Raw genomic sequence first — 63608 nt, 5'->3', positions numbered from 1 at the left:
CCTGTACACAAAGACAGCCAGTACTGGTTTGCTTTTTCCTTTAACGGGAAAAGCTACACGTGGTCACGCTGCTACTGCGAATCCCCTGGGGTTTTTCACAGTGCGCTACGTGATAGTATCCAAAGTTTACATCTACCGCATGGTTCGGTTTTGTTGCAGTACGTCGACGACATCATGGTCTGCAGTTCCTCCCATGAAGCATGCAAGCTTGATACCATTGTGATGCTAAAGCATTTAGCTCACAATGGCCACAAGGCTAGTCTGTCTATATTGCAATTTGCCCAGACAGAAATGAGATATCTGGGGCACGTGATCACTGCAGAGGGTAAATCCCTCTACCCCAACCGCCTTTAGGTATTCAGTCTGTTCCAAAACCAAAAACAAAGTAACTGAGTTTTGTAGGAATGACGTCATACTGTAGACAATGGCTGCCAAACTACTCACAAAGAGAGGCTCTCTCTTCCATAAAGATCTCTATGCACATGACTTGGACTGACAAGGCTGAAGAAGCTTTCACAGACTTAAAGGGTTCTTTACAGTCTGTGCCCACACAGGGACTTCCAAAAGCTGACCGACCGTTTACTCAGTTTGTTGATGAGAAAAATGGGTACATGACTTCTGTTCTGACTCAAGAACACGGGGAAAACAACAACCTATTTTTCCTCCAGACTTGACCCTGTTGCTGCTGGACTGCCACTGTGCCTCCGAGTGTAGCAACAGTGGTTGCATCACGAGACATTGTAGGATATGGTGATCTCACACTCATGGAGACATGAGTGCATGCAGTTTCACACATACTACACACAAAAGACATTACATTTGTCTGCGCAGCATTGGTTAAGATATTATACTACTCTTGGACATGCCTAACATCACGGTTAAAAGATGTACTGTTCTTAACCCTTCTACTCTCCTCCCTACCCCAGCAGATGGGGATCCACATGACTGTGTAGTTTCCATAAACCAGGTCTGCACTCCCAGACCAGATCTAATGGATATCCCGCTGGCAAATGCAGATCTTGAGTTGTTCGTGGACGGATCGGCGAACTTGTGTCTGGCCTGGTGGACGCTGTTCTGCTCCCTACTGCAATTGCGGTAATAAAATGTGGCGCACACTAACAAAACAGATCCCGTTTCCAAAGGAAATGCTGCAGCAGATGCGGCTGCTAAGACAGCAGCAGTATCAGGCTCCAGGTTTGTTCCATGTTGTTTAATGTTGGATACACCTGATGAGGTGTCTCCATATGATGATGTTCAAACCATGCAGTCTGTTTCTACTCCACAGGAGTGTGCCCAGTGGGCTAAGTCAGGGGCTTTGTTCCAAAACTCTGTGTGGATGGGGCCTGATGACAAGCCATGTTTGCCACGTGCTCTCTACCATTATTATGCTAAAATGGCTCATGGGAGAGATCACGTGGGCAAGGGGGGGGGGGGATGTGCTCAGCAAATTAACTCTGCGTGGTACACACAGGGGTGTTCTGTTTTTGCCCAGGACTTTTGCAAGAAATGTATGGTTTGTGCAGGGGCTATTCAATTGCCGCCAGCTGGTCATCCAGGTAAGCCTTTTAAGGTGATCACCTTATGATGGACTTCATTCAACTTTCAGCATGTCAGGGAAAGACATACTGCCTGGTTGTTGTTGATATGTTCAGTAAATGGGTTGAGGTGTTTCCACTACCAGTGCAGTGGCAAAAGCCTTACTGACCGAGTTGATTCCCAGGTGGGGAATCCCAGCGGTCATCAGCAGTGACAATGGACCAGGGTGAAAAGTGAATTGCCCTCGGTGGCCACGGCTACTCTCCACAACCTGAAACCTGGAGACATCCAGGACCACAGGAGAAATCCTGTGGTCCTGGATGTCTCCAGTGGCACTGGAAGCAACGGCATTTCTGGGGTCCTTTCCAAATTTAAACCTTTTCCGCTCTCTGACGTTCACCAGACTCTGGCCGGAGCCTGGGACTGCATGCTCACATGCGGCTACAAAATTGACACGGCCCTGTTAGACACTTATGCTAAATGTCCACTCCTTGACACCGTAAACACTGTCACACCTACTCCTCAGAACACTCACAGTAGCGACAGATGTCAAATTTGAATGTTTTCACCGAGGTGAGACTCATTCCCGCCAACTGATCAGTCGTGTGACATGACTGATCAGTTGGCGGGGCATTTTCCTGGTGTGTGCTCACACACCTGGGACTGTACCACTGAATGCACCGTAGACGACCTCACAGACTGCCACACTGCATACAAGCCTAATGCTGACATGCTGTCACACCAACTCCGTGCCATCCCTGACCTGTACTGGTCATGTGGGAGTGGCCGGCTGTACCAACTCTGCCTGAAGGATGGAGAGGTACATGCGTCTTGGCATTGGATGTCCTTATCATGCCATACAATGCCCCACGGCCTTATAAGCAGAAACGCTCCATCCCAGATTTCTCCTCTACTCACCCTAATGTGTACATAGATGCCATCGGGGTGCCCCGAGGAGTTCCAAATGAGTTCAAAGCAAGAAATCAAATCACAGCCGGATTTGAATCAAGTCTGTGTTGGTGGTGCACAATTAACAAGAATGTAGATTAGATCAATTACGTTTACTTTACGTAGCAACTTTACTCTAACCTTGGGCATTGGACATGTTACTGGCGGAGAAAGGAGGCGTTTCCTTCATGTTTGGTGATTCATGTTGCACGTTTATCCCCAATAACACTGACAGCGACGGTTCTTTCACTTTAGCATTGTCTAAACTGGAAACTCTAGCCCAAGAACTAAAAGAGAATGCTGGCACAAATGTCTGGAAGATTAATTGGTTTGACTCAATGATCAGTAAATGGAAGTCAGTCATCCTGACTGCTGTGTCTGCTCTAATCATGACCCTAGCAGTGTTCGTCCTGGTAGGATGTTGAGTCATTCCCTGTATCCGAGGTGTCATAGGCAGGACTGTCAACACAGCTCTCGCCCACCAGATGATGTCCCTAGCTGAGCATCTGGCAGATACTGACTGGGTCCCTCCTTTTCAGGATGTTGATTGTTTTGACCAGATAGTTTAGATCGAACTGTGTATTTTCAACCTTTTGCTTGCTCATGACCCAGGATGTCTATGTTCTACAAAAACACCTAAGGCTAGTTTTCTTATTTGTCGATGATGCATTTGTTTAAACAGTAAAATGAGAACATTCGTTGGTGTGCTGACAATTTTCTATACTTAGGATGTCCATATATGGCCAGAGGGAGGATTGTAGGGGCAGGAAATTGTTTTCTTCTTACACTTATAATCTTTTATGCAAGTACTTAAGATTGCTATTTTTCTCCATTTATTATGTCTTATATATTGTTTTAAATGTTTAACCTGTTCCATCTTTATTATTGTTCTTGTTATTCCAGTCTGCCCACATGTGTGGGGTTTAGGTCAGGGATGTGGGGTTGTTGATTGTTTTCCTCACTAGCTGTTCTTCTCCTTCCTTGACTGGGACCAGTCAAGGATCTTTTGTTCCCCAAAACATAGATGCTCAGACTGTGTAAATGATCATGCAGTTGTTTGCTCTGGGCCAGACGTTAGTGACTGTCTTAGGAGACAGAACCTCTGGTCCAGCTGATTCTGTTGTAGTACTTCTCTTTTATTCTCTTTTGTTAAATAAATTCTTCAAAAACGACGGTTTGTTGTAACTCAATTATTTGCTCAGCCTCTCATTAGGAATACAATTTCCACAACATACATAAGCTGAAATTCACTTGTTACCTGAAGGCCTACTGATAGAAATCAGTCACACTAAACAAACATTGTACCTTTTCAAATAATTAAAATTTTGGGCAAATACACCCAAATACCTTTGTGGGATCAAAATGATGAAACAAGAATCAATGGAAAAATAAGAATGCAGCACTGAAGACCAAAAGACACTAGAGATGGACAGAATTCGGTTCCACAAAAGGTTTTATTCTTCAGTTGATGAAAAATGATTTAGCACCAAACAGATACAAAAAAATACAGAACTGAACTGCTCTTGCTACAAACCAGTTTTTATAATCTTCTAAACTTTCTCCCACAAAAGGTATGCTCTGCCCTTCATTATTTCTGTCTATTCTAACTACCATTCTACATGAGAGAAGTTGTTATAACCCTTTTTGAATGTGTAAATCTTTTAATATTGGAGTTCCTGAAGTTCCTATGAACTTGGAGACTTATTGTCTGAAAATTCATACATGTGCATACTGTCTTAATAAATCACAAAAAGTGCTAGGTTGAATAGGGTAACTGTAAGGTTTAGCCCCATGGTGGAAGGAGGAGACATGGACATGGAGTTCTTCACCTGGTGCTTGAATTTATTTTTACACCAGATACGTGGAAAGTGCAGTTGTGAAGTATTGTAAAAATATATCAAAAATTAACAAAACAAACAACGAGGAAACTAAGTATATACTATTCAAATTATCATTAAAAACTGAGATTACACAACACAAAAACAAAACTTATATCAGCCCTGACTATTGGGCTCCAGCACATGTGCCCTTCCAGGCCAAATCTGTTCTCCACAGGGGAGCCTCTGCCTCCTTCCTTTATACCAGAAGCCCCTCCTACAAGACAAACCAAAGTTTGTCTTGTAGGAGGGGCACATACACCAGTATGTTATCTAACAATCAAACACATCTCTGGCTACATCAACACACAACACATCAACTATAAAACCAGAAATGAATTAAACAAAAGCTTCTCTTTAAGGTACTCCCGTACACCCCTCTGTACTGGCTCACACTTGGACCATTCCAGGTCTTCCCCCTATAAATGACTCCACACTCCATCACTTCCTGTTTGCCCCTTCGGCCCAGATCCCTGCTTGAGGATGAGAACAGGTGAATAAAACATACAAACATTTGAATGACCTTGGGTAAATCCCATAAATTACTTGAAATGAACTGTGTATGTGTTGTATTTATCCAACCATGATTTCAACTCTTCCGACTATTACTTAAATGAATTGACATGAAATGACAAGCCATGTGTCCATTGATGCTAGCCCATATGCTAAGGGTAACCGTCCTATGCTAATGCTCAGCTAAGGTTAGCTTAGCATGCTAAGACCAATACTACTGTGGCTTAAATGAAGGCATGGGGTAGCCCCATGACATTTCCCCCTCCCTCTGAAGACGACCCCTGCGGCGTCCTAGAAAGGTAATCAGCTGTGCAGTTCTCTCTCCCTTTCCTGTAGAGAACATCAAAATCAAAAGGCTGCATTGCGAGAAACCACCGTGTTATCCTGGAATTGGTGTCCCTCATATTCCGGAGCCATGTCAATGCGAGTCCAACGCCCACTTAATGGCAAGGCATTCTTTCTCCACAACAGAGTACCTTCCTTCATGTTTGTTAAGTTTCCTGCTAATGTACAACACAGGCTGAAGATTACCTGGTTCTCCCTGTAACAAAGCGGCCCCGACCCCAAGTTCAGATGCATCTGTCTGGAGAATGAACGGTTGTTGGAAATCAGGACTCTTCAGTACAGGTTCCTTACACAGAGCACGTTTCAATGCCTGAAACGCCTCCTCACACTCTTCTGTCCATTTCACCTTGTTGGGCTGGTTCTTCCTTGTCAGGTTGGTAAGAGGAACTGAGAGGGTAGAGAATCCTGGGACAAAACGCCTATACCAACCCACCAAGCCCAGAAATGATTTGACTTGCGACTTAGTTCTAGGTCTTTCGGCTGACAATATATACCTTGCCAACTTGAGGTCTGATCACTCCTTTGCCCAGCACACAACCCAGATATTTTGATTCTTGCTTGGCAAGTGCACATTTGTTCGGGCGGATGGTCAGGCCTGCATCACTAATTCTCCATAGCACTTCCTTCAGATGAGACAGGTGATCCTCCCAGCTGGAACTATAGACCACCACATCATCTAAATAGGCCGCTGCATAGGCCTCTGTGCCCTTCAGCAACCTGTCCATCATCTTCTGAAACGTTGCAGGGGCCCCATGCACGCTAAAGGGAAGCACTGTGAACTGGAAGTGTCCAAAAGGGGTTTTGAATGCTGTCACCTCCTTGCTTTCTTTGGTGAGTGGGATCTGCCAGTACCCCTTACATAGGTCCAGTGTACTGATGAAGTTGGCACTGCCTAGTCTCTCAATGAGATAATCAACCCTGGGCATGGGGTACAGGTCCAATCTACTAACACCATTAACTTTTCTGAAGTCCAAACAGAATCTTAGTGGTTGTATCTTTCTTTGGCACCAAAATTATTGGGCTGCTCCATTCACTGACCGAAGGCTCTATCACTCCCATCACCCTCATCATGTCCAGCTCTTTTTTCAAAACTGGCAAGAGACACTCTGGGACTCGGTTGACGGAGAGGGGTTGGGTCCTTTAAAGCGATATGATGGCATACCACCTCTGTTCTTCCAGGTGTCTGTAAAAAAAGGTTGAGAGGCAAGATGTCAAGCAGCTCCTTTCTCCGCCCATCTGACAAGTGAGTGAGATCCAGTTGCTTCTCCTCCTCTTCATCCACAGCTCGAACAAAGAGAGAATAGGGTGCAGATGCCTCTGGAACTGACCGGGGGACCCATTTCTTCAACATATTAATGTGAAATATTTGAAGTGGTTGTTTCCGCTCTGGCATGAAAATCTGGTAAGTCACCTCACCCATCTTCTGCTTGACCTCATAAGGGCCTTGCCATTTGGCCAGCAATTTGTTTTCTGATGTTGGCAAAAGTAACAATACCTGCTCACCCACTGCCAAGCTCCTTTTTCTGGCTACACGATCATACCATTGTTTCAGTTTAGCCTGGGATTTCAGTAGTTTGTCACGAGCCATGGATGTGGTTTTCATTAGTGTTTCCCGCATTTTTAGGACAAAGGATATAATGTTCATAGTCTCTGGTGGATCAGACTCCTCCCACATTTCACGCAGAACATCCAGAGGACCTCTGACCTGATGACCATAGATGAGCTCAAAGGGGGAAAATCCTGTTGAACTCTGGGGAACTTCACAGTAAGCAAAAAGCAAAAATGGGAGCCACTTATCCCAGTCCTTTCCTGTGTCTGACACAAACTTTTTAAGCATACTAATTAAGGTTTTGTTGAATCACTCAACCAGTCCATCAGTCTGAGGGTGGTAAGGGGTGGTTCTCACTCTCTTAATACCTAACTAGGTAGATAGACTTGAGAAAGTGTGCGGCTCATGAAATTTGGACCTTGATCAGTCAGAACTTCTCTGGGGATTCCTACCTGGCTGAAAAACTTAATCAAAGCTGTAGCTACCTGTTTAGCCGTTACTTCTCTTAAGGGGTAGGCCTCAGGATATCTAGTAGCATAATCACAAATAACTAAAATAAACTTGTTGCCTGTCTGACTCCTTTCTACAGGACCAACAATATCTACACCTATTCTCTCAAAGGGAGTGGAAATGACAGGGAATGAGGGGTGCAAGAGCTGTGTGTTTTCCTGCAGTGAACTGACACTCTGGGCATGTTTTACAGTAGTTTTGAACCTGGGTATACATTCCTGGCCAGTAAAACCTCTTACTTATTCGCATGAAAGTCTTCATGAAGCCCAAATGACCAGCCCACGGAACAGTATGACCTACCATGAGCACCTCAGCCCTCGACACCTCCCATACTCTGACTGCCTGTACAACATACCCTTTTCTACCACAAAAAGCTCAGCAAGTGAACCATGACTAGCCTCTGCATTTTTGAAGCACTCCGCTAGTGTGGGGTCATTTTTCTGCTGAAGAGCAAGATTACAGGGGAAGGAAACATCTTCCTCAGCTAGCCCTGGAGCCTCAACATCCTGCTCTGGCTGTTCAGCTGTCTTACCCAATCCAACACCTGCTCTCTGCGTGACTCCAACCTGTCCCCTCCGAGGGAACTCGAACTGCGTCTGTGACGACACTATGGGAACGAGAACACCCACTATTCCACGCCGAAGCCTCCACCTGCCCCCCAGTGTGCAGTAACCCGTAGGCACGACTAAGAGGAGAGCACACGGGTGCCGGGTGCAGAAGGAAGGTTCAGACTGTAAAACGGAAGTGTGAGGAGTTGCCCAGCCAGCTGCCTCACACAAATCCTGGAGCGAAGCCCCTACGAGGAAGGCCCTAGAGGCCGCCATGCCTCGAGTAGAGTGCGCTCTTACGGCCAGGTGAAGGTAACCCGCGCACCTGATAGGCCAGGGAAATAGTCTGAATGATCCAGTTGCTGATCGTGTGTTTAGAAGCGGGGAGCCCAGCCTTGGGGGACCCGAAACACACCAGCAACTGGTCTGCTTTCCTCCACTGGGAGGACCTCAGAGTGTAAATACTCAGCGCTCTGACCGGGCAGAGCAGATGAAGTCTCCCGTCCTCCGCCGTCACATGAGGTGGGGGATGAAATACCTGCAGCACCGTAGACCCTGCCAACCTGGACAGAACCTTAGGGACATAGCCCGGACAGGGGTGTAGGATGGCTCTGACCCTCCCGGGGCAAACTCCAGGTATTGAGGAGAAACCGAAAGTGCCTGGAGATCCCCCACCCTCCTCAGAGAGGTGATAGCGAGGAGAAAGTCCATCTTAAGGGTCAGGTGCTTGGCCTCAGCCGACTCCAGCGCTTCGAGAACCACCGCCAGGTCCCAAGTGGGAACCCTGGAACGAGTCACGGGTCTCACCACGGAGGAAGCGCACGACCAGTGGAAGCCTCCCCAGAGGCCCATCCCTCAGAGGGGCGTGGAACGCTGCCATGGCAGCCACATACACCTTGAGTGTGGATGGGGAAAGGCCAGCAGAGAAATGGTCCTGGAGGAACTCCAGTACCATTGTCACCGGACAGGTAACTGGGTCCACCGCCCGTTCTCTACAGGGAGGGGGACCTGCCATGGCGGGCCCTCGAGGAGCGATATTATGACCGAGAACCACACTCGGGCCGGCCAAAACGGGGCTACCAGCAGTAGGCTGACACCGTCCTGATGGACCCGCTCCAGAAGAAAAGCATACAGGCGCAGCCTTGGCCATGTCTGCACCATGGCATTTCGCATAATAACTCCACCACCTGAGGGTGGAGTCTCCATTCCCCGGGCCTCAGCCCCTGTCTCGGCAGCAGGTCTGCTCAGACAGCTGTCCAGACAGCAGGTCTGGATAGTCTGGACAGCTGACTGACAGCAGTCTCTGACAACTTATTTGAGAAGCAAATAGTGAACTGCATCCTGTATGCAGACTTGCATGTACAAATCACCAGCAGTAAATATTGTACTAGGAATAATATTAAACTACAAGAAGCCAGACACTTGCAAGCCTTTAATTAGAGTTATGTAAAGCTTTTGATGGGACAGTTAAGTCATAGAGAATTAGTGACAGCTCTGTGAAGAGGGGGCTGACGATGGATGGATGGATGGATGGATGCACAGCACCATCTCCAGCTACACACTGTCACTTACACCGCCTTTATGTGTAGAACCAGGGAGTTGTTTGTTCATAGTCCGTTACCAACCTTAAAACATATGAAAAAGTGCATTTGCAAACAGGATTTATGTGAGAGCAGCTCCTCTGCTGCAAGCAACAGCTCTTCTATTTTCACTTTTGTTTCATCTCACTAATGCAAACTGAAACTTTTTAGTTGATATTAATGTACCAAATGTTTCATGTTCTATGTAAAACTGATAGTATGTGGTTTTGTTTATTTTATGTAAATAGGACAGTTACCACTACAGCTGAACACTGAAAACTATACACTGAAGTTATGCACTGAATTTATTTAATAAATGGAGTCATTCATTTAGCAGAGTTTGTAAGGACATTTTAAGTTAACCAAATATACAAGCCACTGTATCACTGTTACAAGTTGTGATACTGATATAGTGGTAAATTTGATAATTTGATTGTATAAGAGAATGTTTGTGAAAGCTAAACTAATTGAACATTCCAAATCCTTTTAATACCTCTCTCCCATCAATTTCACCTGGCAACATACATATATATTAATATATACACCTCTCCAAATCATTGAATTCAGAGGTGTCTATGACCACAGGTGTATATAATCAAGTACATGCAGACTGCATCTACAAACATTTGTGAAAGAATGGGTGAATTCAAGCTTGGTACCGGGATAGGTTGCCCCCTGTGCAATAAGTGCATTTGGGAAATTTCCTCACTATTAAAGATTCCACAGTCACAGTTTTATTATGACAAAGTGGATGCGGTTGGGAACAAGAGACACCAGCCAAAAAGTGGTAGGCCACATAAAATCACAGAGCGGGGTCAGTGCATGCTGAGGCGCAGAAGTCTACAGACCTCCAAACATCGTGTGGCCTTCAGATTAGCTCAAAAACAGTGCGTAGAGAGCTTCATGGAATGGGTTTCCATGGCCTAGCAGCTATATCCAAACCTTACATCAACAAGTGCAATGCAAAGTGATGGAAGCAGTGGTGTAAATCACGGTGCCACTGGACACTAGAGCAGTGAAGACGTGTTCTCTGGAGTGACGAATCACGCTTCTCTGTCTGGCAATCAGATAGACGAGTCTGGGATGAATTACAGCAGAGACAGGCCTTCTTGTCCAATACCTGTGCCTGACTTCACAAAAGCGCTTCTATAAGAATGGTTAAAAATTCCCATGAACACACTCCTAATCCTTGTAGACAGTCTTCCCAGAAGAGTTGAAGCTGTTATAGCTGCAAAGGGTGGGCCAACTCCATATTAAAACCGACAGATTAAGAATGTGATGTCAATAACCTTCATGTGCATGTAGGCAAGCGACCCAAAACCTTTGGCAATATAGTGTTTGTTTTGAGTGTAGATTAACTTCATATTTTTTTATCAAACGATTTTAGCATCAGGCTACAAATGTGAAAAAAGTGAAAGAGGTCTGAATGCACTGTACATACCTATGACCTAATAGTTTTAGTTATTTACTGTTACTTTGTAGTTCAGGTCAGTGCTGAAAAGTGAAAATGTTCCAGGCTAGGTAAGGCATAAATGGCACAAATTAACCAGATGGGTGGTCACTTGTGTTCCAGTGAAACTCTGTTCAAATCTACTGCCCCAACCCCACAGCCCGAGAAGCAATTCAAAGTGAAATGCTATTTTCAGAAATCTTTATTTATTTGCCACAAATAAAAGGAATATCAGTTAATGGAAAAATAACTTTACAGCAAACAGTTAGTCCAGATAATACTTTAAAAAGGAAAATAAATGTAGTTAATGACCTTAAATGAATGCCTTGTGACTTAAATGGCATCTGCAATTAAGCATACATTTCTGAAAGGTTTACGTCACACAGCTAAATAAATGTTACGGTCAAACTAAATCGACACAAACTGACATAGATGACAATGTATAATGTTGACTAAATATCACATTATTAAAAACAACATTAACATGACTGAGGACATTGGCTACATAATGGCTTGAGAAAATTGCCTTATGATGCTGAAGTTCACAAAGTTTGTTAAATGTGTAACTCGTGAGGAGAATATATGTTAGATGTACATTAACATCCAGAAGAACATCTCTCCTAAGGCAGGTGCGTAGGAAAAGGGCGAGTGTATAAAAAGTTGCAAATAGACTCCTGCACAGTGTGTAAATTGCAATAATAAATTTATTTGCAGGGTTTTGGTGCTAGATGAGTCTAGCGAACAATCAGTAAGAAAATGTTTACAAAAAAAGATATAAAAATATTAATTCACCACTAGAGATGCACCGAAATGAAAACATTTGCTAAATACCGAATACCGAACACTGAACAAGTACATTCACATTTTTGCCTTTTTGTTTTTTACCACTGCATAAATTAAATAGTCAAAACGTGCTTTTTACTTAGTGTTTCCCACAGGATTTGGAGATTCTATGGTGGGTGGGTCCGAAGTTCAAGAGGGTCCGCTTTACTTTTAATGGACACATGTAATATGTTTTATACTTTCTCTGAATATCATCCAATTTTTCATACTGTACAGACACCTTATTTTGAACGCCGGACGTTGTCACATGTGTATCCTCGTGCTAAATTCATCAAGTCCGACCCAATATGATACATTTTGTGGTTCTCGTATCGCGTAACATGGCCTCTCTTCAGGAAGGACTCTCATACTGCAATACTTGTCTTTATAAAGAAGAGAGAAAATGACAGGATAAAGTTGCTGACCCTTGTCAGCTCGCTCTGGTTCGTTTCAGTTACCATAAAGGCTCGAATATGTGTGCACTCCAAATTTAGGTGCGGCTAGCCTAACCGCCTTCTCAGAAACAAGTGACAGAAACACTCAAAGCGGGTCAGACCGTTTTGTTGCCTTTTCTAAGAAGTCAGCCACAGATGGAGTGGAATAGGAGACAATTTAGCAAACGATGTCTGCAAACGGCGATTTTTGTATCTTTCTCTGACACTTGAAAATGCTTCCACACTGCTGACATGTCAACGTAATTGTTCGGTAAAATTTAATCGGTGATTTGACTTACCGAATACCGAAAGTGCTATTTTTGCTATTTTCGGGCAATTAATTTAGGTGGCCGAACATTTGGTGCATCCCTAATCACATTCCAAGAGGAAGAATGTGTGTGATTTCTCCTTTTAAAAGATACATAGACTTGCTTTGAATCAAAATGAAAAACATACAGTAGCTTTTCAGTCTACATTGTAAGCATGCACACTACAGAAGGCCTAGTAAAACATTACATATGGTAACATTTTTTGTTGTTTTGCGTTTTCCAAATTTTAAAACTGCACACTTAATGCATTTTTGTGTCAGTTTGAATCATAGGATTCAGAACAGTCTAAACTCTGCAGTGACACTTAGGTAACACCAACACACAAATCTAAGTCCATTTTTTCTTGTGGAGACTTCTCTTCTGAGATGACTGAGGGCTCTTTTCTTCATCAGCCAAAGACCCTTTTGATTTTTGAACTTTAACACTGCGGAATCTGGATTTAGACAGGGGAGTGATTATTACTGAAGGAAATGATCTCCCTCTTAAAACTCTTTTACCCATCTCTATAGGTTCCACCTTTTCCTTTGACACATTCTGCTCATCTTCCTTGTCCTCTTGACATATACCTGCTGCTGTATCTAATCTGTATAAATTTAGTATGTCCATCTTTTCATTAGAACTCTCAATAGCTCTCATGTTATTATCTTGGTCTCTACTGCTTTCCTCTAGCTTCTCTATAAGTTCATCAGCAGAACATTCAGCTTTCTTGTGGTTTTTGTCCTCATCTGATCCCACATCATCCTCTTCCTCGTCAGTGGCTGCAACAATCACACATCCCCCATCCTCCTCATCCTTTTCCTTGGAATCCACTCTTGGTCTTTTTCGTATGGATGTTCGTTTTGGAAATGTGTTTTCTTCTGCTTTGTCCTCTGCTTTGTCTGCACCAGTTTCAATCATCCTTCTGAGACTTCTGTCTTCTACTACTGGGTAGTCCACAGTTTTAGCTTTACTTTCTGTTAGCTCTTCCTCTAGTAATTCCATTTCTTCTGTTGCTAGTTCTTCACCATCTGTCTCTACCACCCTGTCATCTATCAAATTAGCTGTTTCCTTTTCCTGGTCCTCTACAGTGATATCAGGTGGAGGCCCTGTCCGCTTTCCAGTAGATGATTTTTCCACAGTTTCTGTTTGTTTCTTAGCATTTAGCTCTCTGTTTCTCTCAACTGTGTCAGTACCAGTCTCACCAGCGGCCATGCTGTTGTCCTCTTTTCCAAGCACTGCTGTTCCCTTGGTCAATGCAACCTTCATCTGCTCTTTAGCTCCTACAGCAGACCCTCCTCCTGCCACACTCTCAACTTCTTCCTCTTCCACTTCGCTTAGCTTCTTTACTTTCTTCACCTTCATTTCCATACTCTTTCCTTCTTCCTCAGCCTTCTCCTTTTTCTCCTCATGCCCTGCCTCTTGTTCCTCTCCATTAGTCTCTTCAGCAAGAGTAGTTTCTGCTTCCCCCTCTTCCTCTGGCTTACACTGTTTGCGAGCTCTTTTAGATTTACACCTATGTGTGGCAGGAGCAGACCTCCTCCCCTTCCTCAGAACTCTTGTTTCTATTGCTGGCTCATCTTTATCAGCACTCTTTCCTACCATTGTCCCCTCTTGATCATTTTCTTCCTTTTGGCTTTTTGTTCTTCGGGATCTTGGTGTGGCTTTTACTGCCATCCGATAGCTCCTTAGAACTCTTGGTTCAGTTGGTTCTTCTTCCTCAGTAGCATTTCCTTCATCTGTATCAGGTGTCTCTTCAGCACTTTCCCTAACAGAAGCCTCTCTCTGTCTATTCACACATGTATCTAAAACAGCAGACTGCTCCACCTCTAATGTCTCTTGCTGTGTCAGTGATTTCTCTGCCACAGCTTGTACTTTTTCGGTCTTAAATTCTGGCTCTGTTTTTTCTTCTTTCTGATCTGCAGCTTTCTTCTCATGGCTCACTTCAATCACCTGATCTCTGCTTTCCTCTAGTTTAGTTTCTTCTTCTCCCTCTTCCTCTGTCTGACACTGTGTGCGGGCTCTTTTGAAGTTACTTCTATATGTGGCAGTAGCAGACCTTCTTCCTTTTCTTAGAACTCTTGTTTCAAATGCTGGTTCATCTCCTGTGCTTTTCTGCCCAGTTGCCTCCTCATCTTGCCAATCATCTTGTCTTCTTGTGGGTTTGCTTTTTGTTGTGGCTCTCACTGTCTTTTTTTCACGACTTATCTGAACTCTGGTTTCAATAACTGGTGCTTCCTTTTCCTCAGAGGCACCTTTTGCTTTGTGGTCCTTTGTTATCAACAGTGTCTCTTGTGTACTTTCTCCAGCTGCAGTTCCCACTACTTCAGATGTGGAAGTTGACTGTTCTTGCTCTACTATGGCTGTGACCGCTTTCTCAGCAACATCATCCGAGGTCTTTCCCTCATCAGCACTACTGGCCTGTCCCTCCTCTGAGGTGTTTTGTTGCATGGCAGCCTCCACCTCTTCTGTACCCATTTCTGGATTTATATTTTCTACGTTTTGAGTTACATCCTTTTCTTTAAGTCTGTTTCCCTTGTCCTGATCAATCATCTGCTGTTGTTTCTCAGCTGGTTCCTCTTCTCTAATTTTTGAAACTTCCTTGTCATCACCACTTTTAGGCACATCTTCTTTAGCTGTTTCCTCAGCTCCCCCCCCTGTGTCTTGTATTGTGATGTTCACCTTCTCCCCAAACCCTTCCTCTTCCACCTTCACCAGATCATTTTTTTCCATTCCAACAGCAATGTTCTCCTCTGCCATTGTTTCTTCCGCATTCATTATGACTTCATGATGTGGGTTTTTCAGATCCACTACAACTACAGTCAGTCTTTGCAGATCAGAAAGTTGGGGTGCCATTTCTTCACTCTGTTGCTCCTCTGCTGAAGGTGTTGCTACTGAAGGTGTTGCCTCCTCTTCACTAGATATTAGTATAGCTATGTCACTGGTGGGTTTGGGTAATGGGTAATGCAGTGTCTCAGCCTCTCCTTCTTGTACTAAATTATCTTCAGTAGCTGTCACTCCAGCTGTGTTCTCCTTATCTTCAGTCACTGTCCATTCTTTTGACACTCCTTTTTCCACTTCTACAATAACATGTTCCTTTACCTCTATTTTATTTATCTCTGGGGCTTTCCCCTCACTCCCAGCCTTTGGTGGCTCTTCGGCTAATACCAGCCCAGTGTCTTCTTCATCCTCTTCCTCTGCTTCTTCAGCTGATTCCTTTGGTCCCTCGTCCTCTTCCTGGAATTGTTTGCGGTTTCTACAAACAGATTTTGTTCCCCTTCTCAGAATTCTTGATTCTACTGGAGGTTCATCTCCATCAGCACTCTTTTCTGCAGTTCCCCCTCCATCCTTCACTTCATCTTGCTGCTTTTTGCCTCTAATTTTAAGAGTCGCTTTGGATGTCTTTCCACCACTTCTCACAGATCTAGTTACAGCAACTGCTGGTAGTTCCACTTCCTCATCCCTCATGACTAGCTTCCTTTGATCGCATTCTTCACCTGAGGTCTGTACCTCCCTTTCTGCAAATATCTTGTATATGGCTTCTGATTGCTCTTCCACTACATTATCTACTACTGAAAAGTCTGCCTTTGCATCTGCACACATCTCAGAAATTGCAGACAGTTTCTCCTCCACTGGATCTGTAACCGTGACAGCATCCTTTGCCATAGCTTCAATCTGTCCTTCCATCCCAACACTGCCTATTTTAGCTTCATCCACCTCCTTTTTAGTAATATAAAGAATATCCACTATGTTGTCTTCCTTCTGCTGTTGGTTACTTCTACCTGTGGAATTGCAACTTGCTTTAACTGCATTTCTTCCACATCTAAAAAGTCTTGTTTCAGTGACTGGTGATTCCTCTGCTTCACTATTTTCCTCATCCACATTAGCATATTCTTCCTTTTCTTGACCACAGCTGTCTTCCTTCTTGGCAGTCTCTGCGCTCTTCTCCTTTCTCCCTCTATTATCTTCCAATACCAGCATTTCTGTGTCTGGTTTTTGTTCATCTGCAACACAATGAGAAACATCCTTCTCTTCTGCTGCTATCAGCTTCACTCGTTCCTTTTCTGCAACATACTCTTCATCAACTAGTGTTTTATCTACCTCCATCACACTAAGATGATGGCAGGTTGTTTTTAGGTCCACTAAAATGACAGTAGCTTCATGGAGCTTTGGGATTTCAGAGTCTGTGTCCTTTTCCTGAGGCTCTACTGATGTGGCAGCCTCATCAGGTATTACTGTTTCTGAAGCAGCAGCAACAGAGTCAGGCTCTTGTATCATGTCATCTGCTACTTCCTCCTTATCAGCTTCCATCAGTGATATCGTCTCAGTCGCTCCCTGCACCTCCTTGTTCACCACACTCGAAGGTATCACATCTTCTGCTGCTTCCTCTGCCTTTGGAATTGTACCTTCTTCCCCAACAGTTAATTCCTCGGTTGATATATCTTCTGTTTTGTCAGTTGTCTCCTCTTGTTTCATCTGGTGGTGTTCCTCCATCTGTTTGTCTGTTGCTAGTGCTTTCTCTTCTCTTGCAGAACTTCCTGTTCCCAGATCTACGTACTCTTCCTTTTGTGTTTTGCTTTGTTTTGTAGCCTTAGTGACTTTATGTCTTCCTCTCAAAGCTCTCTTCTGCACAATAGTGACCTCATCTAGCTCATCATCAGAGACCTCTTGTGTATCCTGTATCACTGATGTTTTTACCTCCTCACCCTTTTGTTCTTTCTCAAATTCAGCTGCTGTTTCTCTAAACTCTGTGGAACTCCCCTTCACTAGTGTATCTTCCACCCCAGGCTTCTCTTGCTTCTCTGTCTTCTCTTCATTTGTTAGTTGTTCATCTTCCAGCTGCTTTTTTTCTTCTCTTAATTCCTCCACAGCAACTACATCCTCTTTTAAGAAGGTAATTTCTGCTGGTTCTTCTCCCTCATCTAGATCAGCTGTATAAACCTCATTCTCCACTGCCAATTCATTTACTTCTTTCTCTAATTCTTCCCACACTTTCTGGCTGTATTGTGTATATTTGCATTTTGGTGTGGGGATGGTCATAACAGTTCTTCCTCTCAAAACTCTCCCTCCATCGTGGGCTGTAGTTTCCTCCTTTACCCACTCCTCTTGTTTGCTGTGCTGTTGAGTTCTCAGTCTGGGGGTTTCATTCTGTGCAGTTTTCATGGCTGTTCTACCTGTTTTTACAGTTTCACCATCCTCTGATGATGCATGTGTTGACAGACTTACCACATGTTGTGTAACTCTTTCTTCTGGATTTACATCAGTGACCTTGATTTGAGTTGCCTCTCCCACTTTTTGAGATTCTGCTTCCTTGTGCACTAAAACTTCTTCAGAGACTAGCAGCATTGCAATGTCTTTCTTCTGACACTTTTCCTCTGCTTCCTTTGCTTCCTCAATTTCTGATGCCACATTCTCAACTGTTATCTGTGACTTGTGAGAAGTATTTTTCTGATCAGGTGTGGCATTATCTTCTACTTGTGGCTCCTCAGTCATCAGTGTAGATGTAACATCACCTTCTTCTAGCTCTTGTGAGGCTAGGACAGTGGCTGTTTTTTCTGGCATGGTAGCTGCTTCTTCTTCAGGTGCAGTATCAACTACATCTTCTCCTTTTTCTTCAGTAGCCACACTAAACATACCCTAAAAATAATTAATATAATAAATATTGAATCACAAACACGTTGCTGTACTGTTCATACAGGCAAGCCTGCAAATGAAAATTTTCATATACACACCTTAGTCAGCACCAATTCAGAGACATTATGCAGTTCTGTTTTCTGTTGCGCATAAACTTGCTCCTCTCTGGGGGTTTCTGCTTCAATATCCTGGATTCTAAAAAATTTTGGATATCACTTGTTAATTTCAAGGATTTTTTAATGTAAGGATCTGATGGTGTGACACCAGACTCAAACTCAAATTCATCCTCAGCACTGCTCCATTGATTAGAGTTTATTTCTGTTCACCATTTTTATAATTGATTCTGTATTAATATATGTTGTCTGCTATGTAGTTACAAAACTCACTTTCACTCTGTAACTTGTTATATTGTGACAATAAACCTACCTACTTACCTAACACAGCAGATCATTTCTGAGAAGATGGCAAACATCAAACACTCAACATTCTTCATACATGCTCCTATGTACATTGAGGCAGTTTTTACTTATGCTTATACTTCATACTGGCCATTACAATATACCTTCTTAACATGCTACCAATGGAACAGATAGGTAACAAAACCCACAGCCCTCAATTAATATTGACCAAATGGAAATCTGCAGTACCTCCCTCATGAACTCACTGGACAAGAGACATCTTATATTTTCTTAAATTGGAAAAGATCAGAGGGTCCTCCAATAAATTTTGGAAAATAAGGGGTCTGTTATTTTCAATTTGTTAAGAGGATATATTTCCCACTTATTCCTGATTAAGGCTTTTGTGGTTGGGAGAAGCACCAATTCTGGATTGGTTGTGACATGGGTGATATGCTGTGGTACTGATCGTCTGTTTCTATTATGGACACAATTTACTGTTGGCTGACTGAAGGTGGTCTGTTTTTAGTTTTCTTTTTCTTTCTAGTTTTTGGGATTACAACGTTGATTTATCTTCAGTGGAGCTTCTCAGCAGCTAGTACCATGCACATCTGGTTCCACTGTTGTGGAGGCGGCTGTGGCTCAGGAGGTAGAGCTGGTTGGCCGTTAATCGGAAGGTCGGCGGTTACGTGTCGAAGTGTCCTTGGGCAAGATACTGAACCCCGAATTACCCCTGGCGGCTATTCCGCCAGTGTATGAGTGAGTGTGAATGTTAGTTTCTGTTTGAGCACTTAGGCTCAGCGCTTTGAGTGGTCGAAAAGACTAGAAAGGCGCTATACAAGTACGGAGCATTTACATTTACATTTGTTATTAGTGTTAGTTGGCACTGAGAGCTGTGCTGGACTACTACTTTATATTTATATAAAAACTGGACAAAACTGAACATTACTTGAAGAAAAGAAAGTGAGAAAGTTGAACTACCTGTGAGTGCAGAAAATATGTGTCTGTAACGTTATTCCAGCTATCGTTGTACTTTTATGTGAACAAGTTAGTGAAGCATAGCCCCGATGGATTCAAACTCAATTCAGAAAACAAACATTTTAGAAGTTGTTGTTCTGCTGTCTTGCTGACAGACCTGACAAAGCATGAATTCATATGTCTAACAGATCGGCATCATTTTGTAGTTATTTCGGCATCAGTTTGGTCCGTTTATTGCAATTAAGTCATAGCAAAATGTTTACTTTGGGTTCATAGCTGTAGTATTCGTGGATTGTGTTTATTCCATGAACTGTACTTGTATATCACCATTCTAGCCTTCTGACCACTGAAAGCACTTTGCACTACATTTCACACCTCTACATTCATCAAACTGGTTCATTAGAACTCAATATTCTGCCTGCTTTTGTGAGAGATTTTGGATTATTGAGCCTCGTTCTCTCCTTTCCAACTTTCTTTCTAGCCAAATTTATGTATCATGCTTTATTCCTTAAATGCATTGTGGTGCAAGCACTGTGATATTAGTTTTGATAGTTTGTGATATGACCATTTGTGACATTACATACATACATACTGTATATTCATATTTGAAACTGAAATAGTGTCAGGTTGATGCCCTTACAGGACTAAATGGCTTGACCAACATTTTCATTATTTATTTCTATCAACATGTTGATAGAAACACGTTGTGTGCTCTGCACCATCTAAACAACATGATTTCCTGAAATAACATTTGTTGAGTTACTGTTGTAATGCTTCAACTCGACTACGGAAATATGATTGTAAATCAGCAATCATGTTTTAGACTTTATCTCCAGAAATTTCAATGGAGAGGTATATACTATATACATATTTCACACATCTGAAATGGAAATATTAATTTAACATTTAATATTGCATTTATGATGTTTTCAGGAGTGACAGGTTTAACTATTACTGACCTGATAACTTTTTCTGACTTGTGGTCTTTGATCTTTTCTCCCATCTTCCTTTGCTTTGAGCCACTACTCCTTCCCCGGGATGCAACAGGCAGTTCAACCTCTGAAAGTGTTAATAATGTATAATTGTAACAATCTACATTATTAAATTAAAAAGTTACAGTGTAAAATTAAGAAATGTTGACCTTTGGTTGCTCTCAGCAATGTCACTTCCTCCTAAAAATCAAAATCACAGAGATTATTTTACTTTTAGAATGTTTTTGTTTATAAAATAATTTAGTTGTCAAACTGGAAGAAATTATAATAATGTACCACAATTTCAACAGTGCATTTCATAGATTCAGCTTCTTTTATTTGTGTGGTAATTGCCTCCATCACCACATCCTTTTCAGTCACTTCTGTAATCACAAGTGATTTCTCCGTGAATGACAGACTCTTTGATACTGCTGTGAAACAGAATAACACATGCACTCTTTGAATGCTTAGTACACTGAGGTACACACAAAAATTTGACATTGTCAGTGAACATTTGTCAAATTATTTTACAGTGCATTATTTACATAATTAGATTAGACATTTCATAACTTCAAGATGATTTAAAATGCAATCTTTATGGTGTCAAATCTTTTGAAATATACTATTCCATGCAATTTATCTGTCTAGCTAAATAAGTACAGGTTATTTCTTACCACTCAGATTAATGGCCTGAATCTTGCTGGCAATATTGGTCCTCTGGTTGGGCCCGCCTATGCTCTGTACCTCCCAAAGCAGATCTGTGTCTCCTGGGTACTGACCCAGGTACTTCTCACACACTAGGACCAAAGACAAGTGCATTGAACTTAAGGTAATGTACTGTTTATAGTTCTATACAAATACCAGCACAAACGCTGCTGACTGTGAGAAAGTAGATTCATGCAATACATATCATTAAGGTGCACTAACTGTAGGGTGTAATCATGTACCTTTATACATGGATTGTGTGAGGGGGTACCTCAAGCCCAAAGAGTCCTCTTGGAAACTGAGCACAAAGTCCTCCAGCATCTGGAGGCCAAAGCCTTTACCACGCTGATTTTTTCTAACAAATATGGAGTCCATCACAGGTAGCTGATAGTTTCTGGTTGAAAAATAATTACATATGCTGCCTACAAAAGGAGACAAGGAAAACAAAAATGAGCATACTCATGAGAACAGCGTCAGAAAGGAACAAACCAACAGTTTATCACACATAGATCAGTCTTCTATAGATATAAATATATACTGCTAACAAAAATAAATGGACCACTTAAATCACACATCAGATCTCGATGAATGAAATAGTTCAAAGCTCAAAATCTTTACTGTACATTGTATAATTTGCTGAGAACAAAATGACGCAACAATTGCACTCCCGACAACCTCTGGGCATGCTCCTGATGAGACGGTGGATGGTGATGAGAGGGTGATCTCCTCTCAGATCTGGATCAGGGCATCAGTGAGCTCCTGTACAGTCTGTAGCGCTACTTGGCGGCGCCAGATGCACCAATAATGTCCCAGAGGTTCTCAATTGGATTCAGGTCTGGGGAACGTGAGGGCCGGTCAATGGCATTGATGCCTTCATCATCCAGGAACTGCCTACACACACTGGCCCTCCAAGGATAAGCCTCCCCAGACCATCACTGACCCACCTCCAAACCAGTCATGCCGGATGATGTTGCAAAACCACGGCGTCTCCAGATTCTTTTATGTCTGTCACATGTGCTCAGTGTGAACCTGCTCTCATCTGTGAAGAAAGCGGGGTGCTAATGGTAGACCTACCAATTGTGGTGTTCTCTGGCAAATGCCAGTCGAGCCACACATTGCTGGGCTGTGAGCACAGATACCACTAGAAGACATCAGGCCCTCATGCCACCCTCATGGAGTCTGTTTCTGACAGTTCAGTTAGAAACAGACCATGTGGACTGCTGCTGGTTTGATGCCCTTCTAGGGCCCTGTCCAGTTCTTCTTATGTAATGGCCCATTGCCTGGTACCTTGGCCATGTTCTTGAGACTGTGCTGGGAGATACAGCAAATCTTGCGATGACACGTATTGATGTGTCATCTGGGAGGAGCTGGACTACCTATGCAACCTGAATGGGAGGCAGATACCACCACATGCTACCAGTAGTGACAAGGACACTAGCAAAACACAAAACTAGACAACAATCAGTCAGGAAGGATAAGGAGAGAACATCTGTCGGTGGCCACCACCTGCAAAATCATTTTGGGGGTTGTCTTGCTGTTGCCTCACCAGTGAACCTTTTGTGCAATTGTGAGCAAGTGACACAGATTCACAATTGCTTATGCTTCCTAACCAGACAGATTAATATCCCTGAAGTTTAATATAAAGAGTGAGCAGGATTTACACACATGTTTTGGGCCAGACAGTCTAAAACATCTCACCGTGTTTGAAACAACTTAGCAGTAAACAGAGTTGGCATCATATTTCCACATCAGCACACACAGTTTTGCTCTAAAACCTGAATAGAAACCGCTCAAAAAGTGGGTTGTTCTACTTAAAATATACCAAGTGAAAGAAAGAATAAAATAACTACAATAAATTTATTTCATATAAATTACCTGAAGGTTTGACCGAGTAGAAGCCAACACCCTCTCCATTATTCCAGAGGATTTTTGCATTTTCTTTTTCTCCATGGCAGAGAAAAGGAAGCTCCTCAGAGCTCATCTCCTTGGCTCTATAGATGACACGATTAAGGATGTATAAAACTATTCTCTCTCCTATTGTCTTCACCTGAGGGACACACATAGAACATGTTACTCTTAATGTAATAGCATCTTGTCACATGTTTGAATTTATTGTATTAGAAAACTGGGAGCACTTTACAGCTTGGTAATAACATGGTAATAGTGGGGTAACAGTTCGATAATAATGAGGTAATAATTAATACCATGTAATTACTAAAGTAATAACCAGTTAATAGTGCGATATTAAGAATGGGTATAGCTGGGTAATATTAGACTGGGGTAAAAACAAAGGATAATAATGGAGAAATATATGTAAAGATAGCAACAAGACAAATCTATTTAGTAATATTACTTTGGTATTGTAACTTTCTGACAATAAAATAGTATTATTGGAGTAATATTTGGTTTACAAAATGGTAATATGGTGAAATGAATGGGGTAATAACCTGAGGTAGATGTTTTCCCCAAATTATAGTGTCATCAGCATAATACCTTTAAAATCACATGATAATTATTGGAAGTCAAAATGAATAGTTAACAAATTATAATGCTGAAATTCTTTCTAACTTATGTACCACGCATTCCCTTTTGTTCCTAGGTAATAATTGTAAATGGTCTGTACTTGTATAGTGCCTTTCAAGTCTTCTGACCACTCAAAGCGCTTTTACACTTCGTCACATTTACACACATTCATACACTGAGCCTAACTGCTCAGAACAGAAACTACCATTCACACATATTCACACACCGATGGAACAGCCATTGGGGGAAATTTGGTGTTCAGTATCTTCAGGGTATCCCCAGGATAGGAGTTAAATTCATGACATTTTAAGACCTTTTTAATACCACCTAGGATCTGTGAAGGTTCTCAGCCATCCAGGTCATAGTTATCCAACAAAGGTTGAGGTCAGGGGTAACTGGACCACCTAGGATGAAATTTAATGCCAACTTTGCTGCCATATAATAGAAATCAGTATGAATTTAAAGCCCGAGAAAATTATTATTAAGTTACCGGATTTTAATAAAACATTATAATATTGACCTTCAAGTTTAATATACAATAGCTTTTTGAGGTGTGTTTGTACTCTAATAACATAAAATGAATAAAATATTTGTCGCATTAAGAACTCTTCTGCTGTGAAACTAAAACTAAAAATTAAATAGAATAATAAAAAATGAAACTAGTGCAGTATGAGCTAGGCCTCTACCTTGGCTACATAAGGCATGTATTGTAATGTAAGACAATATGCCAAAGTAAAGTAAATGCTGTTTGATTCAGTGATTATTAATCCCGTTCCGCTTTTACATCTAAAGGCTGCATGAAACCAGGTGGAAAGGAGTTGGGCTCTGGTTTGTTTTTTCCTTGTCCCAATAACAGGTGTTATGCCAAGTTCTCCGTGCTCGCCAAGAAGGCATGCACCTCCAAGTAGTCTACTGTTAAGGCTAATGTACTGCGGTAAGCATGTTGACTCATTTCCGTTTCCGGTGCTTGTCTATTGGTAAAGTGTTGTGCTGCTCTCGCTAAATACCAGTTAAATTTGTTTGATTACAGTGGCTAACTGTCCGCTAAACACTTATTCTTAGAGTAATTTTGCCAAAGCACTCACTTTTTTCCATCTTTTAGTAACTGCTGTTCAATCTCATAGTTGTTCAAAAGTTTCGGTAGCTAACGCTAAAGTACTTTAGCTTAGCCGTTAGCGACACTAGCTCAGCAACTAGCGATGGCTTCTCCTTCTCCCTCTCGCTCTCCAACTTTCTCCTGCTCGGTGTGTCAGATGTTCAGTTACTCCTCTGCCTCCTTTAGCGGTAATGGTATGTGTAATAAGTGTAGTTTATTTGTAGTCATGGAGGCGAGGCTCAGTGATTTAGAAGTCCGGCTCCGCACCTTGGTAGATAGTCTTTAGCTACTGTAGCTAGCCAGTCCCCGGTAGTCGGTGCGGAACGGCCTGAGTTAGCCTGTGGTAGCCGACCCCCGGCATCTCCTGAGCAGCCAGGAAGGGGTGGCTGGGTGACTGTCCGAAGGAGGAATAGTCTTAAGCATTCAAAGCCCACGGGGCACCACCAACCTGTTCACGTTTCCCCACTCAGCGAGACACACCCGCTGAGAAACCAACTCTGATCATTGGCAGCTCTATTTTGAGAAACGTGAAGTTAGCGAAGCCAGCGGCCATAGTTAAGTGCATCCTTGGGGCCAGAGCGGGCGACATTGAGTCTTATTTGAAACTGCTGGCTAAGGATAAACGTAAATACAGTAAGATTGTTATTCACGTCGGCGGTAATGACTCCCGGTTATGCCAATCGGAGGTCACTAAGATTAATGTTGAGTCGGTGTGTACATACGCAAAAAACAATGTCGGACACCGTAGTTTTCTCTGGACCCCTGCCAAATCTGACCAGTGATGACATGTATAGCCGCATGTCATCATTCTGCCGCTGGTTGTCGAGGTGGTGTCCAGCAAACGATGTGGGCTTTGTAGATCATTGGCAGACTTTCTGGGGAAAATCTGGTCTGATTCGGAGAGACGGCATCCATCCCACTTGGGAAGGAGCAGCTCTCATTTCTAGAAATCTGGCCCAGTTTATTAGTGGACCAAATCCATGACAACCCAGAGTTGAGACTAGGAGGCAGAGTCGCAGTCTAACACACTTCTCTGCCCTTCTATTTCAGCAGTTACCCACCCAAAACCCTACGCAGAGTCAGAGTCTAACACACTTCTCTGCTCCTCCATTTCAGGAGTTACTTAGTGAAAATCCTATAGTGACGGTGTCTGTCCCCTGACCATTGAAATTATTTAAATCAAAGATAAACAGAAGAGGAACTGTGCATAAAAACCTCATAAAAATTAAAACCACAAGAGCAATAGTGCAAACGAATAGGAGAGTTAAATGTGGACTCTTAAACATCAGATCTCTCTCTTCTAAAGGTGTACTAGTAAATGAACTAATATCAGATTGTCATATTGATTTATTTTGTCTTACTGAAACCTGGCTGGGTGATGGAGAATATGTTAGCCTAAATGAATCCACCCCTTCCAGTCATATTAATACTCACATTCCTTGAGGCACAGGCAGAGGAGGTGGAGTTGCAGCTATCTTCGAATCTAACCAACTAATCAGCTCTAAACCTAAACTAAATTAAAGCTGCAATCAGCGTTGGGCGGGCCATATTCTGGAGCTCTGCCGGTGCAGCTGTGAATTTGCTACGCGGTTCCGACACCGCATGAAGGTGTTATATGTCACTTCCTGTGTCACCTATGTGAAGCTACATAGCACTTGCCGCTATGAATATAAATTGGTATTGGTGTATAGATGTCTGCGGGGTATGGAGGACCGATCCTGACACAGTCAGAAATAAATACAGAAATAAGTAAATGCTCAATAAATAAGCATCCAATTAAATACACAAAAAATAAAGTAAATAAATAAATGTAGGTAGTAATTAAATTATACAAGGAGACGTATATATAGATGAGAGAGATGTATATATTTTAATTAGCGCCTTTACTTATTCACCTTTGTAATAATTACCTTATTTATTTATTCTCCGTTATAATCTTCAACTTTATTTATTAATTACTTATTTTTTAAATGTATTTATGTGTGTGATTTAATATTTTTGTCCGTTTTATTCTTCCTTTGTATTTTTTTTTACCTTATTTATTTTCACCCATGGTATTTATTTCTGCCTGTCCTTTTTAAATTTCTGTATGCATTTCTGCCTCATTATGCAAATGAGGAGGGGCTGTGTCTCAAGGGGTCATCTTCTGCCCATTGGTGGACCAGTCAGACGGGAGAGCTCTAGGCCTACTCTGCCTGCAGACATCAACGATCTTGCTCCTCACACAGTCAGATGGCTTCCTTCAGTGCGCTGAGGTGGTCCTCCATAGCGGGGTGGGAGAGTTATCAAGCACGTAAAGTTTGGTTCAGATGTCTATGAAGATTCTCAGTCATCCAGGTCATAGTTATCCAACGAAGGTTAAAATGAAGGGCAACTGGACTTGGTTGAAGCTACTGGAAGACGTTTCGTCCCTTATCCAAAGGACTTCTTCAGTTCTGACTGACTGGCAGGGAAACTCAGCTATTTAACCTCAGTGGGGTCGTTATCTCGGGTCATCGATACCGCTGGTTCGTTAGTGTTCCTTGTTGCTGTGACGACAGTCGTTACAGTCGTTGAGACTACCTGTGGCCAAGACTGAACGACCATCGTTGGTATCTTCACCTGAGGCCAATAGGTTACGTTTGTTGAGTTTCCTGGGAAGTGATGAAAGGACAGCATTGTACAATGCTGTCCTTTCATCACTTCGCGGTTCCGACGCCGCATGAAGGTGTTATATGTCACTTCCTGTATCCCCTTTGTGGCGCAACATAGCACTTAGCGCTATGAATATAAATCAATATTGGCGTGTAGATATGTTCAGGGCACGACAGTTACTGGTGTTACTGGTAAAAAATTTCAACTGGTGAAATTTTTCACCAGTTCTGACGTGTGTACAAAGTTTGGCGAGTTTTCGAGTATGCTCAGGTCCCCAAAAAGGAGCTTACTTTGCAAAAAAAAAAAAAATTTATATAATCTTTACAAATACAATAGGGACCTTGCACGGTCGTGCTCGGGCCCTAATAATCTTTACAAATTCAATAGGGCCCGAGCACGACCAAGCCTTTAACGTCTTCACTTAAAATCGAAGAGGTTCAGAGTCAGACCTACGTCTTACCGAGATTGTCGTGATATTTTACATCACTTATACTTCATATTATGTACATAAAAATACCACATAATGTTAGACTAGTTTAACGTTAGACACGTTGTGAACCCTGCTTGGTTTTCAGACAGTTAACGTTGGGATGTAGTACACAGTTACCATAACTATTATTTTGCAATTTATGCTGCTTACTGTTTGGTGAAGCAAAAAACTTACTTGAACAGGTCGTTTTATTTTAGGTAGCAAGGAGCAAACTGCCCTCTTTATTAGATTGTGGGGGGAGAGCGACCACCTCTTCACTGGGGCAAAATTTTCTGCCAACATGGCTTGGAGGTAATTACAGTATCAATAGCACTTTTGTAACATCTGCATTTAATCATCGTGTATTTAAAGTTACAGTTAAATGAGCCCCCATCCTATACAAAGCCTTTAACAATAAGACAACTAGTAGATGGGGCAGCCCTTTGTTGTGTTTTTGTGTCTCTGTCCTGCCCCGTCACCTTTTCCAGTTTTCACAAAATTACCATTTCTTTTGTTTTTCTGTGATTAGGACAATTTTGGAGAAAATGGGCCTGTGGGGGAAGGTGACTTCCCTCCAAGCTTGTTTTTCTGCTGTTGTTATTTACCATGATTGATTTTTTGTGCCTTAGGATTGCAAGTGTCCAGGGTCAGAAGAGGGTGTAGGTGGGAAGCCCCCTGCTGCAACTTGGCCCTAGTTTGTATGAGGTTGGTTTGGATGAGGTGTTGGGACAGAGGCATTCCACCCCACTGGTCGTAATTGCCTCTATCCTTGAGGACACACCAGGGCCAAGTACTGCAGTGGGTGACCAGGAGGAGGAGGAGGAGGAGGAGGAGGAGGAGGAGAGCCAGCAGAGAAAGAGGGACAGAGAGGATGAGCTGCTTCAGCTTCTCAAGGAAGATGAGGTTACAGAGAGAGGCAGAGGAGAGGAGAGCACAGAGAGGATGGACAGGCTGTTCTCTCTACTAGAGAGACTTGCCGAAAAAAATAATTCTGCATGCCTTCGTAGGCCGCGAAAGCCACGCCCTTGGAAGGATGCGGCCCCTGAATTGAGACACAGCTTTGGTGTGTATTACTTTTACAATGGCCGCAACACATTTTTCTAAAACATTTTCTTGCCTTGTGCCGTCTCATTCCACACTTATAGCAAGTCAAGTTAGTATCTTCAACTTTTCTGTTATTAGTGTGCTTTGGCCTTGTCTTACATTAGTCTTCATTACATTGTCTGTGGTTTCTGCCGCTTTCATTTTCTCCGCCTCCTCATATACCAGTAGTCTCCTGGTGGTGATGTCAAAGTGTCCTTGGTCAAGATACTGAACCCCAAAATTGATCCAGATGGTTGTGCCATTGGTGTATGAGCGTCTGTTTCTGATGACTAGTAAGCACCTTGCATGGTAGCCAATGCCATCAGTTTTAGTTGGAAGAGTAGAAAGGCACTATATAAGCACAGTTCTTACCATTACAATTTACCATTTCATATACATCATGATCTCTCTGATTAGAATAATAGTGAGAGAGGAGTTTCTAGCTGGTAAAACATCTCCACATACCTCCACAACTCCCTCTCGAGCAGGGTCTGCTGTCTTGAGAATGTCATCCACTGACCACCACTGGTTTAGCAGGTACAGAGCCACAGCAGTGAATGGGTCACTGGGAGAGAACAGGGCCAGGATCTTCTTTTTATCACTGGATCCATACAGTGGGACAAAGCCCACACTGGAAACATCTATGGTGACCTGAGGACGTACACACGGCTCTGTACACAAAATCGCTTCAATCGTCTTCAAACACACTTAACACCTAAAAAAAGGATTTAAACCTCTGACATCATTTTCTGAACAAAAGAAATGTCTAACAGTAGGCTGAGGATGACTCTCACCCTACTGTGATCTTCCAAAGACATTCCAACTGGTTCAAGGACTCAAAGATGTGTTTACAGGTTTCCCACCATAGATACATCTGGCATTAGTACTGATTTATAGTATAGCATCCAAATGTCTTGCAACAGTCAATAATATAATAACCCCTGAAAATTTAATACAGTATGCACTTCAACAGAAAATATATTAAAACCCAATAATGTAATACATTCCTGACTGATATTGTAATAACATTTTTACGATACTGTAATAGATACTATTAGGGGTCTAAGCCCAATGAGGCAGTGAGGCTCCCAGTACCAGCGCTATGAGATTTATACGATTTTTATTAATTTTTTCCATTGGTAAAAGTCATGCAGCAGCCTAAACTGTCCTGAACATCTGCAATGTGGCCTTATGGTAGTTCAATCCCCTCGGTTCTGATCATCTTCCCTCTTTTTGATACCATGCGACCACACTTGTCCAGTCCGAACGACATTCCAATGTCGTTGCTGTAGATCCTGGTAGTGTGGGTCAGTGAGTCGATGACTCGCTCATTTCCGGCATACAGCTTGATGTCAACCATGTAGAGGAGGTGACTGATGGTTGTTCCACTTCGGAACTGATATCAGTAGCCAGTCTTTGTGATGATCTGGCTGAGGGGGTTCAAGCCTATGCAGAACAGCAGCGGGGATAGTGCGTCGCCTTGGTATATGCCACATTTGATGGTGACTTGTGCAATTGGCTTTGAGTTGACTTCCAGACTTGTTTTCCACAGCCCCATTCAGTTCTTGATGAAGGCTATTAGTGTCTTGTTGATCTTGTACATTTCCAAGCATTTCAGTATCCATGTATGTGGCATTGAGTCGTAGACTTTCTTGTAGTCAATCCAGGCGGTGCACAGATTGGTCTGCCTGGTCTTGCAGTCTCAAGTGACTGCTCTATGAACCAGTAGCTGGTGCTTGGCTCCCCTAGTATTACTACCCATTCCCTTTTGGGCCCTGTCCATGTATTGAGCCATGTATACTCATCTTAGCCGCTATGATGCCTGACAGGAGCTTCCATGTTGTGCAGAGGCAGGTTATTGGCCGGTAGTTGGATGGGATTGTTCCCTACTGGGGGTCCTTCTTGATCAGGACTGTCCGTTCTTGGGTTAACCATTCTGGGTGGGTCCCATCCCTCAGCAGTTGGTTCATTTTGTGCTGCCAGGCGTTCATGGAATGCGGTTAGTTTCTTCAGCCAGTAGGTGTGGATCATGTCAGGGCCTGGTGCTGTCCAGCTCTTCATACCTGCCACTCTTTGTACTCACTCGTTGTAATGGTTACTGGATCTTTGATCTGCCGTGGGCAGATCTGGAGATTGCTGTGATCTGTTCCTCTTTCTCCCATATGTTCTTACAGTCTCAGCCGTGGGTGGATCTGATCTTGTGTTATTACCCTTATTTTATTTATTTATTTACATACACACACACACACACACACACACTTTATCTAAGAGTATAAATATAAAATATAAGAAAAATATAAAGGAGTGTGGGTATGTACAATATTTACATAAGAATTATTATGGTGAACCAAAAAGGACTACATTACATTTATTTATTTAGCTGACGCTTTTATCCAAAGCGACTTACAATTGCTATACATGTCAGAGGTTGGACGCCTCTGGAGCAACTAGGGGTTAAGTGTCTTGCTCAGGGACACAATGGTGGATGGGTCACAGTGGGGGATTGAACCCGGGTCTCTCACACCACAGGGATAGTCCATTACGCCACTGCCACCCCACAAAAATAGAAAATACAGTCCAGTTAAAAAAAACTAACTAAGTGTTCGTGTGTCAGACACTTAAAGGGAGGAGTTATAGAGCTTGATGGCCACAGGCAGGAATGACTTCCTGTGGCGCTCTGTGGTTCATTTTGGGGGAATGACTCTTGCACTGAAAGTGCTCCTGTGGACCTTAGACAGCATCCTCCTCTCTGACGCCACCAACTTAGAGTCCAGCTCCACCCCCACAACGTCACATGCCTTGTGGATCAGTTTGTTGAGTCTGTTAGCGTCCACTACCCTCAGCCTGCTGCCCCAGCATGCAACAGCAACAGGATAGCACTGGCCACCTCCACAATGTCCACACTGACCCTCTGGATGGATCAGGGGTCACTGATGCCTTTGCTCTCCTTAGATCCACAACCAGCGCCTTAGTCTTTGTCACGTTGAGCTGCAGATGGTTCTACTCACACCATGTTACAAAGTCCCCCACCACGGCTCAGTACTCAGCCTCGTCACCGTTGCTGGTACATCCAGCGGCTGCAGCTCAGGAGGTAGAGCGGGTTGGCCGTTAATCGGAAGGTCTGCGGTTCAATCCCTGGCTCCCCCTGGTTGCGTGTCGAATTGTCCTTGGGCAAGATACTGAACCCCAAACAGCCCCTGGTGGCTGTTCCGCCAGTGTATGAATGTGTGTGAATGTTAATTTCCGTTTGAGCACTTAGGCTCAGTGTATGAATGTGTATGACTGGTGAATGCAGTGTAAAAGTGCTTTGAGTGGTCGAAAAGACTAGAAAGGCGCTATACAAATACAGAGCATTGACATTTACATCCAACCACAGCAGAGTCATCAGAAAACTTCTGAAGATGGCAGGACTCTGTGTGGAAGTTGAAGTCTGTGGTGTAGATGGTAAAGAGGAAGGGAGAGAGGACCATCCCGTGCGGGGCCCCGGTGACACACAGTGTTGCAGGCGCACGTACTGTGGGGTCTGCCAGTCAGGTAGTCAACAATTCAGGACACGAGGGGGGCATCCACCTGCATCGCTGTCAGCTTCTCACCTAGCAGGGCCAGCCCAATGGTGTTGAAAGCAGTGGAGAAGTCAAAGAACATGACCCTCACAGTGCTCAATCCAGATGGGCGTAGATGCGGTTGAACAGGAAGATGGTGGCGTCCTCAACTCCCAGTCGGGGCTGGTAGGCGAACTGGAGTGGATCCAGGAGAGGTCTGTCCATGGGCCGCAGCTGTTCCAGAATAAGTCTCTCCAGGGTCTTCATGATGTGGGAGGTCAGTGCCACGGGTCTGTAATCCTTGCAGTCACTGTAATGTGACGTCTTTGGCACAGAATGAGGCAAAATTGTCTTCTACAGCATAGGGACCCTTTGGAGACTCAGGCTCAGGTTGAAGACATGGCGAAGGACTCCACAAACCTGGGGGGCACAGGCTTTGAGCACCCCGGGACGGACACCATCAGGGCCTGCAGCCTTGTTGGAGTGGAGTCTCCTCAGCTGTCTTCTCACCTGGTCAGCAGTGAGGCACACAGAGGTCACATGTGGGGGAGGGGGAGAGGAGTCGTCAGGCTGGAGAGAGCTGTTAACCTGAGTGCCGGAAAAGGGGGGAGTAGGGATCTCCCAGGAGGAGGGGGGAGAAGTTGGGTTGGAGGTGAGGCAGCAGCCTAGTTAGTGGGGGCATGGGCAGGAGCCATGTCATCAGATCTGTTAAAGAACAGATTAAGTTGGTTGGCCCTGTCCAAGCTGCCATAATATCGTTGTCTTTTGTATCAATCGTCAGGGGATGCGGTGGTTCACTTGTACTGTGTGATCAGTAGGCTTTAGTTTCTATCTTTCATTTTTTTCACGTCCGTTTGAGTCCATTTGAGTCAGTGTGACAGCCTGAATACAACCTTCAAATGTATAATGCAACTGCAAAAGTGTCTGCTTCTTTTTGAGATCGATTTTCCAACAAATCTGACAATATTTCTCCGGGGAGTGCAGTAATAGACAGTTGCAGCGCCGACAATTTGTGCAACAGTAACTAAGGGGGGCGGGGCTTAGCGAAGGGTCAATTAAGTGTCTTGCTCAGGGAAACATTGGTGGATGTCGCAGTGGGAATCAAACCTAGGTCAAAGGAGTGCATCTTATCCACTGTTTCCCCATTTGTTCCCCCTTCGTGGTGTCTCTGTGTGGGGGCCTCTCTCATTCCCAAATTTATGCCTATAGATACTAGATGTTTATTGGAACCTCGAGATGTTTCCATGTGTTATAGCCTGTTTCTAGATTGTGAAGATATGATCTGTAGCCTTTAGTGCCAAAAGATGGTCTGCTCATCTGACAGAGATCACATCTCAGTGGACAGATGATGCAGCTGTGCAACAGGTCATATACAGCTTGCATCGTGGGTGGCAGGGACTAAGACAAGGAGTTGAGGATTGAAGATCCAGAACATTTCGAAAATGAGAAAAGGCCCTGTGTATGTTGGTCTGCAACTGGGCATGGCGGACTACTCTTTGGCACCTGGCTTGACTGACCTGATCCTAATCACCTCATCCACTCTGCTGCTCAAAAAACATCCTGGTATCCTGCCATTTATCCCCATTTTGTTTTTGCTTATTTAATGGTAACGTAGTCTCTTACATTGTGACTTTTGCACTCTCTAATACTTCTGAATCGCTTGTTTCTCACTTTTTTGTCTGCATGCCTGCCTCTTGTCATTATCAGTTCCCCTCCCTGCTACACCAGCCTCCCTTGTGTTTTTCATTATATACCTTTAACCTCACATCCACCACTGATTCTGTGTCTGCTCTTGGATCCACTCAAAACCTAAACCTATCATCTCCTAGGCAGTGAGTCTTAACTGCATGAAATTGTGCACACTGCGCCCATATGATAAAAATATAAAAGAATTTTGATAATCCAAAAATGCGTAAGTTGTAGAGAAACAACTTTCTGTAGGTTATGTATAGAACAGGAGGTGATATATCCACATAGGTCTGTCCAATTAACATGAAACCTGGGCCAAAACCATGCCAAATTAGATGGCGATCTGGGGTGGCGCTTTTGTTGTGAATTCATAAAATATGCAAAACCTACTTTTCTCCCCCCGGACTCCTCCTAGGCAAAAATATATGGTCCCTCATGATCAAAACAGAAAACAAAGAGGACGTGCCACCCTGACGTCACTCGTTTTGCAGACTACCATTTTGAATACGTGAGTTAGGATTTTGGCCGTCGTCATCTTGGTTTCTTGGAACCAGACCTGACTGGATGTGAACATGTTTGGACAAGAGGGTGGAGTCAGCTTGATTAGCAAGGTGCACTAACCAACTGAAAGCCCACTGTGAGTGTCAAAGTGTCAAAGCTCTTAGACAAAAAAAACACAGACAGCACTCAAAAACAAGTTCAAGGCTAGCTTTTTCAACTGCACTGGTCAAATGTATTCACGTGTCGCCTCTATCCTGATTGACACGTCACCGTCGTAGCGATGCCCTAAAGCAACTCCTGCTTTATAGTCTATTTTCCTCTAAATGGGATCATAATGGGAATGTTCATTTACTAAATGAACATCATGCTATGTTGAAGAAGACTTGAAACTAGAGGCCAAGACCATAAATTCATTAGATAAGTGTTAACTGATGTAATAAATCAAGTGAGAAGTAGGGTCATTCTGCCATCATCAGTACAATGCAATTTGACTTGAAACTGGCATAGTCGCCCCCTGCTGGCCATTAGAAAGAATGCAGGTTTAAGGCACTTTTGCATTGGATCAAGTTATAACACAAGAACTACCTGTGGGTTGCAACAAAAGGAACAGGATGTGATGTCACAGTGCCACATAGGTTAGTCCAATTGCCATGAAATTTGAACCATTTTGTATACTTGTACATACATACTTATACACTTAATATTTCTGAGATTTATATTATTACATTATTAAATTAGCCCTCATTATAATTACATCATTATATTTGGAAAAAAAAAAAAGTACCCACCTGAAATGTATTACATTATGGGTAAAATTTTTATTACAATGTCAGTCAAGAACCTTTACTACATTATACATACATAGTTTTTACATAGATTACATTTTTGATTACGTTAAAAGCAGTTTTATGACATTTTCAGGCATTATAACCGGTTCAGAAAATTAATATTGGATATATTTATGAAATAATAATCTAAGATTTACTATTAATATTGACGATAAGCAACTTTTATAGACCCTGGTACCTGGTATTTTTGTCATGGCACACAGAACCACACAACCCCCAAATATAATATGCGAGGGGTGAGAACCAGAGGGGTGTAAGTGATATATTGGGCAAAAATGACTTTATAAATATACATAAAAATGACTATATATCAAATTAAGCCTCTTCGTGAGCTCTTTCTACTGCCAAAAGGGCACACGTGAATTCTGAACCAATCTAGAGTAATTAATAAAGAATTAAAATACTTAGCAATGAACGCCTTTTGTTAATTAACACTGTTTTCTGCCGTCCCTCTCAGGTAACTTTTACCAGAGAAGAGCTCTTAAACATTGGACTTTCTACTGCTCATACCATTCCACCGCTCTTTTTTGAACCTGGAACTTTCCCTGCTGCTCCTCAACAGAACCAACTCCGACTTCTGCAGATCTGCTGCCCTCTGTTTCACCGAATCCTGGCTCACCGAGCACATCCCGGTCAGCGCACTTCATCTACTGGGATTTAATCTCATCCGCGCGGATCGCGAAAGGGAGCTCACGGGAAAAACAAGGGGAGGCGGACTCGGTTTCTATATAAACGAAGGTTGGTGCACAGATGTCAGCATTGAAGAAATCATGCAGCCCTCACTTAGAGACATTATTTATAAACTGTAAACCGTTTTATTCACCGCGGGAGTTTTCCTCGTTTGTTCTGGTCGCCGTTTACATTCCACCTCAGGCCTGTGTTAGTGAGGCGTTAATACACCTGGCCGACCAGATAACTAACGTGGAGAAAAAACATCCAGACTCCCTGCTTTGTTCTTGGGGACTTTAACAAAGCAAACCTCAGTCATGAACTTCCAAAAGACAGACAGCATATTAAGTGTCCCACCAGGGACACTAACACACTGGACCACTGCTACACAACATTAAAGGATGCCTATCGCTCTGTTCCTCGTGTAGCTATGGGACTCTCTGATCACTGTCTGGTTCATCTTGTCACGACACACAGGCAAAAACTGAAATCTGCTAAACCTGTTGAAAAGACTTTGAAAAGATGGACCAATGAGTCAAAGCTGGAGTTACAGGCCTGCTTTGACTGCACTGACTGGAGTGTTTTTTTGAGGCTGCAGCCACTGACCTGGACAAACTAATTGACACTGTGACATCTTACATCAGTTTTTGTGAGGACGTGTGCCGACCAAAACCTTCCACACATACAACAACCAAAAACCCTGGTTCACAGCAAAACTCAGGCAGCTTCGTCAGACCAAGGAGGAGGCCTTCAGAAGTGGGGACAGAGTCTTGTACAACCAGGCCAGACGCTCCACAGTCATCCCGGTCCCTAAAAAACCCTCCATCTCTGGACTGAATGACTACAGGCCTGTCGCCCTGACAGTTTGCCCACAGGGCTAACAGGTCAGTGGATGATGCTGTCAACTTGGGACTGCATCACATCCTGAAACATCTTGACTCTCCAGGGACATATGCTAGGATCCTGTTCGTGGACTTCAGCTCGGCGTTCAACACCATCGTCCCGGACATCCTCAGCACCAAACTCACCCAGCTCACTGTGCCAGCCTCCACCTGTCAGTGGATCACAGACTTCCTGACTGACAGGAGTCAGCAGGTGAGGCTGGGAAACATTACATCCAGCACCTCCTGAAGTTCGCTGACGACACAACGGTCATCGGCCTCATCCGGGACAGTGACGAGTCGGCCGACAGACGGGAGGTTGATCAGCTGGCTCTCTGTTGTGGTCAGAACAACCTGGAGCTTAACATGCTCAAAACTGTGGAGATGACCGTGGACTTCAGGAGGAGCCCCCCCACTCTGCCCCCCATCACCATACTCAACAGCTCTGTCTGCTGTGGAATCCTTCAGGTTTCTGAGATCCACTATATCCCAGGACCTGAAGTGGGAGCCCAACACTGACACTATCATCAAGAAGGCCCAGCAGAGGATGTACTTCCTGCGTCAGCTCAGGAAGCTCAACCTGCCTAAGGAGCTACTGATCCAGTTCTACACAGCCATCATCCAGTCTGTTCTCTGCACCTCCATCACTGTCTGGTTTGGATCTGCCACCAAAAAGGACAAGGACAGACTACAACAGACAGTCAGGACTGCAGAAAAAACAATCAGTGCCAACCTGCCCTCCATTCAGGACTTCTACATTTCCAGAGTCAGGAAACGGGCAGGAAACATCACTGCAGATCCATCTCACCCCGGACACAACCTGTTCCAGCTCCTCCCCTCTGGTAGGCGCTACAGAGCACTGTACGCCAAAACCAACAGACTCAGGAACAGTTTCTTCCCACAAGCCATCACTCTGATGAACAGCTGATTTCTGACTCAGTGTCAGGAACAATTCCTGTGCAATAACCCAGTAACTCTGTCTCTAATTAGCCACCTGTTTACTGGTTTCCACTTATTATTTATTTATTCACCATTCTCTATTTCAGTGTTGCTCATACCATGTCATATTGTATATACACTGTATACCAATACACCTACCTCAGGTCATAGGTCTTATTTATTTTTACAGCATCCTTTGCACATGCTCCATCACACTGTGTACATGTATGTGTACCTGTATATCATATCCACCTTCAACATGTACATAATGAGAATAGTTTACTCTTGCATCCTTTGCACTCTGATCACTGCACTATTTGTCAATATGTCTATATTGTTAATATGTCTATATTGTTTTGTTCATAGTGTGTATATTAGTGTTGTCTACTCTGTAGTTTGTGTCTGATTTTATTTTATTATTGTATAAGTAAGCACATCGTGAGCAATGTACAATCCTGAGTCAAATTCCTCGTATGTGTACACATACCTGGTAATAAAACTGATTCTGATTTTTATATACATTTATTAAATCGGCCAAACCTACATGGAGATATGACATCACTTCCTTCTTTGACTGTAACATACAGGAAGTTGTATAACTTCTTCAAATTTTTGGATTATCAAATAACTTTTGGTCATGAGCGTCCATGGATTCTACATGCAAAGTTTTGGGCAGATCAGACTTTCGGCCTTGGAGAAGTTCATTGTGGGAGTTACAAGTTTACCTTAATTATAGCGCCACCCCAAGGCCACTTGGGCTTGGTGGGCTTGGACCCCTAAAGACATGGTAATTTGGATTCATGTGTTCTTTTTTTCTGACTTTATGCGATCAAAAATAGACAAATTTGTCTGTTTTCTCATTGGAAATAGGTCCATTTTATATCTCTGTCCTTGTCACAAAAAGAAAAGTTGTTTTAACAAAATTACTTACATTCAGTAAACTCATGATACATATTTTATATAATATTATAACAATGGATTACTGTTTTAAGTGATTAAAATTGTGTATGGGATAAAATGTGAGACAAAATATAGTAATTGTTTGTTTTGGCATTCCTGTAAAGTTAGTCAAATGTCACTTATGCCCCTCTACTTCTCACACAGATGCTGAAACAATTTTGGATTTAATATCACAGACAGCTTGTTTCTTGTTTTCATGTCTACCAGCGATGAAAGAGACACATCACTACAGTATATGATGTTGAAAACATACAGTATCACAGTAGACAATGGATATACATTTTCCACAAGCAGCCAATGCTGTTCGTTAAGTCATTAGCCAAGTTGTTTTGAGTCTTATTTTAGTTTTGGACTCATACTCAGTACTGTTGAGGGCTGAGATTCTTTGAGCTCTTTTTATCACATCAAATATTTCCATCGCTTCCTTTTCAATATTTTTCTTACTGCCCTTTTTAAAGTGGTGAAATGTTATTAAAAATGCACAATAAATAGACAATGATATGATAAATCTTGTGGCACCCTTGGCCCACTTTGGGAACCAGTGCTATAGTGTAGTGTATTAAAAATGTGTTCCTGTTCGCCAGACACAAACACAAGAATCAACATCATGTTACAAAAATGTTGCTTTTATTGTGCACGACAGTATGTGCAAAACTAGAACCATATTGTGTGTGGGGGATTTTTTGTGTGTTTTTTGCAATGTAGAATGTGCAAGCTGGTGTACATATTACACTTAAACTCTAACTTAGTACAAGTGTAGCTAACTTTTACTATCTTCCCTTAGGATACACTAAACACAATTTTGAGTCCTGGTTGAACTTCCACTGTTCCTAGCAGTAATAGTTTGATACATACTGGCTTTAAGACACTAAATGCTGCACTTGCCAGTTGAAAGAAAGTACACTCAGGAGTGAGCCAGGACAGCCCTGGGCACTACGGATGTCCAGTGTGTTGTGTATTTTACCTGGGTGGAGTCAGAGAGGGTGAGGTGTTTAGGACAATCAGGGTTGCTGTGGAGGAGGTTGGTCATGTAGTTGTGGGCCAACCTTTCCAGCTCTGCCTGGCTAACATCAGCCAGGAGATCCACGGGGAACTTCATCCCTGTACATCAGACAGAAGTGAGAGGGAGCAGTGTTCAGACCCTCAGTTATTACTGTCGTCACTCCACCAAGCTACAGTGACTCTGGAGTCATGTGGAACTGTCAAGAATGAATTGATACAGTAACAGAGAAGGCAACACTTAAAAAGTAGAGTAGTAAGTTAAAGTCCTTAAAAGTATCTCTCAAACATTATTTAAGCAGTCAAAGTGGTATTTCTTCCTTTTTAAAATCACAGGCAGGGGTGTTTCCAGGCTCTAGAAACATTGGGGGCTTAGCCTAGCTAAAATCTTTCATGTTTTTCCATCTGTTTTTGTGAAAACAGACGCCCAAACAAGTGTCTCTGATTGAGGGGCAAAGAGAGCAACAGCTCAGCGGTCAGGTGTATAGTATTCTCTCGCTACTTTGTGGCGGACTGTTAACCATTTGTGTAGTAAATACAATGACAGACAATTATATAAATTATATCTAAATATTTTGATTGCAATTTTGCTAGAGACAATTCAGTAGTCGCTGACAAGTCGTGAAGCTGTGAGCAGTGCACGCATACTCTCTCTCTCACTCTAAATGCAAGCACGCTGAGTAATGTTGGGGGTCACATTACATGAACTTTAAACAAAATGTAGCAATATTATTGCGAGTAGCCTCCATTATCTGAAGACCTGCGACAGGCTGTGTCATGAAGATAAGGCTTGTGCATCTTAATACAGAATTTTTTTTTGTTGTTGTTGAGCTACATTCTGGGCTACAGTCGAAACATTTGAGGCTAAAGCCCCGGAAAAATGGCCTGCCTATAAGAAATAAATCAAATGCAGATGGAATAACGCTTCTACACAAAGTACTTGAACGCTGTTATGAAATATTAAAGATGAAGAGGAAAATAGAGGACACAATAAAATTATACTTTAACTGTCCAAATACTTGGCAGTTCTAAAGGAAAGGAGTTAATAGGAACAATTGTGGTCCATGATATTTCAAGAATAAGGCTGGTGTTTTCCTACCTATATTTTTGTTAATGTCAACAAATACCAAGATGTGTTTTAGGTAAGACACTCAGACTAGAGGAGAGAGTATTAATGCTGTTAGCACTAGGGCCACAAGGGGTTGTTATATTTAGGGCCCGAGCACGACCGTGCGAGGTCCCTATTGAATTTGCTCGGATTATTAGGGCCCGAGCACGACCGTGCGAGGTCCCTATTGAATTTGCTAAGATTTTTTAGGGCCCGAGCACGACCGTGTGAGGTCCCTATTGAATTTGCTCGGATTATATATATATATATATATATATATATATTAGGGCCCGAGAACGACCGTGCGAGGTCCCTATTGAATTTGCTCGGATTATTAGGGCCCGAGCACGACCGTGTGAGGTCCCTATTGAATTTGCTCGGATTATTTATTAGGGCCCGAGCACGACCGTGCGAGGTCCCTATTGAATCTGCTCGGATTATTAGGGCCCGAGCACGACCGTGTGAGGTCCCTATTGAATTTGCTCGGATTATTTTTAGGGCCCGAGCACGACCGTGCGAGGTCCCTATTGAATCTGCTCGGATTATATATATATTTTTTTTTTTCTGCAAAGTAGGCCCAAATGACATGGCCTAAACATACTCGAAAACTCACCAAAATTTGCAAACATGTCAGAACCGGTGAAAAATTTCGTATTCTACAAGTTTCGCACATGGGCGTGGCAAAATGACTCGCTAGCGCCACCTTGAAAATTGGAAATGATTAGCCCCTCGTTCACGTTCAACCTACATGTACGAAATTTTCTGGGGACATGTATCGTATCAAGACGCACAAAAAAGCCTCAAGAACCCATAGCCTAAAGTCAACAGGAAGTCGGCCATTTTGAATTTTATGGCCATTTTGGATGATTTACACACTTCGTACTTTAACGAACTCCTCCTAGGGATTTAGTCGGATCGACGTCAAATTTCTGCTGTGCCTTCTAAAGGCATTGACGATGAAAAGTTGTGCTATTTGCGAGTTTTCGTCAATGGGCGTGTCCGTGGCGTCGATGATTCGCAATGAAACAGGAAGTTGTTGTAACTTCAGTGTACATGCTCACATCTGGACCAAACTGTACATGTAGGATGAGAGTCCCGCCCTGAACACATGTACATGCTCACATTCACAGACAGTCATAGCGCCACCTGCTGGCAACAGGAAGTGACTTTTAACGAAGCAGCCCCCGCCGCACGTTTCACCTACGTGCACGAATTTTCTGTGGTACGTGTATCTTGTCCAGACGCACAAAAAAGCCTCTTGGAGCCATAGCCTAAAATCAACAGGAAGTCGGCCATTTTGAATTTTACGTCAAATTTTGGATGATTTACACACTTCGTACTTTAACGAACTCCTCCTAGGGATTTAGTCCGACCGACCTCAAATTTGTGCTGTGCCTTCTAAAGGCATTGAATATGAAAAGTTGTGCTATTTGCGAGTTTTCGTCAATGGGTGTGTCCGTGGCGTGGCGTCAGAGATCAAGTCTTCGCCATGACACAGGAAGTTGTTGTAACTTCAGTGTACATGCTCACATCTGAACCAAACTTTTCGTGCTTGATAACTCTCCCACCCCGCTATGGAGGACCGATCCTGACACAGTCAGAAATAAATACAGAAATAAATAAATGCTCAATAAATAAATAAGCATCCAATTAAATACACAAAAAAATTAAGTAAATAAATAAATGTAGGTAGTAATTAAATTATACAAGGAGACATAAATGTATATATTTTAATTAGTGCCTTTACTTATTCACCTTTGTTATAATTACCTTATTTGTTTATTCAACTTTATTTATTACTAATTTTTTTAATGTATTTATTTATGTGTGTGTTTTAATATTTTTGTCTGTTTTATTCTTCCTTTGTATTTATTTACCTTATTTATTTTCACCCATGGTATTTATTTCTGCCTGTCTTAAATTTTTGTATGCATTTCTGCCTCATTATGCAAATGAGGAGGGGCTGTGTCTCAAGGGGTCATCTTCTCTGCTATTGGTGGACCAGTCAGACAGGAGAGCTCCTACTCTGCCTGCAGACATCAACGATCTTGCCCCTCACACAGTCAGATGGCTTCCTTCAGTGCGCTGAGGTGTTTAACAACTCTGAAGACAATACTACCAGCAATGTCTTCCTTCTCTTTTCACGTAGAAGCACCGACAGACAGTGCTTTCAGTTTGCTGCATGCATGGACACAGAACTGCGGTATAGGGAGAAGCACACGGTCAGCTGGCTGCAGCTAAATCTGGAGTGCACTCGTATTCAATTCTGTATGGTAAATTCAGTTTTAACGGAGCAGAGCGAGCTGACAGGCAGAGTTAGAGACTTTTTCTGTCTGTTTCTCTCTTTACAAAGACGCATGTTGCAGTCAGAGTCTTCTCTGAGATGCGAGCACGACATACAACACAATTTATCAAATTACACAACGGATATACAGTATGAAAATAAGATTGATTGGATTATACTCACAGGAAGTATAAAACCTCTTACATGGGTCTATTAAAAGTAAAGTAACACAAAAATGTCAGGGAAATTACTTTACTTAGATTTAAGTACTGCAGTTGTACATTTGAAATACCTTCCTACCTTTCTGATAGGAAGCCTTCTTGAGGTGGTATAAAACATTTCTTCTTATATTCTGATTTGAGTTGTGGACAACTATGACCACATGAATTAAAAAAACATTTCACTGCCCAAGTCAGCTATAACACAAGTCTTGATCATCAGACTACATGCTGTACAGTATTTGTGGACAGATTTTGTCCCAGGATTTCTTATGCATTTCTTCTTCTTCGTTGCATGATTTAGAATAATAAGGTGAGAAATGGGTCTATTCTGAGTTCATCCTGCACTGCAGCAGCTAATAAAGTCCATTTAATCCCAAAAACGCTTTTCTTTTAGGCAGGCTGGAGCAGAAAACAACTCACCTTTCTCAAGTTGTACAGTAATGTCACATGTGTATGAAGGTGGATCAAACAAGCTAATCTTAAATGTCAAAGTAGAGAGGAGCCTAGTAGGCCTATTTATTTTCATTCATTACACAATATGAATAAGCTATGCAGACAGTTGTAAAGAAAGAACATCTTTTTCTTCTGTTCTCTACTTGTTATAGTTACACAGTATTAGGGGTGTGGGCTGTATTAAAAGTATCCACTGTTCTCCCATGCTCTAACACACAGTAACGATGAAATGTGTGCTGTTCTCACATTCTTCCTCTGTATGTACACATAAACAACAAGGCAGGGAAATATAAAAGGAATTTATTTTATTGTTTGGGTACATTATTGTTCAGTGTACATGCTCACATCTGAAACAAACTTTACGTGCTTGATAACTCTCCCACCCCGCAGACATCTACACACCAATACCGATTTATATTCATAGCGGCAAGTGCTATGTAGCTCCACGTAGGGGACACAGGAAGTGACATATAGCACCTTCATGCGGCGTCGGAACCGCGTAGGAAATTCACAGCCGCACCGGCAGAGCTCCAGAATGTGCAACTCGGCCAGCTCACACGCGGACGCGCTACAAGTGCGAGGGCCCGCCCAACGCTGCTTGCAGCTTTAAAAATTTTTTTTTTTTTTTTTTTTTTCTGCAAAGTAGGCCCAAATGACATGGCCTAAACATACTCGAAAACTCACCAAAATTTGCAAACATGTCAGAACCGGTGAAAAATTTCGTATTCTACAAGTTTCGCACATGGGCGTGGCAAAATGACTCGCTAGCGCCACCTTGAAAATTGGAAATGATTAGCCCCTCGTTCACGTTCAACCTACATGTACGAAATTTTCTGGGGACATGTATCGTATCAAGACGCACAAAAAAGCCTCAAGAACCCATAGCCTAAAGTCAACAGGAAGTCGGCCATTTTGAATTTTATGGCCATTTTTGGATGATTTACACACTTCGTACTTTAACGAACTCCTCCTAGGGATTTAGTTGGATCGACGTCAAATTTCTGCTGTGCCTTCTAAAGGCATTGACGATGAAAAGTTGTGCTATTTGCGAGTTTTCGTCAATGGGCGTGTCCGTGGCGTCGATGATTCGCAATGAAACAGGAAGTTGTTGTAACTTCAGTGTACATGCTCACATCTTAACCAAACTTTACGTGCTTGATAACTCTCCCACCCCGTTATGGAGGACCGATCCTGACACAGCCAGAAATAAATACAGAAATAAATAAATGCTCAATAAATAAATAAGCATCCAATTAAATACACAAAAAAATAAAGTAAATAAATAAATGTAGGTAGTAATTAAATTATACAAGGAGACATAAATGTTTATATTATTATAGGGATTTAGTCCGACCGACCTCAAATTTGTGCTGTGCCTTCTAAAGGCATTGAAGATGAAAAGTTGTGCTATTTGCAAGTTTTCGTCAATGGGCGTGTCCGTGGCGTGGCGTCAAAGATCAACTCTTCGCCATGACACGGAAGTTGTTGTAACTTCAGTGTACATGCTCACATCTGCACCAAACTGTACATGTAGGATGAGAGTCCCGCCCTGAACACATGTACATGCTGACATTCACCCACAGTCATAGCGCCACCTGCTGGCAACAGGAAGTGACCTTTAACAAAGCAGCCCCCGCCGCACGTTTCACCTACGTGCACGAATTTTCTGTGGTACGTGTATCTTGTCCAGACGCACAAAAAAGCCTCTTGGAGCGATGCCCTAAAATCAACAGGAAGTCGGCCATTTTGAATTTTACGTCAAATTTTGGATGATTTACACACTTCGTACTTTAACAAACTCCTCCTAGGGATTTAGTCCGACCGACTTCAAATTTGTGCTGTGCCTTCTAAAGGCATTGAAGATGAAAAGTTGTGCTATTTGCAAGTTTTCGTCAATGGGCGTGTCCGTGGCGTGGCGTCAGAGATCAAGTCTTCGCCATGACACAGGAAGTTGTTGTAACTTCAGTGTACATGCTCACATCTTAACCAAACTTTACGTGCTTGATAACTCTCCCACCCCGTTATGGAGGACCGATCCTGACACAGCCAGAAATAAATACAGAAATAAATAAATGCTCAATAAATAAATAAGCATCCAATTAAATACACAAAAAAATAAAGTAAATAAATAAATGTAGGTAGTAATTAAATTATACAAGGAGACATAAATGTTTATATTTTAATTAGTGCCTTTACTTATTCACCTTTGTTATAATTACCTTATTTGTTTATTCAACTTTATTTATTACTAATTTTTTTAATGTATTTATTTATGTGTGTGTTTTAATATTTTTGTCTGTTTTATTCTTCCTTTGTATTTATTTACCTTATTTATTTTCACCCATGGTATTTATTTCTGCCTGTCTTTTTTAAATTTTTGTATGCATTTCTGCCTCATTATGCAAATGAGGAGGGGCTGTGTCTCAAGGGGTCATCTTCTCTGCTATTGGTGGACCAGTCAGACAGGAGAGCTCTTACTCTGCCTGCAGACATCAACGATCTTGCCCCTCACGCAGTCAGATGGCTTCCTTCAGTGCACTGAGGTGTTTAACAACTCTGAAGACAATACTACCAGCAATGTCTTCCTTCTCTTTTCATGTAGACGCTCCGACAGACAGTGCTTTCAGTTTGCTGCATGCATGGACACAGAACTGCGGTATAGAGAGAAGCACACGGTCAGCTGGCTGCAGCTAAATCTGGAGTGCACTCGTATTCAATTCTGTATGGTAAATTCAGTTTTAACGGAGCAGAGCGAGCTGACAGGCAGAGTTAGAGACTTTTTCTGTCCGTTTCTCTCTTTACAAAGACGCATGTTGCAGTCAGAGTCTTCTCTGAAGAGGGCAATGAAGTCTCAGTAGTACCCGATGCGAGCACCACATACAACACAATTTATCAAATTACACAACGGATATACAGTATGAAAATAAGACTGATTGGATTATACTCACAGGAAGTATAAAACCTGTTACATGCGTAACACTGTAATGTCAGGGAAATTACTTTACTTAGAATTAAGTACTGCAGTTGTACATTTGAAATACCTTCCTAACTTTCTGATAGGAAGCCTTCTTGAGGTGGTATAAAACATTTCTTCTTATATTCTGACTTGAGTTGTGGACAACTATGACCACATGAATTAAAAAAATTAAACATTTCACTGCCCAAGTCAGCTATAACACAAGTCTTGTTCATCAGACTACATGCTGTGGACAGATTTTGTCCCAGGATTTCTTATGCATTTCTTCTTCTTCGTTGCATGATTTAGAATAATAAGGTGAGAAATGGGTCTATTCTGAGTTCATCCTGCACTGCAGCAGCTAAAAAAGTCCATTTAATCCCAAAAACGCTTTTCTTTTAGGCAGGCTGGAGCAGAAAACAACTCACCTTTCTCAAGTTGTACAGTAATGTCACATGTGTATGAAGGTGGATCAAACCAGCTAATCTTAAATGTCAAAGTAGAGAGGAGCCTAGTAGGCCTATTTATTTTCATTCATTATACAATATGAATAAGCTATGCAGACAGTTGTAAAGAAAGAACATCTTTTTCTTCTGTTCTCTACTTGTTATAGTTACACAGTATTAGGGGTGTGGGCTGTATTAAAAGTATCCACTGTTCTCACATGCTCTAACACACAGTAACGATGAAATGTGTGCTGTTCTCACATTCTTCCTCTGTATGTACACATAAACAACAAGGCAGGGAAATATAAAAGGAATTTATTTTATTGTTTGGGTACATTATTGTTCAGTGTACATGCTCACATCTGAAACAAACTTTACGTGCTTGATAACTCTCCCACCCCGCAGACATCTACACACCAATACCGATTTATATTCATAGCGGCAAGTGCTATGTAGCTCCACGTAGGGGACACAGGAAGTGACATATAGCACCTTCATGCGGCGTCGGAACCGCGTAGGAAATTCACAGCCGCACCGGCAGAGCTCCAGAATGTGCAACTCGGCCGGCTCACGCGCGGACGCGCTACTAGTGCGAGGGCCCGCCCAACGCTGCTTGCTAATTTTTTTATTTATTTTTTTCTTTTTTCTGCAAAGTAGGCTCAACTGACATGGCCTAAACATTCTCGAAAACTCACCAAAATTTGCAAACGTGTCCGAACCGGTGAAAAATTTCGTATTCTACAAGTTTCGCACATGGGCGTTGCAAAATGACTCGCTAGCGCCACCTAGAAAATTGGAAAAAATTAGCCCCTCGTTCACGTTCAACCTACATGCACGAAATTTTCTGGGGACATGTATCATATCAAGACGCACAAAAAAGCCTCAAGAACCCATAGCCTAAAGTCAACAGGAAGTCGGCCATTTTGAATTTTACGGCCATTTTTGGATGATTTACACACTTCGTACTTTAACGAACTCCTCCTAGGGATTTAGTCGGATCGACGTCAAATTTCTGCTGTGCCTTCTAAAGACATTGACAATAAAAAGTTGTGCTATTTGCGAGTTTTCGTCAATGGGCGTGTCCGTGGCGTGGCGTCAAAAAGATCAAGTCTTCGCCACGACACAGGAAGTTGTTGTAACTTCAGTGTACATGCTCACATCTGAACCAAACTTTACGTGCTTGATAACTGTCCTGCCCTGAACATATCTACACGCCAATATTGATTTATATTCATAGCGCCAAGTGCTATGTTGCGCCACAAAGGGGATACAGGAAGTGACATAACACCTTCATGCGGCGTCGGAACCGCGTAGCAAATTCACAGACGCACCAGCAGAGCTCCAGAATATGCAACGCGGCCGGCTCACACCCCGACGCGCTACAAGTGCGAGGGCCCGCCCAACGCTGCTTGCAGCTTTAATTATCTTTCATTTTCAACGAGGCAGGACACATCAATGGTATCGGGACATACAACTGTATGTCATCCGTATAGCAATGGCTGGTAAACTGCACTGAACGCTTTTACTTTTACTAATTTAAATACATTTCCTGATGCAGTACTACTTGTGACAAAGCATTTTTACAGTGTGGTCTTTTACTAAAGTAAAGAATCTGAGTACTTCCTCCACCACTAGGTTAGCACACCCACAGGCTAACTGCACATGTGTTACTGGCTGAGCCTCCCCACACAGATTACCACAAGGCCACCTTTCTTTAAGGATGGTGGCCTTGTGGTAATCTGTGTATGTGACACAGTTGTCAGAGCCAACCACTCCCTAGAGACTGAGTCTGAAAACCGATAAACCAATCACACACTGCACTCCTGTCCCCTGTATAATTTCATATACAGCAGCTTGTAACATGTATAATGATTTTAGTTCATTTAAGACCCATACCCCCAGCAGCAGGCACTTATATACATGCAAGCCAACAGCAGTACTGTGTACACAATATACAATTGTAACACAATTAAACAGGCTTAAAACATTGACAGCACCTTAATTAATTCTTTCGACAGAGCCCCAGCTGACTGTGTTTGTGTGTAGATGCATGCATGACTCTGGTGAAAGCAGGCCCAGCTCTCCCTCGAGGGAAGGGAGTAGTGAATAACACACTTCACAAATGCTTTCTCTTAAAAAGGTCTTTCATTGGGCCTGTTATATGTATGTTGCAACGTGTTTGTCGGCATGTTTGGTTCATCATAGATTTTTCCACATGTTTATAACCAGTACGGCCTAGCTGACAAGGGTAGATGACACAATTTACTTCACACAAACCCTAGTGTAAGAAGTGTAGATTGGGTTTAAGGCTGGAATTGGGGAAATCTGCTTGCTTACAGTTGTTAAAATAGAAAGGCAAAAACGGCACACTGGGCCTAATGCAAGAAGTACTTGATTAACACTACAGATTTGTTCATATATATATATATATATATATATATATATATATATATATATATATATATATATATATATATATATATATATATATATATATATATATATATATATATATATATATATATATATATATATATATATATATATATATATATATATATATATATATATATATATATATATATGATTTAAGAGAATTTGTGGCAATCACCCCATCCAAATGTCTCTGAAATAATTTAACTCTTTTGAGGTTAGAGGCCCATTTAGACACAGTGACGTGCTCGCTCATTTATATACTATGCACTATTCAGATACATTGCTGACATTAAATTAAGTGTTAATCTACAAATACAATACACAACTGTTGAAGTAGTAAAAGTCTTTCCTTAGTGATTCCAGGTTTTAACCCTTGACTGATGTGCACAGTACGTACGGGGGATGACATTATGCTTTGCAAGAAGGGGGAGGTTGAGATTAACTTGATGATGATATATCGCAGATCCTTTTCAGTAGAGTAAGTTAATGGTTATAGTTTATTCACACATTAGTAAAAAACAGCAATAAAAGTTAATACAAAGAAAAACACTGCAGGGGAGGTTAGAAGCCAAGAAAAGGCTTATAAAGATACCACCCCTCTAAGTGACACAAGTTGCACTAAGCAGCAGTGAGAATTTTAAAAAAAAATGTACAACATCAGATGAATTAATGAGATGCGTTTCCCTTATATTTGCCAGTCAACACTCTTATTTTTTTGTTGAATTCCTGAGATTATATTGCCCACCTATAACAGTAGGTTTGGCTCTGTGTGGCATCTACATTGTGTTTACACGGAAGACTCAAAAAACAGACAAGTTTGACCTGTTCACATCCTGGTTGCAACTTACAACTGACTCTTTCTACTGGGAACTTGCACAGAACTGTTATTAATAATATAATGAGAAGGAGGGCATTTTGAAAGTTTCAGGAGTCAGTTTGTCTTTGACACACAGAGTGACAAAAAGACAGATACTGAAACACAGACTTTTGGTACATGATGTTCTGATGACAAGAGCTCAATATAATGTGTGCTAAACTGTGGCTCTTCATTCTTTAGTTTATATGCACATCCCTTCATATAACTTGCTGAAAATACAAGGATGTTAAAACGGGACACGGGTACAAAACGAGAGTAGCGCTGCTGTAAAAAACCCTGAGTGCGCACTTTGTCTTTCATTAACGCAAAAACGACCAACAACCAGCGGGACAGAAAGAAGTCTACTAGGGGAAACACAGTCTGAAACCGCGCTGACAAATTGAAAGACTTCCAGACACGTTAAAAAACTCACTATGTTTTTCTTTATTTTGTAATTATAGTTTAAAGACAGCACTGTGTACGTTTCTAAGGAACTATGAAGAGCTATGGATAAGCAGCAGCTGCATGTTCGAGCAGGCTGTTAAAATTCAGAACATTTTGTTCCCGATAGCATTGTGTTGTACGCGTCGCCTCTAAATATCCAAGTGAAGTACCAGCATCTACCAGTGTTGTCTGTGATCACAATGAGGGTAATGAGGGTAACACCGTATGGACTTGCGATAGTCTATATTTAATACGCCCGTTTTCCACTCCTGCAGAAGCCGCGGCAGTCCTCGTTTCTGCCTCCTAATTCAATAGGTGCACAGAGAAAATAGCCTACCCTGTTACCACTAAAACACACGTGCGCGTGCACACAGAAACGCATTAAACAACTCACCTCTACTCTTCAGTCACAAGAACCTGTTCCTCTCCTTAAAAACTCACCGTTCAATTTAAATTCCGTAAACACGCGTATGGTTTATGCTGTTGGGTGCAACCCTCTGCGCATGCTCGGCTCAGGCCACCAATCCTGTGCAGCTGCTTTATGTAACTAAATTATAATCCAATCTAAACCCCTTGACCATACATTCACAGAGACCAGATCTGGAACAAGTATGCACGTTAATCATAAAAATCTCAGTATATTCTCAGAAGTCTGATGTTGGAAAAATGTTAAATAATTCTTGAAACATTTGAGTTCAGGATAACTCTGACTACATAAACATAGTCAGCCGTGTGGTTGTAGTTTTTGTTTATTTTGTCCTGTGTGCTGGGTTGCCAGTGTGGCTGACATTTTGAAGTAGCACTATTGTTGTTCCTGGTGAGTAGTGTTTCAAATGATACTGCTCTTGGCTGCTCATGGCCACGAGATAAGTGTATATGAAAAGAGTCAGCACAATAGAGCAGCTTTTTCCTCAAAGCATAGAGGGCACACATAGCCATAAGCTCCAGCTAAGAGCTATAGATGGAGAGTGTGAATGCACTTGCTTTGCATGGTATTATCATCAGCAAAAGGCAGTTAATGAAGACGCTGAAACTTTGTAGATTACATCGCCTGAAATATGATAATTTAGGAGATGCTGTCGACTTTATATGTAGTCAACCGGAAGGCCCTGGAAAACATTAGGGATACTGGTGGATGTATGTGAAGTGTTTGGATCCTTCTGTCTCAGAGCCTGGACCCAATCAATTCTCAAACTCGCCAGAGTCGATGTCTTAGACGAAGGCAGTACTTTTCACAGGAGCCTAATTTCATATGGCATGTAGATTGCTAAGACAAACTCAAGCCGTATGGTATATGCATTAATGGATGCTTTCCGTAGGATTATATGGCTAAGAGCAGCCTACACAAACAGTGATCCAAAAGTTATTGGAAGCTACTTTGTCGAAGTATTAGAGCAGGCTGGCGGTTTCCCCAGGTTTTTATGCACAGACATGGGTACAGAGAAGGCTTTGATAAGAGACATCCAACAGTATTTGAGAAAGGAAGGGATTGAACACTGGATCCAGCAACAGGGCTCTTCTCCGGTAACATCCTGGACAAAGCACTTGTCCAATTTTGCTTCATGGCAACAATTCAGGTAATAAAAAATGACAATGATCTGACAACTAGTAGCTGCTGTTAAACATAGAGCCATAACCTATAGCCCTTTATAATTTATGTTTTTGGGTGATTGTGATAGAGTAACTATGAATAAATCATGTTGAATGCATTCATTCATATCATTTTACACATTTACATACCCGAGCAAACCCATAAACAATGTCACTGAATGTTTTTGAAACATTTTCATAAATAGCTGGCTCACATCTTTTATAGAGGGGATGGCAAACTGTTTTACTTAATGACTTGTGTGCGTTTTTATGTACAGTGGGCAGTGGTGGACTGGCAATCTGGCAAAACGGGCAAATGCCCAGTGGGCTGACGTACCTAGAGGGTCGATGTAACCGAAAATTTATTTATTTATGTTGGACTGTATAATGTGGCCTATTATTCAACACCTGTAGCATTTTACTAAAATTAATGAATACTTATAAGCAAATGCAATTAATTTGTGTTTTTAAGTGTTATTTTATCGGATTTTACACTTTTGTGTAAAGTATATTCAATTCAATTCAATTTTATTTATATAGCGCCAAATCACAACAACAGTTATCTCACAGCGCTTTTCATAAAAGAGCAGGTCTAGACCATACTCTGTGACGATATTTACAGAAGCCCAACAGTTCCCACCAAGAGCAAGCACTAGGCGACAGAGGCAAGGAAAAACTTCCTTTTAAGAGGCAGAAACCTCGAGCAGAACCATGGCTCAGGGTGGGCTGCCATCTGCCTCGACCGGTTGGGGTTGGGGTGAGAGAGAGAGAGAGAGAGAGAGAGAGAGAGGGGAGGGAGGCAGCCTACACAATATACACACAGAGGTACACACAGTGAAGGTAATGTTGCTATAGACTAAATGAAAAATGGTACAGATATTTATAATAGTGTTAATGGTAACCATCGTAATGTTAATGATTATAATAACAATAATAACAATAAGACTAGCAACAATAGTCGTTGCAGCAGAGGGTGTCGAGCAGGAACACGGGGGCAGCAGGTGACCCGCAGCCACAGCTCCAGACTCCACAGCTCCAGAGCCAGAAAACCTGCAGGAAGTGATAGGAGGAGAGAGGAGAGAGACGAGAAAGCACAAGACTACCAGAAAGGGGAGAAGTTGTGTTAGTAACATGCAATAATGGGATAAGGTTGCATACAGAGGGAGAGAAAGTAGAGGAGAGAGGAGCTCAGTGCATCATGGGAAATCCCCCGGCAGTCTAGGCCTATAGCAGCATAACTAAGGGATGGTTCAGGACTACCTGAGCCAGCCCTAACTATAAGCTTTATCAAAGAGGAAAGTCTTAAGCCTACTCTTAAATGTGGAGATGGTGTCTGCCTCCTGAACCCAAACTGGAACCTGGTTCCAGAGGAGAGGAGCTTGATAGCTGAGCGCTCTGGCTCCTAGTCTACTTTTGGAGACTCTAGGAACCACAAGTAACCCTGCATTCTGGGAGCGCAGTGCTCTGGTGGGGTAGTAAGTACTATGAGCTCTTTAAGATAAGATGGTGCCTGACCATTAAGAGCTTTGTAGGTAAGAAGAATGATTTTAAATTCTATTCTGGATTTTACTGGAAGCCAATGCAAAGAAGCTATCTGGCTTGATCGATAGATATAACTGAGTATCATCTGCATAACAATGAAAGCTTATGGAATGTTTCCTGATAATATTGCCTAAAGGAAGCATGTATAAAGTGAAGAGGATTGGTCCAAGGACAGATCCTTGAGGAACTCCATGAGTAACTTTGGCGTGCATGGAGGACTCATCATTAACATGTACAAACTGAAATCGATCTGATAAATAGGACTTAAACCAGCTTAGAGCGGTTCCTTTAATGCCAATGAAATATTCCAGTCTCTGCAATAGGATCTGATGGTCAATGGTATCAAATGCAGCACTAAGATCTAATAAAACCAGTACAGAGACAAGTCCTTTGTCTGATGCAATAAGGAGGTCATTAGTAATTTTCACCAGTGCTGTCTCTGTGCTATGATGAACTCTAAATCCTGACTGAAAATCCTCAAATAAACTATTGCTCTGTAGAAAGTCACACAGCTGTTTAGCAACTGCTTTCTCCAGAACCTTAGAGAGAAATGGAAGGTTAGATATAGGTCTATAGTTTGATAAAACATCCGGATCAAGTTTGGGCTTTTTCAGAAGAGGTTTAATTACAGCTACTTTAAAGTACTGTGGTACATAGCCTGTTGATAAAGATAGATTGATCATATCTAGTATAGAGGTGCTGACTAAGGGTAGAACATCTTTAAGCAGCCTAGTCGGGATGGGGTCTAAGAGGCAGGTTGATGGTTTAGATGAAGAAATTATTGAAGTTAGTTGGTAAAGATTGAGGGAAGCAAAACAATCTAAACATGTATCTGGTTCTACAGCTGTTTCTAAGGTTCCTGAGTTAAGAGATAAGTCGGTGCCAATTGAGGGCAGGTCTTGGTGAATTTTGTCTCTAATAGCTAGAATTTTATCATTAAAGAAGCTCATGAAATCGTAACTACTGAGAGCTATGGGAATACTTGGCTCAATAGAGCTGTGACTCTCTGTCAGCCTGGCTACAGTGCTGAAAAGAAACCTGGGGTTGTTCCTATTTTCCTCTATTAATGACGAGTAGTACGCTGCTCTAGCATTACGGAGGGCCTTCCTATAAGTTTTAAGACTATCTTGCCAAATTAAACGAGAATTTTCCACTTTGGTGGAACGCCAATTCCTCTAAAGTTTCCGTGATATTTGCTTTAATTTGCGAGTTTCAGTATTATACCATGGAGCTAACCGTCTTTGTTTTAGTATTTTCTTTTTTAGAGGGGCTACAGAGTCGAGTGTCATTCGCAGCGAGCCTGCAGCACTATCAACAAGATGATCGATTTGGGAGGGACTGAAATTAGCATAGGAGTCCTCAGTTACTTTGTGACTAGATAATGTATTTAGAGCTGATGGAATCGCATCCTTAAATTTAGCTATGGCACTATCAGACAGACATCTTGTATAGAAATTTTTGCCCAATGGCGCGTAGTTCAGCAATACAAACTCAAAAGTTATCAAACAGTGGTCGGATAAAGAGGGATTCTGTGGGAACACCACTAAATGTTCAATTTCAATACCATACACCAAAACAAGGTCGAGGGTGTGGTTAAAACAGTGAGTCGGTTCATGAACACTCTGAGAAAAGCCGATGGAATCTAACAAAGAGATAAACGCAGTACTGAAGCTGTCATTCTCAACATCCACATGAATATTAAAATCTCCTACAATAATAACTTTGTCCGTTTTAAGGACTAAAGTTGACAAAAACTCTGCAAATTCAGATAAGAATTCAGAGTACGGGCCAGGTGCTCGGTACACTATAACAAAAAGAATTGGTTGCAGTGATTTCCAACTTGGGTGCGAAAGACTAAGAACAACACTTTCAAATGAGTTATAGTTTAGTTTAGGTTTAGAGCTGATTATTAGGCTAGAGTCGAAGATAGCTGCAACTCCACCTCCTCGGCCTGTGCCTCGAGGAATGTGAGTATTAATATGACTGGGAGGGGTGGATTCATTTAGGCTAACATATTCTCCATCACCCAGCCAGGTTTCAGTAAGACCAAATAAATCAATATCATAATCTGATATTAGTTCATTTACTAGTACACCTTTAGAAGAGAGAGATCTGATGTTTAAGAGTCCACATTTAACTCTCCTATTCGTTTGCACTATTACTCTTGTGGTTTTAATTTTTATGAGGTTTTTATGCACAGCTCCTCTTCTGTTTACCTTTTTAAATAATTTCGATGGTCGGGGGACAGACACCGTCACTATAGGATTTTCACTAAGTAACTCCTGAAATGGAGGAGCAGAGAAGTGTGTTAGACTGCGACTCTGCGTAGGGTTTTGGGTGGGTAACTGCTGAAAAAGAAGGGAGAGAAGTGTGTTAAACTGCGACTCTGCCTCCTGGTCTCAACTCTGGGTTGTCATGGATTTGGTCCACTAATAAACTGGGCCAGATTTCTAGAAATGAGAGCTGCTCCTTCCCAAGTGGGATGGATGCCGTCTCTCCGGATCAAACCAGGTCTTCCCCAGAAAGTCTGCCAATGATCAACAAAGCCCACATCGTTTGCTGGACACCACCTCGACAACCAGCGGCAGAATGATGACATGCGGCTATACATGTCATCACTGGTCAGATTTGGCAGGGGTCCAGAGAAAACTACGGTGTCCGACATTGTTTTTGCATATGTACACACCGACTCAACATTAATCTTAGTGACCTCCGATTGGCGTAACCGGGAGTCATTACCGCCGACGTGAATAACAATCTTACTGTATTTACGTTTATCCTTAGCCAGCAGTTTCAAATAAGACTCAATGTCGCCCGCTCTGGCCCCAAGGATGCACTTAACTATGGCCGCTGGCTTCGCTAACTTCACGTTTCTCAAAATGGAACTGCCAATGATCAGAGTTGGTTTCTCAGCGGGTGTGTCGCTGAGTGGGGAAAATCTGTTGATGCCCCGTGGACTTTTACGACTATTCCTCCTTCGGACAGTCACCCAGCCCCCCCCCTTTCCTGGCTGCACAGGGGATGCCGGAGGACGGCTACCAGAGGCTAACTCAGGCCGTTCCGCACCGACTACCGGGGACTGGCTAGCTACAGTAGCTAAAGACTGATCTACCAAGGTGCGGAGCCGGACTTCTAAATCACTGAGCCTCGCCTCCATGTCTATAAATAAACTACACTTATTACATGTACCATTACCGCTAAAGGAGGCAGAGGAGTAACTAAACATCTGACACACCGAGCAGGAGAAAGTAGGAGAAAGAGAGGTAGAAGGAGAAGCCATCACTAGCTGCTAAGCTAAAGTCGCTAACGGCTAAGCTAAATTACTGTAGCGTCAGTTACCAAAACTTTAGAACAACTATGAGATTGAACAGCAGTCACTAAAAGATGGAAAGAACTGTGAGTGCTTAGGCAAAATTACTGTAAAGAATAAGTGTTTAGCGAACAGTTGGCCGCTGTAATCAAACAAATGTAACTGTTATTTAGCGAGAGCAGCACAACACGGTACCAACACACAAGCACCGGAAACGGAAATGAGTCGACACGCTTACCGCAATACGTCAGCAGTACGTCAATCAATGTGTTAATGTCTTTACTTGCAGGGACAGTGTTCTGAAAAGGCATAACTGCATATTACCAAAATTAAAATCTATTGCTTGTGTGTAGGCTGATTCTTGTATTTCTTCTTTAGGACCCAAGGACTGACGACCACAGGGAGGATTTCTTTTAGAGAGTCATGGAGCTGGATGCCCATCACATACACCATGTTTTGATTGGCAAAAGAGCTAAAGTGGGTGTCCCAGGCCAAAGGGGTGCCAATGTTACCATGTGTGCAGTGATATCCTCTGATGGAGTGCTGTTACACAGATGCAAGAGCAAGATGCAAGATGCAATATCCAGGTGGACCCTTAGGCAAGGTCCTTAATGCTACCAGCCTACTCAGGCTAAACCGCAAATACAAGAGCCATACCGGCTCGGACGTCGCCCGGGTCAACAAGGTCTGCGTCAGGTGCTAGGGAACCAGGGCAACCTGATGACAAATGGGCTACTGGAACAAGACATTCATGGACTAGAGCAGAAAATATGGATCTGATGGAATGCTACTATACAAGCAATCCCGGTGAGAGAGATTATATGCAGAGACTATGGGATATATGGATGCTTCGAAACCCATCATTAACACTGACAAAGAATCAACTCCTAGCTCAGTGTTCTAACATCTGCAAACGGCAACTGCTATCACAACTAGAGATTGACGAAGTACAACAAATATGCTACGGCATATACGGAAACCAGGACGACAGGTCAGTGGGGAGATGTTATCATCATCCTCCCCACACCCAGAGATTAGGTCCCAAGCCCCAATAACAACAAGCCCTTACTGCACAGAATCACTCAACATAAGGGCGACTGACCTACGATTGAAGATCATAACTAAGCTGGACCCCCAAGTACATCGACCGAGATTGCCAAGGCTAAGTGACAAAGTACCCTCTGAAAGTCTCCTAGAAGATGTGAATGCAGCATTACATACTATCCCTACTAAAGCCATAACCAAGACCAATGAGCTGATGTACGCCACAGCAACAGTGATCCTTGAGATGCTTGGCTATAAGATGAACACCACAAGCCACAAAGAGCATTACTCCCCATGGAGGAGAAGGCTAGAGGCCAAGATCAAGGCAACACGAAGAGAGGTTAGTCAGCTCTCAGAGCTACAGAAAGGTGCAGGGAAAGGGCTACCTAAGAAATACAATAAGCTGTCGATACCTGAGGCTCTGGAGACTGCCAAACAAAGACTTACTGCTCTGGCTACCCGCCTAAAGAGATACAAGAGAGAAGCAGAAGCCAGGAGAGTAAACCAGATGTTCTCCACCGAACCATCCAAAGTGTACTGTCAGTGGCAGGGTAATAACAAGATGAGATCCACCCAGGGCTGAGACTGAACAGTACTGGAAGAACATATAGGAGAGACCAATGCTCAGTGGCTAGTGGATCTAAGAACAGATCACAGCAATCTCCCAGAACAAGATCCAGTAACCATTACAACGGCAGACATCAAAGAAAGAGTGGACAGCACCAGGCCCTGACATGACTGATTTGACTGTCAATCTCACAGTCGAAGCATCGCAGTGAAACAAGGATCATGTCATCATGGGGGTGCTCAACGTCTGATTTTACATAGAACTACCAGTTTTCTCCCAATAAGTTAGTATACAGCCTATTACAATATACATTTCAACGCTTAATGCTGTAAATAAATATGTAAAAAGAATTTCAATAAATGTTTTTGAAGTGCGTGAATAAATCCAAAATTGTAACCCAAACCCTAGGTCGTCAGTGCGCATGTGTAAGAATAGCGTGTATGTGTGCAGTGGCAGTGGAGGTACGCTTGCTGAAAAGACGGAGCCCCAGCTTCACTGGTGTTGTGCCAAGTTGTTCGCACCTTGCGGGACTTTCGGGTTAATTTATCACCGTTGATGAACCACATAAAGAATATTTTATCATTTTTAAATAGCTGGCCACTTGAAATAGATCTGCGGGGAACCGCGACACGCATGCAGTTGTCGGCAGCAGTAATGCACGTAAAACTCTGCACAAGACCGGTGAATGACAGGCGAGACAGAGAGAGAGAGAGAAAGAGAGAGAGAGAAAAGGGTCATCAAAAAGCTTCAGTTTAGCAGGAAATTTACAGTGTAAGTTGAATGAATAGAGATTGCAGCTCTGCAGCTTCTCAAGATTAAAGCGGCGCTACCGTGTGTAACACCCCCCCCCCGCCGCTTGCAATCATCGCGCACAAAAACACACACGATTCGACTATCAGTCGACTATAGGCGGGACTTGACGATTCTGATTCGACTATGTAAATCCTTAGTCTGGGACAGCCCTACAAGCAACAAAACCTTAAACTTGATTTGTTCCTCAAAACTGGAGTGATGTGATCAGATTTTCTAGTCCTGGTTAAAACTCTAGCTGCGGCATGTGCTGAAGTTGTTTAATCAACCTTTTAGAGAGGCTTGTGAAAACACTGTTGCAATAATCTAATCTAAAGGGAGCTGGAGGTGAGTAAAAAGTATTTTGTAGGGAAAAAGTAGCTGCCTGCTCTGCCAGCTGCCTTATCTCATTGGCTGGATGTGGATGTGGAGTCAGGCCAACTCCTCCAGATATTTGGCATGCTAGATATCTGGCTAGCATCTGAGACGTGTCAGTGATGTGTCGGGGAGCTGTTTTAATGCGTCATTGAGTAGTTCACACATAACGAATTGCGACCGCCGATCGATCGCTGATTTACCCCTGATCATAGCCCGACTGTCACTGAGCTCACTGATCAGAAAATCGGGCTTAAAATCGTGTAGTGTGAATTAGTCTCAAGACGACAAGAATTTTTGGTCTTAAGAAGATGACATTAATTATGAAAGCTTGCTGAGCTTTATGTCATAGACCATCATTTGTGAACATTTGTCGAACTAGAAGTTGTGTTGACGGCCATAATGGCTTCAATTCGCAACCCTCACCACTAGATGCCACTAAATCTTACACACTGAACCTTTAACAAGCTCATTTGTTATTATTCAGAGTGGCACTGTTTAAAAAGGGCAGTTTCATGGATTATAAAACTTAAACATCTGCTTCAAAGACTGAGCGCACATCGCAAGCTTTTCACGTCACAAATAAGTCATCATTGAAGTCATGAAAAGAAAACTGAAGTGGTTACACACAAAATGCAGCAGTTCAAGTCATCTATCAAGGATCTTTGTTCACAACTGAAGATGTTTTTGCAGCAGAAGTTGAGATTATCAAGTTTTGTCAAAATCAATGTTTTAGTGATGAACTTTCAACTCTTCAGAAAGGTGACAAACTTAAAGGGAGCAGACACATTGTCAAGCTTGATCCTGTTGTGCAAGATGGGTGTTTACAGGTCGGTGGAAGATTGCATCAGTTGGCACTGGTAGCAGATGTTAAACATCCTCTAATACTTCCTAAAGATTATCATGTCTCCACGTTGATCCTCAGACATATTCACAAAGAAACAGGACATTGTGGGAGAAATTACATGCTATCCCGTTTGAGAGAGAGATTCTAGAGATTCTAGATTTCAGTTCCACAACGTGGTTCACTTCTTACTGGGGTAGATCTCCATGGTTACTTATGCTGAACGGCTAACCTGCTCCGGAGGAGGTTGTGTTCCAGATAAGAGATCAACTCTATAAAAATGCCGCCTACTGACCAATTAGCTCTCTTGGAAAATGACATCACCATCTGTAGGAAATCCCACAGACTTTTTAGGCTGCTTTGTGTTTGCTGCAGTGATGTGGAGAAACTCTTGTCATTAGCGATATTATTCTACAGAGACTAGTGTTGTGTCGTTTGATCTAATCTTGTATATGACTCAGGAGGAACGAGTAGTCTGAGGGAGTAATTTGTTCATTTTCACGCATGCGTGAATAGCCTTGGACTCTTATGTTACTGCCTCTTAAAAGGTTACGTTACTCTTACTTACGTTCACTCGTCACACGGCAGCTGCATGGGCTCCATCAGCACAGGAAACAGTATTGATTAGTCCACAACACTCAACTGTGGGTCTCTGGGTTTGAGTCGTTCATTTGTCATGTGACAGCTCGGCTACTGTGGAGCAAGAATGAACTAATAGTTCACCACTCGCAGGGGTCCTCCTCAGAGTCTGTCTTCATTCGGCAGGCTGAGTTACTGCCAGCACTGGAGAATAAGAGGCAAGTCTGTTGTTAGGTAACAGTTAGTGGACTGACATTATATATCTATTTTGTTAATTATGTGACATTTAATAAAGCATAACGTTATTACAGCGCAGTGATGTTGTGCTATAGTTTTAACACAGATTTACCATAACTTTAGTCCTGCTAGTGATTATAGCTAGCAGCTGTTGAGAGTTGTTCTGGGTCTGCTCCACTTAAGCGCCCTGACAGGGTTCTACCGGGAGCCAAATTACCTCCAAGGTCGTCTCCTCTCCAAAACAAACGGACACATAGCAACGTTAGCGTTAGCCCTGCGGTGTGTTTACAGCTAACAGCTGATCTGGGGCCACCAGAGAACGCAACGTAACGTTTCCTTTTTATTTATCAACAAAGCCATGCTGTTGTTTCACAGCTCCTGACTGGTGAAAAACCTGCCAATGTTTGAGAGCAATGTTCTCATGTTTGTTTCTTTCTGTCAGCAGAATCCAGACCTGATGTGGCCCATTCTGCGTCAAGACATGCGAAACTGCTGTGTTTATATAATGCGTTGAGTAGGGACGTATGTGACATTTATGGGCATATAATTATAATTATATGCATGGCTGGTCTGGTTGTATATTCAGGAAAGATTGTGAAAATGGACAGATTTAGCCGGAGTAGTGGCTTTATTGAATGTTGACAACATATTTCTGTTTTTTTTTTTTTACATGGTTTGCATTTGGTTGTGGCCCCATGGGGCTTTATAGAACCATGATAGAGAAAGATCAAGAGGTGAATTTGTGCATTATACTTTGTCAATTAAAGCAAGCCAGGCAGCCTTCCATGTTTGAGAACTGTGCTGTTTTTTAAAAAAATCGCCCACTAGAGGGATGCAGCGCCGCAATAACCGGCCTAGTTAAAATGAACAAAATGACACAAAAAAAAGATTAGTTCATTTTAATTAACAAGATTTGATGACTCGAGTCTGTAAAAAGAGTGACTTTTCCCATCACTAGCCGACGCACCTTTGGGGCCGATGTAACAAATTAATTTAATTAAGTGTTTTTAAAAAATGGCCCAACGATCGGCCCATAAAGCACGGACAGCGGCCCATTGGGTAATTTTCTATACTGACACTGGTCCGGCTTGATCACATCTCTTACTAGCCCCCACCCCCTCTGTTCTCTGTTTCTTGCGTTATGGCCCACCCCCCAAAAAATATTCAGACGGCTGCCACAAAATGCGCGATAACAACCGGTATGTTTGCTACCGGCAAGCACTTGAAGGAGGAGAATCGGGCCACTGCCAGGCTATGGTGAGAGGGAGTGACAAAGTCAGGGAGGGAGAGAGAGCAGGAGGAGAGTGGAGGTGAAGTGGTAAGCATCACCTCCGCTCTCCTGCTCAACTTGCAGGGAGGGAGCAGGGAGGGTCATTTACACTGGGGACGCTACCCACCACTTTTTGAAAGCATTTGTAAAAAACATTCTGAGAAATAGCTTGCACCAAGAAATGTTGATTAACAAATAAAAATGCTATGAAAAGGTTTATTTGCAAAGTAAGCCTGCAATGCAATGTAAATATAGAAGAAAACTGTAACTTAGGCAAAAAACAATAATAAGTCTCCAGAAAATGTCCCCAGAATGCAGGAAAT

At 42.4% G+C, this 63608-nt stretch overlaps 1 protein-coding gene across 3 annotated transcripts; it reads right to left on the bottom strand.

Annotated features, from left to right (window-relative positions):
• Positions 1-12155: 12155 nt before the first annotated feature.
• Positions 12156-51669, bottom strand: LOC119891758. 3 transcript variants are annotated; one of them, XM_038703599.1, is made up of 11 exons: positions 51579-51669; positions 39899-40035; positions 29371-29556; positions 22976-23147; positions 21343-21522; positions 21070-21192; positions 20693-20826; positions 20566-20596; positions 20384-20483; positions 18150-18246; positions 12156-18054 (listed from the first exon to the last, which is right to left on the bottom strand). In XM_038703599.1, the coding sequence occupies exons 2-11, from the start codon at positions 40031-40033 to the stop codon at positions 12769-12771; spliced, it is 6444 nt and encodes a 2147-aa protein (XP_038559527.1). In that variant the 5' UTR covers positions 40034-40035; positions 51579-51669; the 3' UTR covers positions 12156-12768. The 3 variants fall into 3 exon arrangements, with proteins under 3 accessions (XP_038559527.1, XP_038559526.1, XP_038559528.1); XM_038703598.1 differs by having other exon boundaries at positions 51532-51655; XM_038703600.1 differs by having other exon boundaries at positions 20693-20778; positions 51532-51655.
• Positions 51670-63608: the final 11939 nt, after the last annotated feature.

This window comes from Micropterus salmoides, unplaced genomic scaffold (assembly GCF_014851395.1).
Source record: "Micropterus salmoides isolate LMB-PRFRI ecotype aquatic unplaced genomic scaffold, ASM1485139v1 Ms_hic_scaffold_7, whole genome shotgun sequence".
Taxonomy (NCBI): domain Eukaryota; kingdom Metazoa; phylum Chordata; class Actinopteri; order Centrarchiformes; family Centrarchidae; genus Micropterus; species Micropterus salmoides.
Note: the sequence above shows the minus strand (reverse complement) of the source record. Positions and strands in the feature narration are given on the sequence as shown.

What these genes read in the sequence shown, in the direction of transcription:
- LOC119891758 (XM_038703599.1), bottom strand. Translation starts at nt 40,033, where the DNA reads ATGAAGTTCCCCGTGGATCTCCTGGCTGATGTTAGCCAGGCAGAGCTG. An exon ending in CCCTCTCTGACTCCACCCAG is followed by an intron (nt 29,557 to 39,898) that starts GTAAAATACACA and finishes GTACGTCCTCAG; the next exon opens with GTCACCATAGATGTTTCCAG. An exon ending in CTGAATTGGTGCTGACTAAG is followed by an intron (nt 18,055 to 18,149) that starts GTGTGTATATGA and finishes AATTATTTTTAG; the next exon opens with GGTATGTTTAGTGTGGCTAC.